Here is a 72089-nt window from a genome sequence, read left to right as displayed (position 1 = left end):
GAGCTCAGGTAGTTTTTTATATGGTCTTCCTGGTCAAAGGGATGGGGTTTGAAAGGGCCAGCCCAGTCTGGCAAATCAACAAATGGCTGCAGGGCTGGTGCCTCAGCTAGGGCTTTGGCTGCTTAGACCATGGGACTTGCTTTGAGAAACTGGGGCTGATGGGGTCCATCTGTTGGAGAACAGGAAGAGCATCCCTGGGCATAGGCTTGCCAAGCTGGTGAAGAGAGCTTTAAACTAACTTGCTGGGGGAGGGGGACCTCAACCCATCCCAGTTTGATGCCACTGCTGGCAAGAGATGCCCAGAGCCTGGAGAAGGAACAGAGGTCAGCAGGAGAGCACCTGAAGAGAAACACAAAGGATCTCCAGTCAGGCAGCTTCATCAATGGCCCGACTCAAGTGCCTCTATGCAAATGCATGTAGCATGGGGAATAAACAAGAGGAGTTGGAGATGTGCATGTCTGCAAGGCTGTGATTGCATTGGCATGACAGAGACACGGTGGGACAGATCCTATGATTGGAGGGATACAGGCTTTTCAGGAAGGACAGGCAGAGGAGATGAGGAGGGGTTGTTGTCCTCTATGTCAATGACCAGCTGGAGTGCATGGAGCTCCACCTGGGGATGGATGAGGAGCCGACCGGTGACCAAGAGCCTATGAGTCTGGATTAAAGGGAAGGTAGGGACAGGAGACATTACAGTGGTGGTGTGCTACAGGTCACCTGACCGGGAAGATCAAGCAGATGAGGCCCTCTATATAAAGACAGGAACAGCCTTGCATTCGCAAGCCCCGGTCCTCATGGGGGACTTTAACCACTCTGATATCTTTTGGACAGACAACAGCAGAGCACAAGCAATCTAGGGTGTTCCTGAAACGTGTTGATGGCAAATTCCTTCTCCAAGTGATAGAAGAGCCAAAGAGGAGAGATGTTATGCTGGACCTTGTTCTCACCATCAAGGAGGGGCTGGTGGGGAACGTAAAGCTCAAGGGCAGCCTTGGCTGCAGTGACCATGAAATGGTGGAGTTCAAGATCCTTAGGGCAGCAAGGAGGGCACGCAGTAAGTTTACTGCCCTGGACTTCAGGAGAGCAGACTTATGTCTCTTCAGGGATCTGCTTGGTAGGGTGCCATGGGATAAAGCCCTGGAGGGGAGAGGGGCCCAAGGAAGCTGGTCAATATTCCAGGATCTCCTCCTCCAAGATCAGGAGCTTTGCATCCCAACAAAGAGGAAAGCAGGCAAACCCACCAGGAACTCTGTATGGATGAACAGGGAACTCCTGGAGAAACTTGACCTCAAAGAGGAAGCCTGCAGAGGGTGGAAGCAAGGGCAGGTAGCCTGGGAGGAATACAGGGAGATTGTCTGAGCAGCCAGGGATCAGGTTAGGAACGCTAAAGCCCTGATAGATTGAAATGTGCCCAAGGACATCAAGAAAAGCTTCTATAGGTGTGTCATTGATAAAAGGAAGACTAGGGGGAACGTGGGCCCTCTTCGCAAGGAAACGGGAGACCTGGTTGCCCAGGATATGGAGAGGGCTGAGGTACTCAACAACTTTTTGTCTCACTCTTCACCAGCAAGGACTCAAGCCACACCGCCCAAGTCACAGAAGGCAAAGTCAGGGACTGGGAGAGCAACAACCCGCTGTAGGAGAGGGTCTGGTGTGAGACAATCTAAGGAACCTGAAGGTGCACAGGTCCATAGAACCTGATGAGATGCATCCACGGGTCCTGAGTGTCCACCCATATCTCCCTGCCTAACCAGGCTGGTTTTCTTCCTTGCCGGCTCATTTTCTGGCACATGGGGACAGCTTGCTCCTGTGCTGCCAGGATTTCCTTCCTGGGGAAGAGCACCCAGCCCTCTTGGGCTCCCTTACCCTTAAGGACTGTCTCCCATGGGACATGTAGCCTTCTGAACAGTCCAAAGTCTGCCCTCTGGAAGGCTAAGGTGACCATTGTGATAACCCCCCCTCCTCACCCCACCTAGAACTGAGAATTCTACCATCTCATGATTGTTTTGCCCCAGGCATCCACCAACTGTCACATCTCCCACAAGGCCTTCTCTGTTCAAAAACAGCAGGTCCAGGAGGGCGCCTTCCCTTGTCATCTCTTTCACCAGCTGTGTGAGAAAGTTGTCTTCCACACACTCCAGGAACCTCCTAGACTGCTTCCTCTCTGCTGTATTGTACTTGCAGCAGACATCCAGATGATTGAAGTCTCCCACAAGGACAAGAGCTAGCGATCTTGATACTTCTCCCAGTTGTTTATAGAAGAGCTCATCAGCTTCTTCTTCTTGGCTGGGTGGTCTATAACAGACTCCCATCACATCATCTGCCTTCTTGTGAGCTCCTCTGATTTTTACCCACAGGCACTCGATCCTGTCATCACCATAATCGTGCTGCGTGCATCAAGAAAAGCTTCTATTAGTGCGTCATTGGTAAAAGGAAGACTAGGGAGAATGTGGGCCCTCTTCGGAAGGAAACGGGAGACCTGGTTGCCCAGGATATGTAGAGGGCTGAGGTACTCAACAACTTTTTTGTCTCATTCTTCACCAGCGAGGACTCACCGCCCAAGTCACAGAAGGCAAAGTCAGGGACTGGGAGAGCAACAACCCACTGTAGGAGAGGGTCTGGTGTGAGACAATCTAAGGAACCTGAAGGTGCACAGGTCCATAGGACCTGATGAGATGCATCCGCAGGTCCTGAGTGAACTGGCAGATGAAGTTGCTAAGCCCCTATCCATTGTATTTGAGAAGACGTGGCAGTTTGGTGAAGTCCTGCTGACTGGAAAAGGGGAAACATAGCCCCCATTTTTAAAAAAGGCAAAAAGAAGACCTGGGGAACTCCAGGCCAATCAGTCTCACCTCTGTGCCCAGCAACATCATGGAGCAGATCCTCCTGGAAACTCTGCTGAGGTGCATGGAAAATAAGGAGGTGATTTGTGACAGAAGTTACAGGAAACAGCATGATAGAGAAGTCAAGGCACCTCACAGAGGACCTTTTAAATTAAAATCTTGTCATCACCATAATCAAGCTCGAGGGTATCGAAGCACTCTCTAACACATAGGGCTACCCCACCACCTCTTCTACCTTTCCTGTCCTGCCTGAAGAGTTTATATCCCACCATAGCAGCACTCCAGTTATACAAGTCGTCCCACCACGTTTCTGTGATGGCAACGTCATAGTCTCCTTGCCCTACAATAGCTTCCAGTTCCTCCTGCTTATTGCCCATGCTGCCTGCATTGGTGTAAATGCACTTCAGCTGGGCTCATAATCCCTCCGCTCTCATAAAGGGAACAGTGTTCATTCCCAAATGACTGGTACTTGGATTGTCTAACCCATCAGTGCCAGTTACATCCTTTCCTTCACCAGATATACTTGCCCCCACTTGCTCTGTATTGATACACTGGAGGTCCTCGCCAGTACACCATCTCTCAGGCACTGGAGTTCCACTTCCAGGCTCACTCCTGACTAGCCTGGTTTCATCCACCTCCCCCTTCACATCTAGTTTAAAGCTCTATTTATGAGCCCTGCTAGATTTTTGATGAGGATTTTTGTACCCCTAGGAGACTAAGCGTGCCCCATCCCTGGTAAGGAAGCCTGGAGGTGCATGGGCCAGTCCATGATCAAAAAACCCAAAGTTTTGCTCCTCACGCCAGGTTTGGAGCCAGGTATTAATCGACTGATTCTTTTTTATCTCTCCCTTATGGGGACTTCTTCAATAGCTGTTTCCTCTTCCTTAGGTTCCCTTGCACATTCAAGTTCAATAGCTTTTGTTGGCTCCTCCTTTTTCATGGCTGGCCTGGTGTTGGCGGGAACGCTATCAAGCTGTTCCATGTTTAAGGGCACTTCTTTATAAGCTCTTGCCTCTTCTTTGGATTTCTTTGTAGAGAGCAATAAGGTCTCCTCTCAGCTTCCTCTTCTCAAGGCTAAACAACCCCAGTTCTCTCAGCCGCGCCTCGTAAGACTTGTACTCCAGCCCCTTCACCAGCTTCGTTGCTCTTCTCTGGACACACTCCGAGCCTCAACATCCTTCTTGTGGCGAGGGGCCCAGAACTGAACACAGGATTTGAGGTGCGGTCTCACCAGTGCCGAGTACAGAGGGAGAATAACCTCCCTGGACCTGCTGGTCACACCGTTTCTGATCCAAGCCAAGATGCCATTGGCCTTCTTGGCCACCTGGGCACACTGCTGGCTCATGTTCAGTCGGCTGTCAACCAAGACCCCCCAGGTCCTTCTCCTCCAGGCAGCTTTCAAGCCACTCTTCCCCCAGTCTGCAGCACTGCACAGGGTTGTTGTGCCCCAAGTGCAGGACCCGGCATTGTTCTTGTTAAATCTCGTGCCATTGGTCTCAGCCCATCAGTCCAGCCTGTTCAGATCCCTTTGAAGAGTCTCCCTACCCTCCAGCAGATCCACACTTCCTCCCAGCTTAGCGTCGTTTGCAAACTTGCTAAGGGTGCACTCAATGCCTTCACCCAGCTCCTTGATAAAGATATTGAACAGGACTGGACCCAGCACTGAGCCCTGGGGGACACCACTTGTGACTGGCCTCCAGCTGGAGTTAACTCCATTGACCACCACCCAGGAGAGGGTGCGCCTGTCCAGGCCAGAGGCAGCCAGTTTCCTAAGCAGAATGCTGTGAGAAACTGTGTCAAAGGCTTTACTGAAGTCCAAGAAGACTACATACACAGCTTTTCCCTCATCCAGTAAGTTTTCTTGCCATACAGTGGCTCCCAGCTCCTCCTGTTTGTTGCCCATGCTGCGTGCATTGGTGTAGGTGCACTTCAGTTGGGCTGTTGATCCCGCCACGCTCCTGAGGGGAATAGTCTCAGTTCCTAAGTGACTCCTCACTGTCGTTTCTAACCCATCAATAACTTTTGCATCTTTGCTGCTACTTGGAGTGCTGTCCCCCACTTCCTCTGAGGTGTCAGAGCAAAGGGCCTCGCTGGCACACCATTCCCCAGACACTGGAGTGCCATCCCCAGGTTTTTTTGATCAAGCCTGGTTTTGCCCCCCTCCCCCTTCAGACCTAGTTTAAAGCTCTGTGGATGAGCCCTGCCAGCGTCTCGGTGAGTATCCTTTTGCCCCTTGGGGACAGGTGTACCCCATCATTCACCAGCAGGTCTGCTTTTGTGCAGGCCAACGCACGGTCAAAGAACCCAAAGTTCTGCTCCTCACAGCAGGTTCAGAGCCAGGTATTTATTTCCTGGCTCTTCTTACTCCTTCCCTCATCGTTCCCTGGAATAGGAACGGCAGGGGAGAACACTACCTGTGTCCCCGATACCTTCAGGATTCGTCCCAAGGCCCTGCAGTCCCTCTTAATTGCCCTCAGGTTTCCTGTTGGGGTTTCATTGCTGCCTACTTGGAAACTCAACAGTGGATGATAATCCGTGGGCCTGACCAGAGTTGGAAGCTTTCTTTGCACATCTCTAACTGAGGCCCCAGGTAGGCAGCAGACTTCCCTATGAAATGGGTCCCGTCTGCAGATCGGGCCTTCCGTTCCCTTCAGAAGGGAAGTAAAATAAATTGGGTGTTTTTAGGCTAATTATTAAAGAAATATCTGAAGGCTGGCTATTAAGAGCCACAATATAGTGGCTTAAAAAACCCCAACTTAAAGTATGCTTCTGTATAATTAAAAAGAGAAACTTCCAAAATTCAGTCTTGATATAAAACTGGAAGATATGCAATATCGTTATATGTGGTTAATAAAGATTTTAAGTGATGCTAGTAAATCAGAAAGATAAATAGGCACTGTTGTGTGTTTCATTTCAAACAGGGATTGGCTGGGTCTTGACTAAAATGTAGCTTTGTTTTTAAAACCAAATCTCTGATATTTATGGTTGGAGTGAGCTCCAGCTTCCAGAAGTGGAGATCTGGACAGTATCTCAAGAGACCATTTAATCTTGATGGAGAAACAGAAAATCAGGTTTCTCTGGTCCCTCCTTGGCAGATGTTTAGTCTTATGATTCCCCACTGAATGCAATTCAGCAACCTCCTTGGATGTTTATTTTGCCCGTTGAAGGTTTTGACAATCCTTCGTCTTCTGTATATCCAGAATAAACTGATATCTTTTATTTTTCCCAAAGTAGCCACCTGAAACTACTGTTTGATACCCTCTTTGTAAAAATATCTTGCATGCTTCTTTTTAGATCTTAACATTCTTTTTAGCCTGGCATTGCGGACTGGGTCATTCTTACTGATTTCCATTAAAGTCTTAGTTTCTGTGCTTTATAGACACCAACTAAACTGGACATATTATTCCAACTATGACCTGTCAGGTATTCACAAAGATCTCTCCAGAAGTTTCTGGTTAATGCAGCTTAGAATGAAATTCTTACTTTATCAAAAGACTTGGCTTTTGTCGATTCATTTGGTTCGCAGTCTACTTGCTGCTAGAATTACTAGATGGTTTTTCTGCTGTTCTGAACTATATAGTCATTTATTATATCTTTTATATTTGTCGTCTGTTTTCTCATCCTGACTATACTACTTTGCATTTCTTTTTAATTTCATCTCATTTACTTTGTAGACATTTCCAGTTTGGAATCATCTTGCCAGTATTGAAGCTGTTTTACCATTGCAACTCATTTCAGTGTCATCTACAGATGCTATGAAACTTTATTTTACTCCTCTATTGTTTGTATTAAGGATTATTGGAACAATGGAACAGAACTGAGCTTGGTATATATTTCAATAGGACACTTAAAGCTTTTCCAGGACACCTTTCTGACTACTGTGAAGCTTTAGTAAAAATAAGATTGTTTACCTGGTGCTTCTCTTGTATATGTGGAATTGTTTTAATACGTTATTCTTTCTGTCAATTGCCTGTTGTGTTTTTTTTGCTGATGCTTATGAAGTGCTAACTTGTAAAACTACTTAACTTGCCAGATTTAATCATTATTTTCATAAATAGCTTTGAAACAGTAGTAGTTCTTCCTTTCCTAGAGAAAGATAGAATTTTGTTGTTTTTGTTCAAACTTATTGACTTGGGCTAGTTAAATCTGTATGTTTTAGTTTGGTATTCTTGTTTTTCTAACCAGAAAAAATGATATTTGTACATGGTTTATATAACTACTTATTCTGGTAAACAAGCAGTTGCTCAAATTCTTAAATTTTATTATGTTTATTATGTAAAAATTTCTTCACCATGAGTGGTGAGACACTGGCCCAGGTTGCCCAGGGAGGTTGTGGCTGCCCCATCCCTGGAGGTGTTCAAGGCCAGGCTGGATGGGGCCTTGGGCAGCCTGATCCAGTGGGATGTCCCTGCCCATGGCAGGGGGGTTGGAACTGGATGATCTTTAAGCTCCCTTCCAACCCTTACTATACTATGATACTATGTTATTGTGAATGATTTCTTTTTTTCTCTCTCCTGTGCTCTTTTGGGGGAAGAACTCAAATAATTTTAGAATTTATTAAATAACAAAATTACTTAAAGTTACTTAAGTGATATTGCATTTATTATTGCATACTAAGGGGTTTATTGGTACGTGCATATTTTGCCTTATACACGTATTTTAACTGTTGATGAATGAAACATAGTGTTGCTGGTCAACATGTTCTTCAGAGCTGCAAAACCTATAGATGTTGTCTTGAACCTAATTTTATCCATCAATATATGGAAGGAAAAAAAACAGTTTTCCTGCATTTTTCGCTTTTTAAATGATTTCTCAATTTCACATCGCCTAATTGTTTAACTGCAGTATTCTGAATAAATTGACTTGAGGCAGTAAAACTGACTGCCATCAGAGAGCAGTTTAATACTGTAGTATACTTTGTTCTGGGGAGGAAGTGAAGGACTCGGACAGGTTAGTGGATTATCTCCCTTAAAAAATTATCTATTAAGCATGTTATTAATACCATCATTTTAGTCAGTTGACGTTAATTTAGATTATAGATAACATAAGACTTAATGTAGCTTTGTAATTAAAATCCTAAATATTTTTTTTAACAACTAGGTATTTTTTAAACTTGCATATTCTTAGAGAAGATTCCTCACTCCTTAAAAATTTCCTTGGTTCTGATAACAGGTAGATTTTTTTCAGGTTTTATTGTTGGATGTTTATGTTATACAAATTAACTCAAAATACTGACTGCATTTTATTCTGTCCTAGGTGATTTGCAAGTCAGATGCTCCTACAGGGGATGTTCTGCTTGATGAAGCTCTGAAACACATAAAAGAGACCCAACCTCCTGAAACAGTACAAAATTGGATTGAACTGCTTAGTGGTAAGCCTTGAACATAATGTATTTGCTTCCCCCCCCCCCCCCCCCCCCCCCCCGTAAAGCTAATTATTTGGCATCACTAGAGATTATACTGTAAGATTTGGGGAAGAAAGTATACAAAAAAGTTAATTAATCTGTCCTCTAGAGTAGTCTCTTGTTGATTGTAGCCTTTAATCAAATATAAGTAACTGTTGGTTTTGACTTGGTACAGAAAGGATCTAGATGGAAGTATCAGAGGACATCTCTACTCCGTGGAAGAGGTGTCTTCTGCTGACTCTGAAGTAAATCAGGACTGCACTCTGGAGATATAACTGCCTTTCTCTGTAATTGGAAATGAGGATTAGTGGAAGTTTGGAGTATAGCTGTATGGATTCAGTATTCATATCTTTTGATAAAGAAAGGAGATAAGGAGTTCACTATTCAGATTTAAAAATTGAGGGTGATTTGACCATTAATCATAAAGAGTTAGGAGTTCTTTCCATTTTTCCATTAACTGTCAAAATGTAAAAAATATTTTCAAATATTAGATACTTTTAGTTGTTCAAAACTAAGTCTTCAAGATGAGTACTTTGCACACAGCTCTTTCTGTAAACCTAATAAATTGTTGCCAAAAATATTAAATGCCAATTAGATTTCATCTTTACAATTGCAGTTAACACTTTTCATATACCTTGCCAATGTTTGTATTCTCAGGCTGCATAAATTAAATTTAAATTAAACCATCTTAACATGTAGTGCTTTTATTTGAGTTTTTTGTTTGTTTGGTGGGGTTTTTTCTGCAGCCAAAATTCATCACTAAGGTTTGTCTGTTTTTACAAAGCACAAAATGCAGCTTCCCGGGAGTAGATCAGAGCTGTACTTAGTTGTGCAAACAGCACAGGATAAAAACCCACTGTTTTGTCAACAATATGACTTTGGAAGGTAGGGGATAATGAGACTTGAAGTTGTCTATCTAAATCTATTTGTTACTCATAACAACAGATAAGTAAAAGTTTCAAAAATTAGCAAAATCCCTCCTACTTTCTCTGCCTTCTTAGAATCAACGAATCATAGAAGGTGATTAATGGCAGCCAGCATGGCTTCACCAGGGGCAAGTCCTGTCTGACCAACTTAGTGGCTTTCTATGATGGGGTAACCGCAGCAGTGGAAAAGGGTAAAGCGACGGATGTGATCTATCCAGACTTCTAGAAAGCCTTTGACACGGTCCCCCACAACATCCTTCTCTCTAAATTGGAGAGAGATGGATTTGATGGGTGGACGGTTCGGTGGATGAGGAATTGGTTGGATGGTCGTATTCAGAGAGTAGTGGCCAATGGCTCCAAGTCCAGATGGAGATCCATGATGAGTGGTGTCCCTCGGGGGTCTGTACTGGGACCGGCGCTGTTCAATATCTTTATCAATGATATTGACAGCGAGATTGAGTGCACCCTCAGCAAGTCTGCAGATGACACCAATCTGAGTGGTGTAGCTGCCACACCGGAAGGACGAGATGTCATCCAGAGGGACCTGGACAGCCTGGAGAAGTGGGGCTGTGAGAACCTCATGAGGTTCAACAAGGCCAAGTGCAAGGTCCCACACCTGGGTCAGGGCAGTCCCTGGTTTCATACAGGCTGGGGGATGATGTGATTGAGAGGAGCCCCGCAGAGAAGGACTTGGGGTTGCTGGTGGATGAGAAGCTCGATATGAGCCGGCGATGTGTGCTTGCAGCCCAGAAGGCCAATCGTATCCTGGGCTGCATCAAAAGGAGCGTGGCCAGCAAGGCGAGGGAGGGGATTCTGCCTCTCTGCTCAGCTTTCCTGAGACCCCACCTGGAGTATTGTGTCCAGCTCTGGAATCCTCAACATAAGAAGGATACGGAGTTGTTGAAACAGGTCCAGAGGAGGGCTACAGAGATGATCAGAGGGCTGGCGCACCTCCCATACGAGAACAGGCTGAGAGAGTTGGGCTTGTTCAGCCTGGAGAAGAGAATGCTCCAAGGAGATCTTATAGCGACCTTCCAGTACCTGAAAGGGGGCCTACAAGAAAGCTGGGGAGGGACTATTCATAAAGGCTTGTGGCGATAGGACGGGGGGAACGGGTATAAACTGGAGAGGGGCAGATTTAGACTAGACATTAGGAAGAATTTCTTCACCATGAGAGTGGTGAGGCACTGGAACAGGTTGCCAAGGGAAGTTGTGGCTGCCCCATCCCTGGAGGTGTTCAAGGCCAGGTTGGATGGGGCTTTGGGCAGCCTGATCTAGTGGGACGTGTCCCTGCCCATGGCAGGGGGGTTGGCACTGGATGATCTGTAACATCCCTTTCAACCCAAACTATTCTATGATTCTATATGGCTTATGTAGCATTTTGTCCAAAGTTTAAGTTCACACTGAAACTCCTCAAGGAGGCTCTTGTGGTGTCTGTATGCATATATCTGGGTAGGTCAGAGATCAGAGAAATGCTGACATGAGCACAATATCAGTGTAATAGTCAGCTATATGAATTTGACAGCTCATTCTGCAGCAGGAAGGAGAATCGCTGTAATAGTACAGCTTAAACTTTTGCCTGACTCTTTGCTTTTTTTCTTGGGTTTTTTTTTTAGGTGAAACATGGAACCCACTGAAGTTGCACTACCAATTGCGAAATGTCCGTGAACGGTTAGCTAAAAATTTAGTGGAAAAAGGTGTACTGACAACAGAGAAACAGAACTTCCTTCTTTTTGACATGACTACACACCCTCTCACCAACAACAATATCAAACAGCGCCTCATCAAGAAGGTTCAGGAAGCAGTTCTTGACAAATGGGTGAATGACCCTCACCGCATGGACAAGCGCTTGCTGGCACTCGTTTATTTAGCCCATGCTTCAGATGTTCTGGAGAATGCTTTCGCCCCCCTTTTGGATGAGCAGTATGATTTAGCCACAAAGAGAGTGCGGCAGCTTCTGGATTTAGACCCTGAGGTTGAATCTATGAAAGCCAACACAAATGAGATTCTGTGGGCTGTTGTAGCAGCTTTCACAAAATAGCTGCATTCAGCCTGCAGTGTTCTCTCTTCTTTCATGTAAACCAGTTGTTTCTCTTCTATTGACTATTCATGCTTTCTGTAATTTGTACCTTCTCACATGACAAATCAGCTCTTGTTTAATGGGAATGATAAGTGGTGTATTCCCTCCTTTTCTGTGTATCTATACTGTATACAGGATTCTGCTGGTACAAGAGACCTTCCTGTTTAAAAACAACAGAAAAAGGTTTTACTGCCATATTGGCATTCTATTTCCTATTCAGTTTGAGTTATCTGAAATACTTTGTTTAATCTATTTTTCATCTTAATTGTTATTGAAGTGGTTTAACATGGAAAGCACCTCAAGGGGGAAATGTGCATGCAGTTGGATCGCTAGTCTCAGCTGACACAGATATGTGCATGCATCAATACTTCTGCAGTACAATTCATAACAGATCAAAAAAGATCCTTCTAAAATCACCAAAGCTCCATGTTGAAGTGTCTGTCAGGACATTTTATACACAGACATTGTTTCAATTATATCTAACAAAATTATTTTAAAAGCAGAAATGCCATTAAGCAGGTTTGTCAATGGTTCCTGTAAAATGCTCCATAAATTTTAACTTTCGTGCAAGTCTCTTGTGTACATTATGTTTTCATTAGAAAGATAGCTGAGTCATAAGGCTAGTGTAGAAATGCCCATTTGTTTCATAAACCAATTTTGGGATGGGATACATTCCATCATATTGTATATATAGTTCAAATTGCATATTAACAACTGCCCCATCTTAGTATTTTGCAAGATCTACTTAGTTGTATACCTGGTGACCCTTATTTGCTATCAGCCATTGTCATTTGATGGAAATAAAGGCCTCCTATAAAGAGCATGTATGTGAAAGCTGTTTCCAGTGTCTACAGAGTTTGCCATCCAGGTATTCTCAGTCTATGCATTGCCTTTGATAATTAGTGTATAGAAAGACACCACTTTCTATCATTGTTTGTACTTTATTTTTCTTTCCCCCTCCCTTATGGAAGAGGCTTGTGACCAGTACAATTCTTGAGTGCAATTTTTAATTTTCTTTGGACACAAATTAATGTTTGTCTCTTAGACCCTGTAATCTATTTTACACTTTAAAACCAAAAAGTTAGTCCCAGCAGGTGTTGCATGTAAATGGTTAGCAAGTAATGACTGCAGTTCAGATGATTAAAATTTCTGTAATGGGACACTGCTATATTTTAATTTTTTAAATGCGATTATGCTGATTAGCATACAATTGCAAAAAAATTATATTATAATACTTTGGCTTTTTAAAATGTATTACCTCTTTGCCACTGCTTGTTATCTCCCGTTGGTTTCACAGTGTAAATATTATACATTGAACAAATTAAGCATTGATTTTTTTTTCTCTCTCATAACAATGAAGATTTATAGTGGGGCTTACAGGTGTTTAGAAACTTTTTTTGGTTAATATTCAGAGCAAGAATAGTAGATGGTATATAACTAGAGTTGAAATTTAACAGATCCCTTAATCTGTATACTAGCTTTCTATCTACAGTAAATAAACTATAATCTTAAAAGTGCCTGAAACAGAGCAAGCATGTAATTTTTTTTTTTTTGGTTGCTAATTAGAAAGGTTTTATTGCTTAACTGAAAGCTTTAGTTAATATCCTTCTTATTAGAAAGGGAGAGTTTATATTAAGTCAATAAAACTTACCTAATCAGTGGTGTCACTCAGATCTGCAGAATTCACGGCTGAGACAGATTTAAGTTAGATTATGAGTGTGCAGCTGTGCCTGTCATGGGTAGACCTCTTCTATCCTGAGCACAACTCTACAGCCGCATCTGTGACTGGACTAGCAATTTTGTACTTCATTTTAAATCACTTAGATGCTTAAGGAGTTAACTTTAAAATACAACTTAAATTATTCATACCTGTGCAAATTTTTTAAATAAAGGTTTTTAAAATATGGTCCTTAACATTTAGTGGCACACTGTTCTTTCAGTTCCTAAATGATGTTTCTTTAGAAAAAAAATAAATTCAAAGTACATTGTAAAGTATTTCAAACTTTGGTTTACAAATAAAAAGATAAACGGTGTTCCTTCAGTTGTAAGATGCTGTGTTTAAAATGTTGAGGCGCTTGGGCATGAACTTTGGACATTTTCTTTTAAATATTTTCAAAATGTTATTGCTTTAAGTAGAGGGGGGGAAAAATGAAAGTTGCTGTGTTACTCTCATATTTACAACTTACAGCATACTTTCTGCACTTGATAGTATATGCTAACTCGCTGTTTGTCTCTCTCTCTCTCTCTCTCGTAATCTGTTTTTTCATTTTCTCTTGCTCTTTGAGAGGAGAGGAAAATAGTTAGGTGGAAAAGTCAGTAAAAATAGTGGAGTGTTTGGGAGCCAGTTGAGTGCACAAAACTTTTTAAATGGCTTTGAAAATCTAAGCTACATGAAACACACTTCAGACAATGTATCTTTCATAGTCCCTTTTCTGTCCACTCATTCTTGTTCTGCGGAATTCAAACCCTATAACCCAAAATGAGTTATAAAGCAGGTATGTTTATTTCCAGCGCTGGGGTGCAAGGGGGTTCTCCTCCTAGCTTGCACACCATATAGCTTAACAAGCAGCTACTTATAGTGTAAAGACATGCATAGGTATAAGTGCCTACTACATATTCATACCCTATCCCCGCTTCGTATTATAATTAGTTCTGGAAGGTTCTCTCCAGTCTTGTGCTTGTGCAGTGTCTCCTGGTGGTCATGGGCCGGGGTCTCTGGGATGAAGTCAGCAGTGTTCCTCAGGATGAACTTTTTTCTTTTTCCTCAAACTGCAGCCCCCTTCTGGTTGTTTTTGAGACTGCTGATGCTGCATTCCAGCTCCTCGCTTATCAGTAAACTTCTGCAAGCTAGCTCCCCTTATCAGGGATAAACTAGCTATAAAAGGCTGGTGACTGAATGTTCATGTCTATTTCTCCCACAAAGTGAAGATATGTATTAAGTAATGCGCTCTCTGTGAACTGGACTGAATCTGTACTGAAGCAAAATAAAGCACCCTTTCAAGCTATGAGCTGCAAACAGTTACTGTGTATCACACGCATGCAACACTTAAAGGATTATTTTTCATTTTCTAAATAATTTCCAATTTTTCCTGAGGCTCTGGTTTCCACCTGTTTGGGAAACAGAACTTTAAGATCAAAGCCTCAGTTCTTCCTAAACTGGGCTTCAGGCACTTTGGGTAGTCGAAGCCTGTTACATCCTAGTTTCCCCTGTTGTATCCATCTATTTTTCTGTATGGAAGGGGGTTTCCAGATTCAGAGAAGTATAAACTTCTTGGAAAAGTAACTTATTCTGTGGTAATGCATGATGTATACAACAGTTTACTGACTCAGCATCTCATTTGCTGTCAAGTGCTTTGTAAGTGTCAAATATAAAATGTGATTTCAGGTGTTAAAGGTGGCCTTGGGTAGAAGGAGAGGATCGTTGGATGGGGAGGAAGCATGGTCAGAGATACTGCCCATGTTAATCTCTGGATCAGATCTGGAGTTTCCTACCATTGAGTCTTGTTTCCTCCCACCTACAAAGCAGCAGCAGGCCTTTGAAAAGCTGATGGTAAAAAAATGCCTTCTGACTTGGGAGAAAGACTTGAGAAGACTCTGACTTGAGAAGAGGAGGCTGAGGGGAGACCTTATTACTCTACAACTACCTGAAAGGAGGTTGTGGAGAGGAGGGAGCTGGCCTCTTCTCCCAAGTGTCAGAGGACAGGACAAGGGGGAATGGCCTGAAGCTCCGCCAGGGGAGGTTCAGGTTGGATATCAGAAAAAAAATTCTTCACAGTAAGAGTCATTGGGCACTGGAACAGCTGCCCAGGGAGGGGGTCGAGTCGCCTTCCCTGGAGGTGTTTAAGGAACGGGTGGATGAAGTGCTGAGGGACATGGTTTAGGGAGTGTTAGGAATGGTTGGACTCGATGATCCAGTGGTCCTTTCCAACCTGGTGATTCTGTGAAAGAGCTTCTGTAGAAAGAGTGAGAAGAAAAGATGGTTCCTAAGACAGCAGAAAAGAATAGGGAAAGAAATGCTGATGAGTAAGTAGCCTTTGGCTTCCCCCCCTTTCTGTACTTCCAAACAATTTGCTGTTTTGGCTTTTTTTCTCTCTTCACTTTGGCACCTGGTCTTTGTTTCTTCTCATTTCCCTGTTGCTTGGTGAATTCCTCTTTTGTGCTCATGAAGGATCTGTAGTGACTTCCAACCTTAGATGTTTTCACTCTTGCCTTTTTAGCGAACTGTTTATTTGCTTTCAGTTTTACAGTTGACTCAAGCTCAACTCTCATTTACCTTGTCCTCAGAACTACTTTCCTCTCTGCTCTGATTCCCTGATGATGGTTCGAGGAACCTCCCCTTCTTTAACAAATATGTTTGTCAATACCAGCTGCCTCTGTGGCTTAACTGAAGCAGCTGTCAGCCTGCTACAGCTAACACATGGTTTGTTAAGGTGAACAAAACCTGATGTTAATTTACCTTGAAACTTCTCTTGGCTTGCTTCAAAAGCAAGTAGTTGTCCATGCAGTAGGGAGGACTTACAGCTGAGCACTGTGATTTTGCCAGTTCTTTAAGTTTCCGTTTTTGCTTTCTTCACTCCTAATAAATCATTTGGTACCACGTATTTAATATTGAAATAATTTTGGAAATCACAGCTGAACTTTCATAGAAACATAGAACCGTTTAGGTTGGAAAAGACCCTCGAGATCATCGAGTCCAACTGTAAACCTAACACTGTCAACTCCACCATGAAAGCATGCCCCAAGTACTGCATCTCCACGTCTTTTGAATACCTCCAGGGATGGGGACTCCACCACTGCCCTGGGCAGCCTGTTCCAATGCTTGACAACCCTTTTGGGGAAGTAATATGTCCTAATATCCAGTCTAATGTACTAATGTAAAATTATGCCAACAGTCTAATTCATTGGAAATAGGTGGTTTGTCTCTGGGCCTATGATACCATTGGGCTCTCATTCAAATTTAAAATAAATACTATAGCTAAGCCTGTTACAACCCAGAATTTATGAGATTGGTCCGTATATAATCAGGAATACAGGCCAACAGCAAATGCTGTTCAACCCAGAATGGTCTCTTAAATGTGTTGAACTGCTAATGCAAACTGATATTTCTGGAATTCAACCAGCATGCTCTCATTTCCTAAAAACATCCTTTGAGGGCTGGACAACCTGGCTGTGAAAGCAAGTGCCCTTCAGGGGCAGAACACAAAGGGGCCCAACCAGAGTGTTACTGACAGGATTGGGAGTCCTAAATGGAATTGATTCAGAAATACTAATGAACAAATTGGCCACCACAACTAGTGATTTAACAAAATTAAGACAACCTTTACAGTCTTCTCTACTAGCTTTAAGAACTAATCAGTTATCAGATGTGTTACCAAAGTGGGAAAAAGTGGAGGAACAGGATCATGAATTAATAGTAAACGCACTCGGTGTGATCCAAGATAACATTTCTTTGGCCCTCAGTTGTATACAGGCACAATTATGGATGCAATCAGTGGCCACCTTAATTATAAGAGAAAGTGGTGAGGGTACTTTCCCACCGAAATCCGGAAAGTGGTTTGGGACAGTGCCACTGGCTTAGAGAGGGACCTTCAATCCTGGTAGACTCTGGTAAACTTTACCTATGACCCCATCACTAATGCGGCCACAGCCTTTGTGTTGACAATACATAACATTTCAATATATGTAATCCACCCCATCATTGCATTAGGGTTAAACCATGGTAAAACTGTGCTCTGTCCTTCCGAACATAGAACATGGGCACGAATGGTAAACGGGAGATGGCAAACTGTAAATTTAGAGTCTTGCATTAGACGAGAACAACAAGGATTAATTTGTGAAAGTAATACAATCGGTGCTCAAGACATCTGCCTCGACACTGAGCAAAGCATCTGTCACTTTGAGATCCATCCAGACGCTAATCAGAGGACCGTACTTGTATATATGGGCCAGGGTTGTTTGTGTTTGAGAACTGCTTGTACCTCTGTAGTAATAGATGAGATAATTATGGATAGTGAGAATCACTCTAATTTCTGTATTTGTAATCTTGTTAAGATTGTTGGGTGTGACTTTTCTTATTTAGCACCAGTTGTATCCCATCAACTGATAAAATCCAATTATACAAATTATCACCTGTACCTATTGGAATAAATCTTACATTGGTGAAACAATTAATGAAAAATCAGGATTTGATCAAAATTTTGGATGAGCTCCAGGAAAATGGGAAAAAGACCCTGATAACAGTCCACCACGACACAGAGGAAAGAAATAGGATCCTAAAAAGGGTAAAAGGAGATGCGAACCATCATTGGTGGGATGTGCTGTTTGGATGGTCCCCTAACATGACTGGCATTCTAAATAAGTTGTGTCACCCCATTATTGCCCTTCTGATGTTAGTTTTAGTTAGCTTTGTTTTCTCTGCTATGTTATTTATTTGGAATTGGAGAATGCTACAACGACGAACAATTTTGACTCCTATGTCTAGTGCCCATGAGAATGCGTTAAAAATAAATTAGACTGGACGTAGTTTAGACTGGGTGTTGGTCTCCCGAGTAACAAGTGATAGGTCGAGAGGAAACGGCCTCAAGTTGCGCCAGGGAAGGTTTAGACTGTTCTATGTTTCTATGAAAGTTCAGCTGTGATTTCCAAAATTATTTCAATATTAAATACGTGGTACCAAATGATTTATTAGGAGTGAAGAAAGCAAAAACGGAAAAGGAATGTATTTTAGTTTACTTTGCCAGGGAAACAGGACTTATGTGATCACGCTATAAGTATATCTGTGCCTCTTCTTCACTTGACCCTCTTAATCAAATTAAATAGAAGTGAAGAAGCCTTCCAAACAATGTGTCTACCACCTCCATAAAATAAATAGCCAAACAGAGAAGATGCTTTTTAGACCTGCAACACAAACTCAGCTCTCTCTCAAACAGAGAGCCCAAAAGGGAAAATTACTCTTGTATAAATGCTCTCACTGTAGGAAAAGAGATAGCAAGTTCTTAGAGCACTGACTCGGGAACAAGATCAACTTACTTAAAGAACTGGCAAAATCACAGTGCTCAGCTGTAAGTCCTCCCTACTGCATGGACAACTACTTGCTTTTGAAGCAAGCCAAGAGAAGTTTCAAGGTAAATTAACATCAGGTTTTGTTCACCTTAACAAACCATGTGTTAGCTGTAGCAGGCTGACAGCTGCTTCAGTTAAGCCACAGAGGCAGCTGGTATTGACAAACATATTTGTTAAAGAAGGGGAGGTTCCTCGAACCATCATCAGGGAATCAGAGCAGAGAGGAAAGTAGTTCTGAGGACAAGGTAAATGAGAGTTGAGCTTGAGTCAACTGTAAAACTGAAAGCAAATAAACAGTTCGCTAAAAAGGCAAGAGTGAAAACATCTAAGGTTGGAAGTCACTACAGATCCTTCATGAGCACAAAAGAGGAATTCACCAAGCAACAGGGAAATGAGAAGAAACAAAGACCAGGTGCCAAAGTGAAGAGAGAAAAAAAGCCAAAACAGCAAATTGTTTGGAAGTACAGAAAGGGGGGGAAGCCAAAGGCTACTTACTCATCAGCATTTCTTTCCCTATTCTTTTCTGCTGTCTTAGGAACCATCTTTTCTTCTCACTCTTTCTACAGAAGCTCTTTCACAGAATCACCAGGTTGGAAAGGACCACTGGATCATCGAGTCCAACCATTCCTAACACTCCCTAAACCATGTCCCTCAGCACTTCATCCACCCGTTCCTTAAACACCTCCAGGGAAGGCGACTCGACCCCCTCCCTGGGCAGCTGTTCCAGTGCCCAATGACTCTTACTGTGAAGAATTTTTTTCTGATATCCAACCTGAACCTCCCCTGGCGGAGCTTCAGGCCATTCCCCCTTGTCCTGTCCTCTGACACTTGGGAGAAGAGGCCAGCTCCCTCCTCTCCACAACCTCCTTTCAGGTAGTTGTAGAGTAATAAGGTCTCCCCTCAGCCTCCTCTTCTCAAGTCAGAGTCTTCTCAAGTCTTTCTCCCAAGTCAGAAGGCATTTTTTACCATCAGCTTTTCAAAGGCCTGCTGCTGCTTTGTAGGTGGGAGGAAACAAGACTCAATGGTAGGAAACTCCAGATCTGATCCAGAGATTAACATGGGCAGTATCTCTGACCATGCTTCCTCCCCATCCAACGATCCTCTCCTTCTACCCAAGGCCACCTTTAACACCTGAAATCACATTTTATATTTGACACTTACAAAGCACTTGACAGCAAATGAGATGCTGAGTCAGTAAACTGTTGTATACATCATGCATTACCACAGAATAAGTTACTTTTCCAAGAAGTTTATACTTCTCTGAATCTGGAAACCCCCTTCCATACAGAAAAATAGATGGATACAACAGGGGAAACTAGGATGTAACAGGCTTCGACTACCCAAAGTGCCTGAAGCCCAGTTTAGGAAGAACTGAGGCTTTGATCTTAAAGTTCTGTTTCCCAAACAGGTGGAAACCAGAGCCTCAGGAAAAATTGGAAATTATTTAGAAAATGAAAAATAATCCTTTAAGTGTTGCATGCGTGTGATACACAGTAACTGTTTGCAGCTCATAGCTTGAAAGGGTGCTTTATTTTGCTTCAGTACAGATTCAGTCCAGTTCACAGAGAGCGCATTACTTAATACATATCTTCACTTTGTGGGAGAAATAGACATGAACATTCAGTCACCAGCCTTTTATAGCTAGTTTATCCCTGATAAGGGGAGCTAGCTTGCAGAAGTTTACTGATAAGCGAGGAGCTGGAATGCAGCATCAGCAGTCTCAAAAACAACCAGAAGGGGGCTGCAGTTTGAGGAAAAAGAAAAAAGTTCATCCTGAGGAACACTGCTGACTTCATCCCAGAGACCCCGGCCCATGACCACCAGGAGACACTGCACAAGCACAAGACTGGAGAGAACCTTCCAGAACTAATTATAATACGAAGCGGGGATAGGGTATGAATATGTAGTAGGCACTTATACCTATGCATGTCTTTACACTATAAGTAGCTGCTTGTTAAGCTATATGGTGTGCAAGCTAGGAGGAGAACCCCCTTGCACCCCAGCGCTGGAAATAAACATACCTGCTTTATAACTCATTTTGGGTTATAGGGTTTGAATTCCGCAGAACAAGAATGAGTGGACAGAAAAGGGACTATGAAAGATACATTGTCTGAAGTGTGTTTCATGTAGCTTAGATTTTCAAAGCCATTTAAAAAGTTTTGTGCACTCAACTGGCTCCCAAACACTCCACTATTTTTACTGACTTTTCCACCTAACTATTTTCCTCTCCTCTCAAAGAGCAAGAGAAAATGAAAAAACAGATTACGAGAGAGAGAGAGAGAGAGACAAACAGCGAGTTAGCATATACTATCAAGTGCAGAAAGTATGCTGTAAGTTGTAAATATGAGAGTAACACAGCAACTTTCATTTTTCCCCCCCTCTACTTAAAGCAATAACATTTTGAAAATATTTAAAAGAAAATGTCCAAAGTTCATGCCCAAGCGCCTCAACATTTTAAACACAGCATCTTACAACTGAAGGAACACCGTTTATCTTTTTATTTGTAAACCAAAGTTTGAAATACTTTACAATGTACTTTGAATTTATTTTTTTTCTAAAGAAACATCATTTAGGAACTGAAAGAACAGTGTGCCACTAAATGTTAAGGACCATATTTTAAAAACCTTTATTTAAAAAATTTGCACAGGTATGAATAATTTAAGTTGTATTTTAAAGTTAACTCCTTAAGCATCTAAGTGATTTAAAATGAAGTACAAAATTGCTAGTCCAGTCACAGATGCGGCTGTAGAGTTGTGCTCAGGATAGAAGAGGTCTACCCATGACAGGCACAGCTGCACACTCATAATCTAACTTAAATCTGTCTCAGCCGTGAATTCTGCAGATCTGAGTGACACCACTGATTAGGTAAGTTTTATTGACTTAATATAAACTCTCCCTTTCTAATAAGAAGGATATTAACTAAAGCTTTCAGTTAAGCAATAAAACCTTTCTAATTAGCAACCAAAAAAAAAAAAAATTACATGCTTGCTCTGTTTCAGGCACTTTTAAGATTATAGTTTATTTACTGTAGATAGAAAGCTAGTATACAGATTAAGGGATCTGTTAAATTTCAACTCTAGTTATATACCATCTACTATTCTTGCTCTGAATATTAACCAAAAAAAGTTTCTAAACACCTGTAAGCCCCACTATAAATCTTCATTGTTATGAGAGAGAAAAAAAAATCAATGCTTAATTTGTTCAATGTATAATATTTACACTGTGAAACCAACGGGAGATAACAAGCAGTGGCAAAGAGGTAATACATTTTAAAAAGCCAAAGTATTATAATATAATTTTTTTGCAATTGTATGCTAATCAGCATAATCGCATTTAAAAAATTAAAATATAGCAGTGTCCCATTACAGAAATTTTAATCATCTGAACTGCAGTCATTACTTGCTAACCATTTACATGCAACACCTGCTGGGACTAACTTTTTGGTTTTAAAGTGTAAAATAGATTACAGGGTCTAAGAGACAAACATTAATTTGTGTCCAAAGAAAATTAAAAATTGCACTCAAGAATTGTACTGGTCACAAGCCTCTTCCATAAGGGAGGGGGAAAGAAAAATAAAGTACAAACAATGATAGAAAGTGGTGTCTTTCTATACACTAATTATCAAAGGCAATGCATAGACTGAGAATACCTGGATGGCAAACTCTGTAGACACTGGAAACAGCTTTCACATACATGCTCTTTATAGGAGGCCTTTATTTCCATCAAATGACAATGGCTGATAGCAAATAAGGGGTCACCAGGTATACAACTAAGTAGATCTTGCAAAATACTAAGATGGGGCAGTTGTTAATATGCAATTTGAACTATATATACAATATGATGGAATGTATCCCATCCCAAAATTGGTTTATGAAACAAATGGGCATTTCTACACTAGCCTTATGACTCAGCTATCTTTCTAATGAAAACATAATGTACACAAGAGACTTGCACGAAAGTTAAAATTTATGGAGCATTTTACAGGAACCATTGACAAACCTGCTTAATGGCATTTCTGCTTTTAAAATAATTTTGTTAGATATAATTGAAACAATGTCTGTGTATAAAATGTCCTGACAGACACTTCAACATGGAGCTTTGGTGATTTTAGAAGGATCTTTTTTGATCTGTTATGAATTGTACTGCAGAAGTATTGATGCATGCACATATCTGTGTCAGCTGAGACTAGCGATCCAACTGCATGCACATTTCCCCCTTGAGGTGCTTTCCATGTTAAACCACTTCAATAACAATTAAGATGAAAAATAGATTAAACAAAGTATTTCAGATAACTCAAACTGAATAGGAAATAGAATGCCAATATGGCAGTAAAACCTTTTTCTGTTGTTTTTAAACAGGAAGGTCTCTTGTACCAGCAGAATCCTGTATACAGTATAGATACACAGAAAAGGAGGGAATACACCACTTATCATTCCCATTAAACAAGAGCTGATTTGTCATGTGAGAAGGTACAAATTACAGAAAGCATGAATAGTCAATAGAAGAGAAACAACTGGTTTACATGAAAGAAGAGAGAACACTGCAGGCTGAATGCAGCTATTTTGTGAAAGCTGCTACAACAGCCCACAGAATCTCATTTGTGTTGGCTTTCATAGATTCAACCTCAGGGTCTAAATCCAGAAGCTGCCGCACTCTCTTTGTGGCTAAATCATACTGCTCATCCAAAAGGGGGGCGAAAGCATTCTCCAGAACATCTGAAGCATGGGCTAAATAAACGAGTGCCAGCAAGCGCTTGTCCATGCGGTGAGGGTCATTCACCCATTTGTCAAGAACTGCTTCCTGAACCTTCTTGATGAGGCGCTGTTTGATATTGTTGTTGGTGAGAGGGTGTGTAGTCATGTCAAAAAGAAGGAAGTTCTGTTTCTCTGTTGTCAGTACACCTTTTTCCACTAAATTTTTAGCTAACCGTTCACGGACATTTCGCAATTGGTAGTGCAACTTCAGTGGGTTCCATGTTTCACCTAAAAAAAAAACCCAAGAAAAAAAGCAAAGAGTCAGGCAAAAGTTTAAGCTGTACTATTACAGCGATTCTCCTTCCTGCTGCAGAATGAGCTGTCAAATTCATATAGCTGACTATTACACTGATATTGTGCTCATGTCAGCATTTCTCTGATCTCTGACCTACCCAGATATATGCATACAGACACCACAAGAGCCTCCTTGAGGAGTTTCAGTGTGAACTTAAACTTTGGACAAAATGCTACATAAGCCATATAGAATCATAGAATAGTTTGGGTTGAAAGGGATGTTACAGATCATCCAGTGCCAACCCCCCTGCCATGGGCAGGGACACGTCCCACTAGATCAGGCTGCCCAAAGCCCCATCCAACCTGGCCTTGAACACCTCCAGGGATGGGGCAGCCACAACTTCCCTTGGCAACCTGTTCCAGTGCCTCACCACTCTCATGGTGAAGAAATTCTTCCTAATGTCTAGTCTAAATCTGCCCCTCTCCAGTTTTATACCCGTTCCCCCCGTCCTATCGCCACAAGCCTTTATGAATAGTCCCTCCCCAGCTTTCTTGTAGGCCCCCTTTCAGGTACTGGAAGGTCGCTATAAGATCTCCTTGGAGCATTCTCTTCTCCAGGCTGAACAAGCCCAACTCTCTCAGCCTGTTCTCGTATGGGAGGTGCGCCAGCCCTCTGATCATCTCTGTAGCCCTCCTCTGGACCTGTTTCAACAACTCCGTATCCTTCTTATGTTGAGGATTCCAGAGCTGGACACAATACTCCAGGTGGGGTCTCAGGAAAGCTGAGCAGAGAGGCAGAATCCCCTCCCTCGCCTTGCTGGCCACGCTCCTTTTGATGCAGCCCAGGATACGATTGGCCTTCTGGGCTGCAAGCACACATCGCCGGCTCATATCGAGCTTCTCATCCACCAGCAACCCCAAGTCCTTCTCTGCGGGGCTCCTCTCAATCACATCATCCCCCAGCCTGTATGAAACCAGGGACTGCCCTGACCCAGGTGTGGGACCTTGCACTTGGCCTTGTTGAACCTCATGAGGTTCTCACAGCCCCACTTCTCCAGGCTGTCCAGGTCCCTCTGGATGACATCTCGTCCTTCCGGTGTGGCAGCTACACCACTCAGATTGGTGTCATCTGCAGACTTGCTGAGGGTGCACTCAATCTCGCTGTCAATATCATTGATAAAGATATTGAACAGCGCCCGGTCCCAGTACAGACCCCCGAGGGACACCACTCATCATGGATCTCCATCTGGACTTGGAGCCATTGGCCACTACTCTCTGAATACGACCATCCAACCAATTCCTCATCCACCGAACCGTCCACCCATCAAATCCATCTCTCTCCAATTTAGAGAGAAGGATGTTGTGGGGGACCGTGTCAAAGGCTTTCTAGAAGTCTGGATAGATCACATCCGTCGCTTTACCCTTTTCCACTGCTGCGGTTACCCCATCATAGAAAGCCACTAAGTTGGTCAGACAGGACTTGCCCCTGGTGAAGCCATGCTGGCTGCCATTAATCACCTTCTATGATTCGTTGATTCTAAGAAGGCAGAGAAAGTAGGAGGGATTTTGCTAATTTTTGAAACTTTTACTTATCTGTTGTTATGAGTAACAAATAGATTTAGATAGACAACTTCAAGTCTCATTATCCCCTACCTTCCAAAGTCATATTGTTGACAAAACAGTGGGTTTTTATCCTGTGCTGTTTGCACAACTAAGTACAGCTCTGATCTACTCCCGGGAAGCTGCATTTTGTGCTTTGTAAAAACAGACAAACCTTAGTGATGAATTTTGGCTGCAGAAAAAACCCCACCAAACAAACAAAAAACTCAAATAAAAGCACTACATGTTAAGATGGTTTAATTTAAATTTAATTTATGCAGCCTGAGAATACAAACATTGGCAAGGTATATGAAAAGTGTTAACTGCAATTGTAAAGATGAAATCTAATTGGCATTTAATATTTTTGGCAACAATTTATTAGGTTTACAGAAAGAGCTGTGTGCAAAGTACTCATCTTGAAGACTTAGTTTTGAACAACTAAAAGTATCTAATATTTGAAAATATTTTTTACATTTTGACAGTTAATGGAAAAATGGAAAGAACTCCTAACTCTTTATGATTAATGGTCAAATCACCCTCAATTTTTAAATCTGAATAGTGAACTCCTTATCTCCTTTCTTTATCAAAAGATATGAATACTGAATCCATACAGCTATACTCCAAACTTCCACTAATCCTCATTTCCAATTACAGAGAAAGGCAGTTATATCTCCAGAGTGCAGTCCTGATTTACTTCAGAGTCAGCAGAAGACACCTCTTCCACGGAGTAGAGATGTCCTCTGATACTTCCATCTAGATCCTTTCTGTACCAAGTCAAAACCAACAGTTACTTATATTTGATTAAAGGCTACAATCAACAAGAGACTACTCTAGAGGACAGATTAATTAACTTTTTTGTATACTTTCTTCCCCCAAATCTTACAGTATAATCTCTAGTGATGCCAAATAATTAGCTTTACGGGGGGGGGGGGGGGGGGGAAGCAAATACATTATGTTCAAGGCTTACCACTAAGCAGTTCAATCCAATTTTGTACTGTTTCAGGAGGTTGGGTCTCTTTTATGTGTTTCAGAGCTTCATCAAGCAGAACATCCCCTGTAGGAGCATCTGACTTGCAAATCACCTAGGACAGAATAAAATGCAGTCAGTATTTTGAGTTAATTTGTATAACATAAACATCCAACAATAAAACCTGAAAAAAATCTACCTGTTATCAGAACCAAGGAAATTTTTAAGGAGTGAGGAATCTTCTCTAAGAATATGCAAGTTTAAAAAATACCTAGTTGTTAAAAAAAATATTTTAGGATTTTAATTACAAAGCTACATTAAGTCTTATGTTATCTATAATCTAAATTAACGTCAACTGACTAAAATGATGGTATTAATAACATGCTTAATAGATAATTTTTTAAGGGAGATAATCCACTAACCTGTCCGAGTCCTTCACTTCCTCCCCAGAACAAAGTATACTACAGTATTAAACTGCTCTCTGATGGCAGTCAGTTTTACTGCCTCAAGTCAATTTATTCAGAATACTGCAGTTAAACAATTAGGCGATGTGAAATTGAGAAATCATTTAAAAAGCGAAAAATGCAGGAAAACTGTTTTTTTCCTTCCATATATTGATGGATAAAATTAGGTTCAAGACAACATCTATAGGTTTTGCAGCTCTGAAGAACATGTTGACCAGCAACACTATGTTTCATTCATCAACAGTTAAAATACGTGTATAAGGCAAAATATGCACGTACCAATAAACCCCTTAGTATGCAATAATAAATGCAATATCACTTAAGTAACTTTAAGTAATTTTGTTATTTAATAAATTCTAAAATTATTTGAGTTCTTCCCCCAAAAGAGCACAGGAGAGAGAAAAAAAGAAATCATTCACAATAACATAGTATCATAGTATAGTAAGGGTTGGAAGGGAGCTTAAAGATCATCCAGTTCCAACCCCCCTGCCATGGGCAGGGACATCCCACTGGATCAGGCTGCCCAAGGCCCCATCCAGCCTGGCCTTGAACACCTCCAGGGATGGGGCAGCCACAACCTCCCTGGGCAACCTGGGCCAGTGTCTCACCACTCATGGTGAAGAAATTTTTACATAATAAACATAATAAAATTTAAGAATTTGAGCAACTGCTTGTTTACCAGAATAAGTAGTTATATAAACCATGTACAAATATCATTTTTTCTGGTTAGAAAAACAAGAATACCAAACTAAAACATACAGATTTAACTAGCCCAAGTCAATAAGTTTGAACAAAAACAACAAAATTCTATCTTTCTCTAGGAAAGGAAGAACTACTACTGTTTCAAAGCTATTTATGAAAATAATGATTAAATCTGGCAAGTTAAGTAGTTTTACAAGTTAGCACTTCATAAGCATCAGCAAAAAAACACAACAGGCAATTGACAGAAAGAATAACGTATTAAAACAATTCCACATATACAAGAGAAGCACCAGGTAAACAATCTTATTTTTACTAAAGCTTCACAGTAGTCAGAAAGGTGTCCTGGAAAAGCTTTAAGTGTCCTATTGAAATATATACCAAGCTCAGTTCTGTTCCATTGTTCCAATAATCCTTAATACAAACAATAGAGGAGTAAAATAAAGTTTCATAGCATCTGTAGATGACACTGAAATGAGTTGCAATGGTAAAACAGCTTCAATACTGGCAAGATGATTCCAAACTGGAAATGTCTACAAAGTAAATGAGATGAAATTAAAAAGAAATGCAAAGTAGTATAGTCAGGATGAGAAAACAGACGACAAATATAAAAGATATAATAAATGACTATATAGTTCAGAACAGCAGAAAAACCATCTAGTAATTCTAGCAGCAAGTAGACTGCGAACCAAATGAATCGACAAAAGCCAAGTCTTTTGATAAAGTAAGAATTTCATTCTAAGCTGCATTAACCAGAAACTTCTGGAGAGATCTTTGTGAATACCTGACAGGTCATAGTTGGAATAATATGTCCAGTTTAGTTGGTGTCTATAAAGCACAGAAACTAAGACTTTAATGGAAATCAGTAAGAATGACCCAGTCCGCAATGCCAGGCTAAAAAGAATGTTAAGATCTAAAAAGAAGCATGCAAGATATTTTTACAAAGAGGGTATCAAACAGTAGTTTCAGGTGGCTACTTTGGGAAAAATAAAAGATATCAGTTTATTCTGGATATACAGAAGACGAAGGATTGTCAAAACCTTCAACGGGCAAAATAAACATCCAAGGAGGTTGCTGAATTGCATTCAGTGGGGAATCATAAGACTAAACATCTGCCAAGGAGGGACCAGAGAAACCTGATTTTCTGTTTCTCCATCAAGATTAAATGGTCTCTTGAGATACTGTCCAGATCTCCACTTCTGGAAGCTGGAGCTCACTCCAACCATAAATATCAGAGATTTGGTTTTAAAAACAAAGCTACATTTAGTCAAGACCCAGCCAATCCCTGTTTGAAATGAAACACACAACAGTGCCTATTTATCTTTCTGATTTACTAGCATCACTTAAAATCTTTATTAACCACATATAACGATATTGCATATCTTCCAGTTTTATATCAAGACTGAATTTTGGAAGTTTCTCTTTTTAATTATACAGAAGCATACTTTAAGTTGGGGTTTTTTAAGCCACTATATTGTGGCTCTTAATAGCCAGCCTTCAGATATTTCTTTAATAATTAGCCTAAAAACACCCAATTTATTTTACTTCCCTTCTGAAGGGAACGGAAGGCCCGATCTGCAGACGGGACCCATTTCATAGGGAAGTCTGCTGCCTACCTGGGGCCTCAGTTAGAGATGTGCAAAGAAAGCTTCCAACTCTGGTCAGGCCCACGGATTATCATCCACTGTTGAGTTTCCAAGTAGGCAGCAATGAAACCCCAACAGGAAACCTGAGGGCAATTAAGAGGGACTGCAGGGCCTTGGGACGAATCCTGAAGGTATCGGGGACACAGGTAGTGTTCTCCCCTGCCGTTCCTATTCCAGGGAACGATGAGGGAAGGAGTAAGAAGAGCCAGGAAATAAATACCTGGCTCTGAACCTGCTGTGAGGAGCAGAACTTTGGGTTCTTTGACCGTGCGTTGGCCTGCACAAAAGCAGACCTGCTGGTGAATGATGGGGTACACCTGTCCCCAAGGGGCAAAAGGATACTCACCGAGACGCTGGCAGGGCTCATCCACAGAGCTTTAAACTAGGTCTGAAGGGGGAGGGGGGCAAAACCAGGCTTGATCAAAAAAAACCTGGGGATGGCACTCCAGTGTCTGGGGAATGGTGTGCCAGCGAGGCCCTTTGCTCTGACACCTCAGAGGAAGTGGGGGACAGCACTCCAAGTAGCAGCAAAGATGCAAAAGTTATTGATGGGTTAGAAACGACAGTGAGGAGTCACTTAGGAACTGAGACTATTCCCCTCAGGAGCGTGGCGGGATCAACAGCCCAACTGAAGTGCACCTACACCAATGCACGCAGCATGGGCAACAAACAGGAGGAGCTGGGAGCCACTGTATGGCAAGAAAACTTACTGGATGAGGGAAAAGCTGTGTATGTAGTCTTCTTGGACTTCAGTAAAGCCTTTGACACAGTTTCTCACAGCATTCTGCTTAGGAAACTGGCTGCCTCTGGCCTGGACAGGCGCACCCTCTCCTGGGTGGTGGTCAATGGAGTTAACTCCAGCTGGAGGCCAGTCACAAGTGGTGTCCCCCAGGGCTCAGTGCTGGGTCCAGTCCTGTTCAATATCTTTATCAAGGAGCTGGGTGAAGGCATTGAGTGCACCCTTAGCAAGTTTGCAAACGACGCTAAGCTGGGAGGAAGTGTGGATCTGCTGGAGGGTAGGGAGACTCTTCAAAGGGATCTGAACAGGCTGGACTGATGGGCTGAGACCAATGGCACGAGATTTAACAAGAACAAATGCCGGGTCCTGCACTTGGGGCACAACAACCCTGTGCAGTGCTGCAGACTGGGGGAAGAGTGGCTTGAAAGCTGCCTGGAGGAGAAGGACCTGGGGGGTCTTGGTTGACAGCCGACTGAACATGAGCCAGCAGTGTGCCCAGGTGGCCAAGAAGGCCAATGGCATCTTGGCTTGGATCAGAAACGGTGTGACCAGCAGGTCCAGGGAGGTTATTCTCCCTCTGTACTCGGCACTGGTGAGACCGCACCTCAAATCCTGTGTTCAGTTCTGGGCCCCTCGCCACAAGAAGGATGTTGAGGCTCGGAGTGTGTCCAGAGAAGAGCAACGAAGCTGGTGAAGGGGCTGGAGTACAAGTCTTACGAGGCGCGGCTGAGAGAACTGGGGTTGTTTAGCCTTGAGAAGAGGAAGCTGAGAGGAGACCTTATTGCTCTCTACAAAGAAATCCAAAGAAGAGGCAAGAGCTTATAAAGAAGTGCCCTTAAACATGGAACAGCTTGATAGCGTTCCCGCCAACACCAGGCCAGCCATGAAAAAGGAGGAGCCAACAAAAGCTATTGAACTTGAATGTGCAAGGGAACCTAAGGAAGAGGAAACAGCTATTGAAGAAGTCCCCATAAGGGAGAGATAAAAAAGAATCAGTCGATTAATACCTGGCTCCAAACCTGGCGTGAGGAGCAAAACTTTGGGTTTTTTGATCATGGACTGGCCCATGCACCTCCAGGCTTCCTTACCAGGGATGGGGCACGCTTAGTCTCCTAGGGGTACAAAAATCCTCATCAAAAATCTAGCAGGGCTCATAAATAGAGCTTTAAACTAGATGTGAAGGGGGAGGTGGATGAAACCAGGCTAGTCAGGAGTGAGCCTGGAAGTGGAACTCCAGTGCCTGAGAGATGGTGTACTGGCGAGGACCTCCAGTGTATCAATACAGAGCAAGTGGGGGCAAGTATATCTGGTGAAGGAAAGGATGTAACTGGCACTGATGGGTTAGACAATCCAAGTACCAGTCATTTGGGAATGAACACTGTTCCCTTTATGAGAGCGGAGGGATTATGAGCCCAGCTGAAGTGCATTTACACCAATGCAGGCAGCATGGGCAATAAGCAGGAGGAACTGGAAGCTATTGTAGGGCAAGGAGACTATGACGTTGCCATCACAGAAACGTGGTGGGACGACTTGTATAACTGGAGTGCTGCTATGGTGGGATATAAACTCTTCAGGCAGGACAGGAAAGGTAGAAGAGGTGGTGGGGTAGCCCTATGTGTTAGAGAGTGCTTCGATACCCTCGAGCTTGATTATGGTGATGACAAGATTTTAATTTAAAAGGTCCTCTGTGAGGTGCCTTGACTTCTCTATCATGCTGTTTCCTGTAACTTCTGTCACAAATCACCTCCTTATTTTCCATGCACCTCAGCAGAGTTTCCAGGAGGATCTGCTCCATGATGTTGCTGGGCACAGAGGTGAGACTGATTGGCCTGGAGTTCCCCAGGTCTTCTTTTTGCCTTTTTTAAAAATGGGGGCTATGTTTCCCCTTTTCCAGTCAGCAGGACTTCACCAAACTGCCACGTCTTCTCAAATACAATGGATAGGGGCTTAGCAACTTCATCTGCCAGTTCACTCAGGACCTGCGGATGCATCTCATCAGGTCCTATGGACCTGTGCACCTTCAGGTTCCTTAGATTGTCTCACACCAGACCCTCTCCTACAGTGGGTTGTTGCTCTCCCAGTCCCTGACTTTGCCTTCTGTGACTTGGGCGGTGAGTCCTCGCTGGTGAAGAATGAGACAAAAAAGTTGTTGAGTACCTCAGCCCTCTACATATCCTGGGCAACCAGGTCTCCCGTTTCCTTCCGAAGAGGGCCCACATTCTCCCTAGTCTTCCTTTTACCAATGACGCACTAATAGAAGCTTTTCTTGATGCACGCAGCACGATTATGGTGATGACAGGATCGAGTGCCTGTGGGTAAAAATCAGAGGAGCTCACAAGAAGGCAGATGATGTGATGGGAGTCTGTTATAGACCACCCAGCCAAGAAGAAGAAGCTGATGAGCTCTTCTATAAACAACTGGGAGAAGTATCAAGATCGCTAGCTCTTGTCCTTGTGGGAGACTTCAATCATCTGGATGTCTGCTGCAAGTACAATACAGCAGAGAGGAAGCAGTCTAGGAGGTTCCTGGATCGTGTGGATGACCACTTCCTCACACAACTGGTGAATGAGCCGACAAGGGAAGGCGCCCTCCTGGACCTGCTGTTTGTGAACAGAGAAGGCCTTGTGGGAGATGTGACGGTTGGAGGATGCCTGGGGCAAAGCAGTCATGAGATGGTAGAATTCTCAGTTCTAGGTGAGGTGAGGAGGGGGGGTTATCACAATGGTCACCTTAGCCTTCCAGAGGGCAGACTTTGGACTGTTCAGAAGGCTGGTTGATAAAGTCCCATGGGAGACAGTCCTTAAGGGTAAGGGAGCCCACGAGGGCTGGGTGCTCTTCAAAAAGGAAATCCTAGCAGCTCAGGAGCGAGCTGTCCCCATGTGCCGGAAAAGGAGCCGGCAAGGAAGAAAACCAGCCTGGTTAGGCAGGGAGATATGGGTGGACACTCAGGACCCGTGGATGCATCTCATCAGGTTCTATGGACCTGTGCACCTTCAGGTTCCTTAGATTGTCTCACACCAGACCCTCTCCTACAGCGGGTTGTTGCTCTCCCAGTCCCTGACTTTGCCTTCTGTGACTTGGGCGGTGTGGCTTGAGTCCTTGCTGGTGAAGAGTGAGACAAAAAAGTTGTTGAGTACCTCAGCCCTCTCCATATCCTGGGCAACCAGGTCTCCCGTTTCCTTCCGAAGAGGGCCCACGTTCCCCCTAGTCTTCCTTTTATCAATGACACACCTATAGAAGCTTTTCTTGATGTCCTTGGGCACATTTCAATCTATCAGGGCTTTAGCGTTCCTAACCTGATCCCTGGCTGCTCAGACAATCTCCCTGTATTCCTCCCAGGCTACCTGCCCTTGCTTCCACCCTCTGCAGGCTTCCTCTTTGAGGTCAAGTTTCTCCAGGAGTTCCCTGTTCATCCATACAGAGTTCCTGGTGGGTTTGCCTGCTTTCCTCTTTGTTGGGATGCAAAGCTCCTGATCTTGGAGGAGGAGATCCTGGAATATTGACCAGCTTCCTTGGGCCCCTCTCCCCTCCAGGGCTTTATCCCATGGCACCCTACCAAGCAGATCCCTGAAGAGACATAAGTCTGCTCTCCTGAAGTCCAGGGCAGTAAACTTACTGCGTGCCCTCCTTGCTGCCCTAAGGATCTTGAACTCCACCATTTCATGGTCACTGCAGCCAAGGCTGCCCTTGAGCTTTACGTTCCCCACCAGCCCCTCCTTGATGGTGAGAACAAGGTCCAGCATAACATCTCTCCTCTTTGGCTCTTCTATCACTTGGAGAAGGAATTTGCCATCAACACGTTTCAGGAACACCCTAGATTGCTTGTGCTCTGCTGTTGTCTGTCCAAAAGATATCAGAGTGGTTAAAGTCCCCCATGAGGACCGGGGCTTGCGAATGCAAGGCTGTTCCTGTCTTTATATAGAGGGCCTCATCTGCTTGATCTTCCCGGTCAGGTGACCTGTAGCACACCACCACTGTAATGTCTCCTGTCCCTACCTTCCCTTTAATCCAGACTCATAGGCTCTTGGTCACCGGTCGGCTCCTCATCCATCCCCAGGTGGAGCTCCATGCACTCCAGCTGGTCATTGACATAGAGGACAACAACCCCTCCTCATCTCCTCTGCCTGTCCTTCCTGAAAAGCCTGTATCCCTCCATCCCAACACTCCAAACTTCCAGAGGGCAGACTTTGGACAGTTCAGAAGGCTGAATTTGGACTGTTCAGAAGGCTGGTTGATAAAGTCCCATGGGAGACAGTCCTTAAGGGCAAGGGAGCCCACGAGGGCTGGGTGCTCTTCAAGAAGGAAATCCTAGCAGCTCAGGAGCAAGCTGTCCCCATGTGCCGGAAAAGGAGCCGGCAGGGAAGAAAACCAGCCTGGTTAGGCAGGAGATGTGGGTGGACATCAAAAAGAAGAGGAATGTCTATGAACTTTGGAGGAAGGGAAAGGTGTCTTGGGTAGACTACAGGGAGGAAGTGAGATCATGCAGAGGAAAAATCAGGAGGGCTAAAGCCCAACTAGAGCTCAGATTGGCCAAGTCGGTGAAAGATAACAAAAATTCTTTCTATAAATACATTAACAATAAAAGGAGGACCAGGGAGAATATTCACTCCTTACTGGATGCAAAGGGAACAACTGTGACAAAGGATGAGGACAAGGCTGAGGTACTTAATGCCCTCTTTGCCTCAGTCTTTAATAGTAAGGAAAGTTGTTCCCTGTGTGTACATCCTCATGCGCTAGAGGAGCAGAACAAAGCTCCCACAGAATCACCAGGTTGGAAAGGACCCACTGGATCATCGAGTCCAACCATTCCTAACACTCCCTAAACCATGTCCCTAAGCACTTCATCCACCCTTTCCTTAAACACCTCCAGGGAAGGTGACTCGACCACCTCCCTGGGCAGCTGTTCCAGTGCCCAATGACCCTTTCTGTGAAGAATTTTTTTCTGATATCCAACCTGAACCTCCCCTGGCGGAGCTTCAGGCCATTCCCTCTTGTCCTGTCCCCTGTCACTTGGGAGAAGAGGCCAGCTCCCTCCTCTCCACAACCTCCTTTCAGGTAGTTGTAGAGAGTAATAAGGTCACCCCTCAGCCTCCTCTTCTCAAGGCTAAACAACTCCAGCTCTCTCAGCCGCTCCTCGTAAGACTTGTTCTCCAGTCCCCTCACCAGCTTCGTTGCTCTTCTCTGGACACGCTCCAGAGCCTCAACATCCTTCTTGTGGTGAGGGGTCCAGAACTGAACACAGTATTCGAGGTGCGGTCTCACCAGTGCCGAGTACAGAGGGAGAATAACCTCCCTGGACCTGCTGGTGACACCATTTCTGATACAAGCCAAGATGCCGTTGGCCTTCTTGGCCACCTGGGCACACTGCTGGCTCATGTTCAGTCAGCTGTCAACCAGCACCCCCAGGTCCTTCTCTTCCGTGCAGTTCTCAAGCCACTCTTCCCCCAGTCTGTAGCACTGCATAGGGTTATTGTGCCCCAAGTGCAGGACCCGGCATTTGGCCTTGTTAAACCTCATGCCATTGGCCTCAGCCCAGCGGTCCAGCCTGTTCAGATCCCTTTGCAGAGCCTCCCTACCCTCCAGCAGATCGACACTTCCTCCCAGCTTAGTGTCATCTGCAAACTTGCTGAGGGTGCACTCAGTGCCTTCATCCAGGTCATTGATAAAGACATTGAACAGGGCTGGACCCAGTACTGAGCCCTGGGGGACACCACTTGTGACTGGCCTCCAGCTGGAGTTAACTCCATTGACCACCACTCTCTGGGCCCGGCCATCCAACCAGTTTTCAACCCAGGAGAGTGTGCGCCTGTCCAGGCCAGAGGCTGACAGTTTCTGAAGCAGAATGCTGTGAGAAACTGTGTCAAAGGCTTTACTGAAGTCCAAGAAGACTCCATCCACAGCCTTTCCCCCATCCAGTAGTTGAGTGATTTTGTCATAGAAGGTGATCAGGTTAGTTTGGCAAGATCTGCCCTTTGTAAACCCATGTTGACTGGGCCTGATCACCCAGTTCTCTTGCATGTGCTTCATGATAGCACTCAAGATCACCTGTTCCATGACTTTCCCTGGCACTGAGGTCAGACTGACAGGCCTGTAGTTCCCCGGATCCTCTCTGCAACCCTTCTTGTAGATGGGCACAACATTAGCCAGCCTCCAGTCTAGTGGAAAACGCTCCAAGAGGAGGTCGTTAGAGACTTGCCCAATTAGATACTCACAAGTCTATGGGGCTAGATGGGATCCATCCAAGAGTACTGAGGGAGCTGGCGGATGTGCTTGCCAAACCCCTTTCCATCATCTCCCAGCAGTCCTGGCTGATTGGGGAAGTTCCACTGGACTGGAGGCTGGCTGATGTTGTGCCCATCTTCAAGAAGGGTTGGAGGGAGGATCCAGGAAACTCCAGGCCTGTCAGTCTGACCTCAGTGCCAGGGAAGGTCATAGAACAGGTGATCTTGAGTGCTGTCATACAGCACATGCAAGAGAACAGGGTGATCAGGCCCAGTCAACAGGGGTTCACGAAAGGCAGGTCTTGCCAAACTAACCTGATCGCCTTCTATGACAAGGTGATCCGCTTACTGGATGGGGGAAACGCTGTGGACGTAGTCTTCTTAGACTTCAGTAAAGCCTTTGACACAGTTTCTCACAGCATTGGCTGAGACCAATGGCACAAGATTTAACAAGGACAAATGCCGGGTCCTGAACTTGGGGCACAACAACCCTGTGCAGTGCTGCAGACTGGGGGAAGAGTGGCTGGAAAGCTGCCTGGAGGAGAAGGACCTGGGGGGTCTTGGTTGACAGCCGACTGAACATGAGCCAGCAGTGTGCACAGGTAGTAGACAAGAAGACCAATGGCATCTTGGCTTGTATCAGAAACGGCATGGCCAGTTCCAGGGAGGTGATTCTGCCCCTGGACTTGGCACTGGTGAGACCGTACCTCAAATCCTGTGTTCAGTTCTGGGCCTCTCACCACAAGAAGGATGTTGAGGCTCTGGAGTGCGTCCAGAGAAGAACAACGAAGCTGGTGAGGGGACTGGAGAACAAGTCTTATGAGGAGCAGCTGAGGGAACTGGGGTTGTTTAGCCTTGAGAAGAGGAGGCTGAGGGATACCTTATTGCTCTCTACAACCACCTGAAAGGAGGTTGTGGAGAGGAGGGAGCTGGCCTCTTCTCCCAAGTGACAGGGGACAGGACAAGGGGGAATGGCCTCAAGCTGCACCAGGGGAGGTTCAGGCTGGACATCAGAAAAAAATTTTTCACAGAAAGGGTCAATGGGGACTGGCAGAGGCTGCCCAGGGAGGTGGTTGAGTCCCCATCCCTGGAGGTATTTTAAAGACGGGTGGATGAGATGTTCAGGTGCATGGTTTAGTGGTTGATAGGAATGGTTGGACTCGATGATCCTGGAGGATCAACCTGGTGATTCTGTGATAAATGTGGAAGAGCTTGATAGAGTTCCTGCCAAGACCAAGCCAGCTGTGAAAAGGGCGGAGCCAACAAAAGCTGAATGAAAGCTTGAAGTACAAGATCATGCATCACTCGCCGAAATCTGGGAAAACATCAGTCAGGAATCTCTACAGCAGGCTCCTGAAAGAAGAAATAAAAGAAACAAGAGGTGAATTTTTCATCATGGAGGCTGATATTAAAGAGTTCACCCAGCTGAAGATGGATAAGCGCTTCTACGTCCTTACTATCCTGCGCCACTCCCAGAGCCTGAGAGGAATTTGTCGTTCTGGATTTGTCCGCTACATCATCTGCTAATGGGGTTTCTGGATTCCATTTGCCCAAGATCTCAGAAGGCTACGGTACTTAACAACTTTTTTGCCTCAGTCTTCACCAATAACCGCTCACCTCACCCTTCCTGGGTCATGGGACAGCAAGATGGTGACCAGGGGGGTAAACCCCCTCCCACAGTGGAGGAGGATCAGGTTCATGAACACCTGAGGAACATGAACATATATAAGTCCATGGGACCTGATGAGATGCATGCCAGAGTCCTGAGGCAACTGGCAGATGTGGTTGCCAAGCCACTCTCCGTGATATTTGAAAAGTCATGGCAGTCAGGAGAAGTCCCTGGTGACTGGAAGAAGGGCAACATTGTGCTCATTTTTAAAAAGGGTAGAAAAGACGACCCTGAGAGCTACCGACCTGTCAGCCTCACCTCTGTGCCTGGGAAGATCATGGAACAGGTCCTCCTAGAAACTCTGCTAAAGCACGTGGAGGACAGGGAGGTGATTAATGGCAGCCAGCATAGCTTCACCAGGGGCAAGTCCTGTCTGACCAACTTGGTGGCTTTCTATGATGGGGTAACTGCAACAGTGGACACGGGTAAACCAATGGATGTGATCTATCTGGAGTTCTGTAAAGCCTTTGATACGGTCCCTCACAACATCCTTCTCTCTAAATTGGAGAGATATGGATTTGATGGGCAGATGGTATGGTAGATAAGAAACTGGTTGGATGGTCGTATTCAAAGAGTAGTGGTCAATGGCTCCAAGTCCAGATGGAGATCCATGATGAGTGGTGTCCCTCAGGGGTTGGTACTGGGACCGGCGCTGTTCAATATCTTTATCAATGATATTGACAGCGAGATTGAGTGCACTCTCAGCAAGTCTGCAGATGACACCAATCTGAGTGGTGTAGCTGCCATGCCAGAAGGACGAGATGTCATCCAGAGGGACCTGGACAGGCTGGAGAAGTGGGCCTCTGAGAACCTCATGAGGTTCAACAGGGCCAAGTGTAAGGTCCTGCACCTGGGTCGGGGCAATCCCTGTTTTCAGTACACGATTTGGGATGATGTGCTTGAGAGCAGCCCTGCAGAGAAGGGCTTGGGGGTGCTGGTCGATGAGAAGCTCGACATGAGCTGGCAACATGCACTCACAGCCCAGAAGGCCAACAGTATCCTGGGCTGCATCAAAAGAAGCGTGGCAAGCAGGGCGAGAGAAGTGATTCTGCCCCTCTATTCCTCTCTTTTGAGACCTCATCTGGAATCCTGTGTCCAACTCTGGAATCCTCAGCATAAGAAGGATATGGAGGTGTTGGAACAGGCCCAGAGGAGGGCTACAAAGACGATTGGAGGGTTGGAGCACCTTCCCTACGAGGACAGGCTGAGAGAGTTGGGCTTGTTCAGCCTGGAGAAGAGAAGGCTCAGAGGAGATCTTATAGAGACCTTCCAGAACCTGAAGGGGGCCCACGGGAAAGCTGGAGAGGGACTATTCATAAAGGCTTGTGGGGATAGGACCAGGGGGAATGGGTATAAACTGGAGAGGGGCAGATTTAGACTAGACATTAGGAAGAATTTCTTCACTATGAGAGTGAGATATGAGATGCCTACCTGAGAAGGAATGCAAATTCTTATTGCCGCATACAGAGTTCAAGACTTTTTCCCCTATTAAAAATATCTTTAGCATTTTGTGAATCAGAGCTATCATGAGCTTTGCATTTAAATGTGTGTAAATGGCAATTAATAGCAGGCAACTACTGAGTTTAAATTGATTAGTGTCTCATTTCATGATAGTGTCAAATTTATCTGTATAAGAACATAAGTTCTGTAAAAAATAAATTGAGTTTCTAAACAGCAAGATGTGAGGAACTTAAGCAGCTGGATGCTAAATTCTTATTGCTATAAATGTTGCAGCAGATTTTTTTCATAAAGACTGGCACATGTTTAAGTACAGAAACAGATCATTACTTTTCACTTCCTTTTCATGTACTAATGTTCAGATCAAAAGGTTCTTTATAAAGATATAAAGGTTGAAAGCTTGTGGGTCAAAATTAAAGATGGAAGGACCGATGAGAACCTTGTGGTTGGTGTATACTACAGGCCACACGATCAAGGAAAGACAACTGATGAAGTCTTCTTCCTCCAGCTACAGGAGGCTTCATGCTCGCAAGCTCTCATGCTACTCGGGGACTTCAACCAATGCAAGTGAACTCATCAGTGGCATTAGGATTGGAAGCGGCCTGGGCTGCAGACTTCCAGCTCTTCAAAGAGTTTTCCTGCACCTGGGTCTGGGCAATCCCCATTTTCAGTACATGATGGGAGATGATGTGATTGAGAGCAGCTCTGTCGAGAAGGACTTGGGGTGCTTGGTTGATGAGAAGCTCGACGTGAGCTGGCAATGTGTGCTCACAGCCCAGAAGGCCAACCATATCCTGGGGACAGGATGAGGAGAAACAGGTATAAACTGGAGAGGGGCAGATTTAGACTAGGCATTAGGAAGAATTTCTTCACCATGAGTGGTGAGGCACTGGAACAGGTTGCCCAGGGAGTTTGTGGCTGCCCCATCCCTGGAGGTGTTCAAGGCCAGGTTGGATGGGACCTTGGGCAGCCTGATTTAGTGGGATGTCCCTGCCCATGGCAGGGGGGTTGGAACTAGATGATCTTTAAGGTCCCTTCCAACCCTAACTATTGTATGATTCTATGATTCTAAGATCCAGAGTGATAAAGTGCATTGGGGTATAGGTTTTGCCTGCAGAGGTTCTGTGCGTGATCTTTCCTATCCAGCTCTCTTATTTTCTGATTCGTGGGGACCAAGAGGTGTGTTTCAGTCATCTATCCTAGATTAGGAGAGGTAGATTCAAATGGCCTCACAGACTGTTTCAGACTCTGTTGCTACTCAAAGGAAGCATTTGATCTTGTTTTAACCCATTTCTAGGTTTCTTTTTCCTAATCTTTTTCTTCTTGTTCTAATTTCATGTTTTGGTGTTTGTTGTATTGCTTGAACAGGAAGATTTGAGGTGGTTTAAACGTTTCCTCCCTGATGATCAGTGGGTTCTGTTACCCAGAGGGTTTTCCTGCTTCGCCATGCAGCCAGACCAACCCCATTGTCTGAAAAACAGAGCAGTACGGTGATTAAGTGAAAGTACAGAGCTTTTATACTCTCATCTAGCTCGTCAGCAGCTACCCCAGTAAAATTCCACTATATGACTTCATAGAGATAAAGACAATAACTACAGATAGAAATGTACACCTTATCTCCTTGTTATGTTTTCTGCTTCTTCACTTCTAAGGTACTTCATCAGCATCCCACGAGTACAGCTCAATGATTCAAGGACTTTAGGCTAGCTAGCAAGCTTCAGACCAATGGCCGTTTTGTCTGTGCTCACTGTTGACTTTATAGGCATACCAGCACAGCGGCCACCTCACCAGCATATGCACAACAGTGGAGTCTTTAAGTCTGTACATTTTAGGGACAAAGCCTTCTCTCATCAAATTCAAAACCAAACATGCTTTCTCCTACAGCAACGTAATTTTTTTAAACCTGTGTATTAAAAGTAAAAAAACAAGGTTTCAACTCTTTTACCTCTACTTCTTCCTGAAACTTTCTAGCAACCACTAAACTGTTTTGCCTGCATATGTGTTTAAGTTCTGTGGATGTAGGGCTTCCAGAAGCTTCATGTAGAAAAGCAACATACTGGTATTAATTTCCAAGTTACGTTTTCTGAAATACACAGTTCTTAAACACTTTTGGCCTTCACAGAACTAAAAATGCCACCGCTGAATAACCATGAATGAGATGCAAATTTCAAAGCTTTTCATGTTTCAAGAGAAAGCAGTAATACGGAACAAAAGAAAAAAAAGTGTCCTCTGGCCAAATTTTGCCTGAATTCACTCAGTTTAGGAAAGTAGCATTGTGTAGCATGATTTCCAACCCCCCAGCACTGAAACACTACTGTGCTAATGAGCGGGCAGAGAGGTGGTTTTTGTGTGCTAGACACTTTCCTGAGAACTCTGCTATAGAAGAGTCCTTTTCATTTTAGGTACTTAAAGACTTAGGAAAAAAAAGCACTACTTTTTTTTTAAAACAAAAATGGCTATGTGAAGTTAACTGGTGCAATGTTGTCTAAAAGATGCACTATACACTTAAACTATTCTTGCCATCCAGTTTTTGACACCTAAGTTAGCAGGCTATACCCCTCCTTTCTCCAGCAGAAAGAAAGGAAAGGTAAGGTTTAAAACACATGGACTTTTGAAACATCCCATAGGATATTTGAGGATTAATTAAATTTAAGATAAAAAGTAGAATGATTGGCCAATTAGACACTCACAAGTCTATGGGGCCAGATGGGATTCACCTGAGGATATTGAGGGAGCTGGCGGATGTCCTTTCCAAACCCCTTTCCATCATCTTCCAGCAGTCCTGGCTGATTGGGGAAGTTCCACTGGACTGGAGGCTGGCTGATGTTATATTCATCTTCAAGAAGGGTCAGAGGGAGGACCCAGGAAACTCCAGGCCTGTCAGTCTGACCTCAGTGCCAGGGAAGGTCATGGAACAGATGATCTTGAGTGCTATCATGAAGCACATGCAAGAGAACTGGGTGATCAGGCCCAGTCAACATGGGTTCATGAAAGGCAGGTCTTGCCAAACTAACCTGATCACCTTCTATGACAAGGTGATCCACTTACTGGATGAGGGAAAGGCTGTGGATGTAGTCTTCTTGGACTTCGGTAAAGCCTTTGACACAGTTTCTCACAGCATTCTGCTTAGGAATCTGGCTGCCTCTGGCCTGGACAGGCGCACACTCTCCTGGGTGGAAAACTGGTTGGATGGCCGGGCCCAAAGAGTTGTGGTAAATAGAGTTAACTCCAGCTGGAGGCCAGTTACAAGTGGTCACACTTATATTTTTCTGATTCATATGCAGTATATAAGGGAGCCACAGAATGGATAAGCCACTGGGAAACAAATGACTGGGTGGTAAATAAAAATCCAGTATGGCAAGCAGAGTTATAGAAGCAACTGTGAAAAATTGGGAATGAGCAATTGATATGTGTAGGTTGGGTGAAAGGACATGACTCTTCTAAAACTGTCCAGGCCAGGTTTAATAACCAAGTAGATGATTTAACCCATATTCATGCTATCAGCATTTCTCCATGGATTAGGATAAAAGAGGATGGAGATGATTGGCAGAGATTGTTAGACTGGTTGCATATAAAATGGGGACACTCAGGCACACAAGATCTGTATCAGGAGGCATTGGCTAGAGGATGGCCGACAACTCAGGAAAAGTGTACTCAAATAGTTACGGGATGTGCCTCATGTCGTTTGAGATTAACTCAGGATCACCCAGCAAAAGCTCCGCCTTTGCATATTCGAGATCAAAAGACACTGTGGCAAACTTGGCAGATAGATTATGTTGGACCATTTAGACCCTCCAGTGGCAAGAGATATATATTGGTAGGTGTGGAAGTAATTTCAGGAATTACCATGGCTACCCTTGTCCCAAAAGCATCAAGTAATTACACAGTGTGGACTCTCCAGGAATGGTTTGGAGTACTTCCCCTCGCGGAAGAGATACAGAGTGACAATGGCTCACATTTCACTGCCCAAGTGGTACAGGACTGGGCAAAAGAGGAGGGAGTGCATTGGACCTTTCATACTCCGTACTACCCACAAGCCAACGGAATAGTAGAACGCATTAATGGTTTGGTCAAGAAGTATGCCAAAACAACTGAGGTGAATTGGGACCTCCGTGTATCCAAAGCAGTATTTCTGATCAATAACCGATGGACTGGTGGTGGGAGTCCAAAAATGAAAGCCTTTTTGTCCTCAACACCAACCTTAGTTCCCGTAGATAACAGGAAATCAGGCCAATATCCTGATAAATATTCAGGATAACCAGTTTTGGTAAAGCTGCCTCATATCGGCAATGTCCCAATGATACTGACCAAACCCAAAAACGTTTATACGTGGGAGGCTCAGGATTACTCTGGGAAAACACATTGAATCTTAACCAGATGGATCTTCCCGTCCTTTTAATAGGATGGAGAAATGTTTCTTTTGTCTTACAGGCAATGAATTGTACCTGGCACAAAGGACTTGACTGGATCGAGACTGACTGTCCCGCAGGACAACTTCTGGCTGCATTACTTATAGTTATCACCTTAATTGTAATTGTAGTGTGGAAACTCAGGCTTTAACCTGTTAAGAACAATAGGCATTGTTTATATATGCTTTATGATAATTGTGTGAATAGTTTTATGGTTAAGGATAGGTGTTGATAGACCTAAGTGGATTAAGAATTAAGCAATTCTTGCTATAATTATGTATGAAAATTTTGTATTAGTGCTAGCAAGTGTATTTTTTTGTGTGTTGTATTTGCATGACATACCATTTAAGGTGAATTGGAAAAAGCAAACTGATGAGATAATAACTGATAATTTAGCTTTTGAAATAGTTAAGGGGTTTATCTGTTTGATGACAATGCCCAATTAATATTCATTTGGACAAAAAATTTCTTTGGCCTTTAGATCAATCTTTATGCCAGGAAGTTTGATCCGGATACATCAGTTTGCCATTGAGAATATCACTTGGCAAGTGTCACTATTAAGTAACTGGTCACAGGTAACCTTTGGGGCCATGAACCGTCAAATACAGGCTCTTTCTAAAATGGCTTTACAAAACCGGTTAGCATTAGACATGATTTGGTAAAGGAAAAGGGTGTATGTGGGTTATTGAATTATTCTATTGATGAGTGTTGTATTGCTATACCAAATGTATCATCCACAGTGGAAGAAGCTCAAAGAGCTTTAGCAACTATTGGAGCCCATACGAGTGAATTGTTTGTGAGAGCACAACCTGGAACCGATGGCCCTATTGGATGGGTTGCGGGGTTGTTACAAAAATTTGGGATTAGTATTCAAGGATGGTTAGCTTCACTGGTAGAATATATGATAGGATTGGTTATTATCATTGTGGTTATAATAATTGTGTTAGCTTGTGTTAAGCAATTGTTTGTGAATCTAGTGGTCAAACGTGAATGCTTTGATGATCACTTGTGAATATGACATGATTCCTATTATCGAGGATAACCATGGCGTTTGTTGTGATACTCCTCAATATTCTGACATGCTTTGCTTAAATTTAATAGGCATACAAGTGACAAAGCCACAGGGTGGAAATGACGTATCCCTCCCCCTCTTGAAGCTGCTGAAGAGGGCTGCTGCCTTGCTGAGTCACAGCATGGAGAGGGGCCAGATGGAGGTCTGGCGCCATTCCACATCAGCGTCCATATCAAAGCCCACCTGTGCAGCAAGGATGAGTCTGGGAGAATGAGCCATTATGTCTCTGCCACTCGTTTGCCTATCAGGATGACTAAACTGGCGCCTGGTCTTCCCCTCCCTTATCAGATTTACACCATAGCTACAGAACAAAGACTCAGAGGTGATCCTCAAAACAAAAGTATTAATAAGATTTGTGAATAGAAATCTACATATATTGTACTTGCATGATTTAGACTGAGTTTTTTGTGATGGAAACATCCCGATCTATGACCCTGGAGTTTTCTGGATTCCTAAACATTGGTGGGGGTGGCACTGACAGGAAGCAATCCACTGTGTCCCTTACCATTGGTGCCACTGGTGAAAGGTAAAGGAGATGGGCCGACTGGTACCCCAGATGTTATCACTCCAGAATGGACTATAAGAGAATGAGAGGAGCAAGCCTTAATCGGAGCTCCCTCTCAGCTGGTCTGAGATCCCCCAACGATGTCAACAATCTACGAACACCGGAGTGTTTGCAGAAACTTCAGTCACAGCAACTTTGAGGAAACATCTAAAGACTTTATCACCAAACTCCGTACAGGTCGTATAGTCCCTCACAAATCCTTATAGGATGCTAATATTGGTCTAGACTTAAGCTTATATTCTTCACTTAGAATTGTGACATTATAGGTAATAAACTAAATGTTTAAATTTAGTTCTGGGTCCTACTCTGTCTCCCTCGGGGTGTGACAGTCCTCTAACAGTCACATCCCCCACAGGGCCTTCTCTGTTCACAAACACCAGGTCCAGGAGGGCACCTTCCCTTGTTGGCTCATTCACCAGATGTGAATTTTCCACAATGCAGCTTTGCAATTAAGCAATGCTAAAGATGAAGCATCTCTTCCACTGATTCTTAAGTAAATGTCATTATTTAGTTTTAATACTGGTGTAGTCTGAGCTGAAGCAGAATCAGTTTCTAACTTTTCGGCTAAGCCTCGTCTGAGTAACTTCAGTTTCTGAGAGTGAACTGCATGTTTTCAGACAGCGTTTCTCTTTAGAACTGATAACACAGGGCACTGGTGTGCAGAAAGGCCACTGCTTACACTTATCCCTACGGAAACCAAGGCCATCCTCGAGCTGGTGGAGCCGTAAGGGAAAGGGGCGGAAAAAGGTGGCACCTGCAGGGAGGGGCGGACAGGAGAGGTGACCCCAACCTGACCAACAGAGGATTCCATCCCATAGACATCATAATTGGGATAAAACTGAGGGATCACGAGGGTGTCGCTCTCTTCTGCAATGGCCAATGTTCAGTGAGGACCTCGTCTGTCTGTTTGCCCCTGATCCATGTGTTCCTGAATCCAGTTCCCGAGTCCAGCCCCCTCCTGCCACTGAGTCCAGCCTGAGTCCTTTCCCAGTGCCTGCTCTGCAGAGTCAGTGGTGACAAAGTCATTGGGGGGGGGGGTGTCTCATTTCATATATTTGTATATATTTCATTATTTTCTTATTAATATTTTCCTTTTTATTAATATCATTTCATTAAAACTGTTTTAGTTTCCAATCCACAAGACTCTATCATTTCCCTTTCCCCTCTCCCTGCGGGGAGAGAGTGGAATTGGGATACAAGTGCCTCGTGTTTAGCTGTAAACCAGGCTGGGGGGGGGGGCTAAACTGGGACAAATACAAAAATTCGCTCATGCATTAATCACTCAGAACTGTGAGCTATAAAATACTGAAGTTAATCCACCAAAGATTTGTTGGGATTTCTTTTAAGAACTGTAAAATTACTGCGTTTGCTCTCTGAGACCTTAAGACAGCATAGGGTAGCATTTTCTAACTTCAATAACCATTAGTCCTAGAAATTATTTATACATAAACCTCAACATTTATTTCTTTGTTTCTAGAAGTGATAGAAGCAGACAGAACTCCAAAATGATGTAGTGATTACATACTCTGAAGGCAAATTTACAAGGATGTTGCAACATAAAATACATCATGTTTACTTGCAGAACTTTCACTAACGTTCAGCAAGTCTTTGTCTGCCAGTATCTCAGTGTCGTTTGTCTCTCTTTGGCATTCAAGCATGGATTTAATGCATCTTGATCGCTTCTGAAGTTGTGTCTTAGAAACCACAAAATAATCAGCAGAGATCCACCTGATTTAATGCTTGAAGTGGAAATCACTGTAGCTAGCAATCTTTGAAGTCAGCTTTGTGACCAAGGCCACCTTTAGCTGGTTATAAATCCGTACTACTGCCCAAAGAACTCTCTACCCTCTTCTTGTTCTCACATTACTGCTTGTGCCAGCAGTCTCACTTGTGCCCCACCTGATGACAAGATCAAGAGAGTATTTCATATAAAAACTAAACTGATCAAAGAAGTGAATTGGTTTTCAGCCAGAGTAGTTACCTGACAAGGCTGCACAAACACTAGTATCAACCCGAAAGTGACTCCAATAATAAGCCTCTTTGCAAAGGCATGAAGGACTACCCTTCTCAGTTGCAGCACAGGCTAAAGTACCTTGGATGCAACCAGACAGCTCATTCCACTCACTAAACACCGTATTTAATTCACAGAGAAAGCTGAGGGCAAGAGAAGCAAAGTCTGGAAAAGGGGGACAAGGGAGACACTTGGTAGAGTTGAGACAATTAAATCTAGCAAACACAGAAATGAGACTAAAATTTAGCGTTAATGCAAGACTTCAAATAAGATATAAAACAACACAAGTCATTCGTGAGAAGGATTTCTAAATTGAAAAGTGTGGGGCAAGTGCAGAAGAAACATCATATATATCAGTAGTTAGGGATTTTATTTGCAAGAAATTTCTTAAGCAGAGATCAATCTTCATTTGAATTTTATATTAAGCCTTTTTCATAGAATCCTCCTGCCTGCAAAAAGAAATATCTCTATTGCCTTCCAACAGAGGAAGAGCAAAGTATTTAATATTGGGTAGCTTTTCGCTCTCCTTGAACAATGGGGGGGGGGAAATAAAAATTGAAATACACACCCCAATCCACTCCCAAAAGAATCACATGATAAAAATAAAAAAAAAACCCAATATTTTTGCTTGTATTCTTTATTGAAGATACGCATGGGTTGTTTTTCCATTTTCCTAAAAGGACATAGTTAAAATTTCAGTTAGAGCTGACAAGGTTTGAGTTGAATGAAAATAACAGCTAAAGAACATTCCTGAATGCCTAAGGAGCCAAAGGCTTTGGAAAAAAAAATGTGCAAACTAATCAATGCTGAATATGCTTAAATAAAGCTAAAAGAAGTAGAAGCTGTTTGTCTGAACAGAGGTTCAATTCTTCAGAAGAGGAAGCTGGAAGAAGGTTGGGGAATTTGTAAGCTTTCCTTCAAAAATTTAACAAGGGATAACATTGACAGGGAAAGAGAATTTATTTGTGATGGATAGACAACATTTGACCATGTTTTCAATAAACTTATTTTACAAGTATCCTCTAATGCTGATGAAGTAAAAATTCTCCAGTGTGACTTAGAACATTTTGTAATAAAGAAAAAAATCCAGTGGCAAAAGTATCTTCACCTCAAATCTTCAGCCTAATTCAATAAAGAACCTTAAAAGGTTAGTGAGTACAATTTTAACACTGGTCACATGCTTAAACTAGATACAGTTTTGTGTTCTCAGGGGCCTAAGGTACAAGGATCGTTTCCTTCCCATGCATTGCAAGCACTAACTGCAACACTGTGTACACTAGAATTAAACTGGTGACTTGCAGGATACATCTGGCAGGCTGTCAATTAGCCATTCCTCACATCTCACCAACATTGAAAAATCCAGTTCCTTCAGCAGATTACAACTGGTGCCACTGGCTCTCAGCATCAACTGCTGCCACAGCACCCATGACAGAGCCTCTGCCAATTGTTTGTGCAAGGTTCCCAACAGCAGCAGGAGCACAGCAAGAGAACAAACAGTAGAGAACAAGTACAAAAGATTTTATGGGGCACTTCGGCTCACCATTTAAACTCTTTAGGTAATAGCTCTCTGCATCTAACTTAGGTCACTACTTTGTAGGGAAATGTAAATGTTATAAAATGATGTAAATTGTAAACAAGAGATAATCGTAGGCCAGCTGAGTTGAACTTAATTGCTGCAGCTGTGAGATCCTGAGAAGTGGCCAATCACTGAGATAGCTGCTAACGAGGTGATAAGGGTGCATAAAGCCTGGCGGCAGAGGAGTTAGGGAGACCGCTCAAAGGAGGATCTCGGAGTAAGAGAGAGCACTCCAAGAGAGAGCAGCTGAGAGATGGTGAGAAAGTTAGGGCATTCCAAGGAGGAGCTTGGAGTTAGAGCAGCACTCAAACAGAGGCCGACAACCCGGGAGGCGACAGAGAACAGAGACTGGGAAGAGGTCTGGCTGTCTGCAGCACTACTTGGAATCCCTATCCCCATATGAAGAAAAAAAATATCTTTTTCTTACAACCAGTTGTAATTTATAGCTACTGTCTTGCCTAGACAATGGTACAAAAGTAAATGTGAACATTTTCCTCCACTTACCTTTCTTGTTAATAGACTTTTGCGCCTCATTCCACAAATCTCTAACTGAAGACGCCCTCGCAATGCCAATTCAATTAACATACAGCCACGCAATCCTGAGGAGATGCAATCATTCCAGAATGATGTATAGCCCTATGAAGAATGAAAGACAGTAAGATATTCCCATCTCCACCTGAAAGGAAATAGAAAGAGGTTCACTGCGTTCTCGAAGCAGTTCTCCAGCCCTCATATACTTCTGAAGTAACATTACTAGTCAACTACCATTCCTGTATTGAAAACATGAAAAACAGACTCATTCCCCTATTAGTTTTGACACTTAGTCTCTACTCTTTGAAGAGCACACAAACTTCAGGAAAGTGATACAAAACAAAACAGCAAGATATCAAGACCTGTGAGACATAAAGTGCAGTTTATATGTAGTCAAAATAAACTTATTACATTTTTAAGACATCAAGCATTTGGCATTACCAACATCTCACAGGCTTATTCAAGTTTCCTGAGAAATATTAACATGATTATACATCCATAAACAATACGGCACCAATGAAGTAATAATAACCTGAATAAACAATATTACATAAAATATGGAGTATATTGGAAATTAAGAGCCCAAACACAAATGTGTCAGTCAGCACAAACCACAGAATAGATTCTTCAGCTTGATTATAGTAAGCCAAAAGACAAAAATTTTCAAGCAAATATATGGAACAGCTACTATTTTGTCATTTAAATCCATTGAAAAAATATATTTCTAAAACTTGATGCATGTTGTTATTATACAGACTGCAAACTGCAATCCGCATTTATTCTATGAACCACACCACATCTACATTGCTTTATCATCTATATTTCTACATTGACAGCTGTCTGCTTAAATGGCAAAACAGAATATTTGACAAAATATATAGGAGTAGAGATCAATAATGTAGAGTAACATACTATTTGCACAGGAAACAATCTATTTTTTTTCTTTTTCCACAGACAAGAACTAGAAGGTGGTAAATGAAGCTAGCTCACAGGCTGGAAAAGTCAAAGGCTAACTTCTATGTTTCTATTCAATTGTTTCTATAAGAAGGCAAAAGTATTTTTTTTAAAAAAACCAAACACCTTTAAAAAAGATTGATAATGAAGTTTGACAGACAGCAATGGATCTGTACACCACGCATGGCCTGGGAAGCCCTCACCCAGTTGAATTCAGCATACACTGGAGGAATAGTCATTCTATGTTCCCTGAACATGGCCTGACCATTGCTGGTTACAGGTTATGGAACAAGGAAATGGTTTGAACTTTTAACACCGTTCTCATATTATAGTCCAGATACTTAACAGCTCAAAGCACTTAGATTGAAGATCAAATATCACTATTTATAGTGAGGAGAAAAAAGATGGGAAATGGCAGCAAGTTCCTGCCCGGCGCAGCAGGCGCATTGTCCCCATTCAGACAACAAACTCCCAGGTTCCCTTGCAGAATAGATATAAAGCGCTTCAAGTGGAATCAAGCTCCACAGAGGAGGATGGCTCCCACAGCCTAGAAACATTCCCCAGGTTGAGCCATCCTCAATTGACCATCAAAATAACCTCTGAGAAAAAGAAGAGAAGAGTCATTGTCTTGGGGGATTCCCTTCTGAAGGGAACAGTGGGCCTGATCTGCAGACCAGACCCACTACATAGGGAGGACTGCTGCCTGCCTGGGGCCTCTGTGAAAGACATCATAAGAAAGCTTCCTTCCCTGGTAAAACCTACAGATTATTACCCTCTGTTAGTGTTCCGAGCAGGCAATAATGATATCCAGAGGAGGAAGCTGAGGGCAGTTAAAAGGAACTTCAGGGCCCTGGGAAGAATGGTGAAGGGCTCCGGGGCACAAGTAGTGTTTACCTCCACCATTCCAATAACAAGGAATAAAGAGGGAGAGAACAAGAAAAACCAGACAGTCAATACCTGGCTCCAAACCTGGTGTGAGGAGCAAAATTTTGGGTTCTTTGATCATGGACTGGCCTACACACCTCCAGGCTTCCTTTCCAGGGATGGGGCACACTTGTCCCCTAGGGGTGCAAAAATTCTGTCCAACAATCTAGCAGGGCTCATTAATAGAGCTTTAAATTAGACGTGAAGGGAGAGGGGGATGAAGCCAGGCTTGACAGAAAAGAGCCTGGAAATGGCACTCCAGTGACTGAGAGATGGTGTACTGGCGAGGACCTCCAGTGTGTCAACTCAGAGCGAGTACATCTCGTGACAGAAAAGATGCAAACAGCACTGATGGGTTAGATAATCTAAGGACCAGTCATTTGGGAATGAAGACTATTCCCTTTATGAGTGCTGCGGGATTAACAGCCCAACTGAAGTGTATCTACACCAATGCACGCAGCATGGGCAATAAACAGGAGGAACTGGAAGCTATTATAGGGCAAGGAGACTATGACATAGTTGTCATCATGGAAACGTGGTGGGACGACTTGTATAACAAGTGCTGCTATGGTGGGACATAAACTCTTCAGGTGGGACAGGAAAGGCAGGAGAGGTGGTGGGGTAGCCCTCTATGTTAGAGAGTGCTTCAATACCCTCGAGCTTGATTATGGTGAGGAAAGGATCGAGTGCCTGTAGGTAAAAATCAGAGGAGCCCACAAGAAGGCAGATATTGTGATGGTAATCTGTTATAGATCACCCAGACAAGAAGAAGAGGCTGATGAGCTTTTTTACAAACAACTGGGAGATTTCTCAAGATCGCTAGCTCTTGTCCTTGTGGGACACTTTAATCTAACAGATGTCTGCTGGAGGTACAGTACAGCAGAGAGGAAGCAGTCTAGGAGGTTCCTGGAGTGTGTGGAAGACAACTTCCTCACACAGCTGGTGAATGAGCCGACAAGGGAAGGCGCCCTCCTGGATCTGCTGTTTGTGAACAGAGAAGGCCTTGTGGGAGATGTGACGGTTGGAGGATGCCTGGGGCAAAGTAGTCATGAGATGGTAGAATTCTCAGTTCTAGGTGAGGTGAGGAGGGGGGTTAGCAGAACGGCCACACTGAACTTCCAGAGGGCAGACTTTGGACTGTTCAGAAGGCTGGTTGATAAAGTCCCATGGGAGACAGTCCTTAAGGGCAAGGGAGCACAAGAGAGCTGGGTGCACTTCAAGAAATAAATCCTGGCAGTGCAGGAGCGAGCTGTCCCCATACACCGGAAAATGAGCTGTCGGGGAAGAAAACCAGCTTGGTTGAGCAGAGATCTGGGTGGACATCAAAAAGAAGAGGAATGTCTATGAACTTTGGAAGAAGGGGCAGGCGTCTTGGGTGGACTACAGGGATGAAGTGAGATCGTGCAGAGGAAAAATCATGAGTGCTATCTTGGCTGATTGGGGAAGTTCCACATGACTGGAGGCTGGCCGATGTTATATCCATCTTCAAGAAGGGTTGGAGGGAGGACCCAGGAAACTCCACGCCTGTCAGCCTGACCTCGGTGCTGGGGAAAGTCATGGAACAGGTGATCTTGAGTGCTATCATACAGCACGTGCAAGATAGCTGGGTGATCAGGCCCAGTCAACAGGGGTCATGAAATGCAGGTCCTGCCAAACTAACCTGATCATCTTCTATGACAAGGTGACCCACTTACTGTATGAAGGAAAGGCTGTGGATGTAGTCTTTTTGGACTTCAGTAAAGCCTTTGACACAGTTTCTCACAGCATTCTGCTTCAGAAACTGTCAGCCTCTGGCCTGGAAAGGCGCACACTCTCCTGGGTGGAAAACTGGTTGCATGGTCGGGCCCAAGGAGTTGTAGTAAATGGAGTTAACTCCAGCTGGAGGCCGGTCACAAGTGGTGTCCCCCAGGGCTCAGTGCTGGGTCCAGTCCTGTTCAATATCTTTATCAATAACCTGGATGAAGGCACTGAGTGCACCCTCAGCAAGTTTGCAGATGACACTAAGCTGGGAGGAAGTGTGGATCTGCTGGAGGGTAGGGAGGCTCTGCAAAGGGATCTGAACAGGCTGGACCGATGGGCTGAGACCAACGGCATGAGGTTTAACAAGGCCAAATGCTGGGTCCTGCACTTGGGGCACAATAACCCTGTGCAGTGCTGCAGACTGGGGGAAGAGTGGCTTGAGAACTGCACGGAAGAGAAGGACCTGGGGGTGCTGGTTGACAGCTGACTGAACATGAGCCAGCAGTGTGCCCAGGTGGCCAAGAAGGCCAACGGCATCTTGGCTTGTATCAGAAATGGTGTCACCAGCAGGTCCAGGGAGGTTATTCTCCCTCTGTACTCGGCACTGGTGAGACCGCACCTCGAATACTGTGTTCAGTTCTGGACCCCTCACCACAAGAAGGATGTTGAGGCTCTGGAGCGTGTCCAGAGAAGAGCAATGAAGCTGGTGAGGGGGCTGGAGAACAAGTCTTATGAGGAGCGGCTGAGAGAGCTGGGGTTGTTTAGCCTGGAGAAGAGGAGGCTGAGGGGAGACCTCATTGCTCTCTACAACTACCTGAAAGGAGGTTGTGGAGAGGAGGGATCTGGCCTCTGCTCCCAAGTGACAGGTGATAGGACAAGGGGGAGTGTCCTCAAGCTATGCCAGGGGAGGTTCAGGCTGGACATCAGGAAAAAAATTTTCACAGAAAGGGTCGTTGGGGACTGGCACAGGCTGCCCAGGGAGATGGTTGAGTCACCATCCCTGGAGGTATTTAAAAGATGGGTAGACAAGGTGCTCAGGGACATGGTTTAGTGGCAGATAGGAATGGTTGGACTCGATGATCCAAGAGGTCTTTTCCAACCAGGTGATTCTATGCACATTCCATTATTTAATGTTCTTAAATAGCACTAGTATTCTCACATATACACCACTAAATCATAGAATCATAGAACAGTTTGACTTGGAAGGGACCTTAAAGATCATCCAGTTCCAACCCCCCTGCCATGGGCAGGAACACGTCCCACTAGATCAGGCTGCCCAAGGCCCCATCCAACCTGGCCTTGAACACCTCCAGGGATGGGGGAGCCAGAACTTCCCTGGGAAACCTGTTCCAGTGTCTCACCACTCTCACGGTGAAGAAATTCTTCCTTCTCTCTAGTCTAAATCTGCCCCTCTCTAGTTTATAGCCACTGCCCCTCATCATATCACTACAAGCCTTTATGAACAGTCCCTCCCCAGCTTTCTTGTAGCCCCTTCAGGTACTGCAAGGTCGCTATAAGATCTCCTCTGAGTCTTCTCCAGGCTGAACAACTCCAACTCTCTCAGCCTGTCCTCGAATGGGAGGTGCTCCAGCCTTCTGATCATCTTTGTAGCCTCTTCTGGACCCGTTCCACCAGCTCCATCTGCTTCTTATGTTGAGGATTCCAGAGCTGGACACAATAATCCAGGCAGGGTTCCAGGAGAGCTGAGCAGAGGGGCAGAATCCCCTCCCTCGCCCTGCTGGCCACACTTCTTTTGATTCAGCCCAGGATACGGTTGGCCTTCTGGGCTGCGAGTGCACATTGCCAGCTCATGTCGAGCTTCTCATCAACCAGCACCCCCAAGTCCTTCTCTGCAGGGCTGCTCTCAATCACATCATCCCCCATCGTGTACTGAAAACGGGGATTGCCCCAACCCAGGTGCAGGACCTCATGAGGTTTCCAGAGGCCAACTTCTCCAGCCTGTCCAGGTCCCTCTGGATGACATCCCGTCCTTCTGGTGTGGCAACTACACCACTCAGATTGGTGTCATCTGCAAACTTGCTGAGGGTGCACTCGATCTTACTGTCTATGTTATGGATGAAGATATTAAGCAACACCGGTCCCAGTACAGACCCCTGAGGGACACCACTCGTCACAGATCTCCATCTGGACTTTGAGCCATTGACCACTACTCTCTGAATACATGAACCCAACCAGTTTATTATCCACCATACTGTCCACCCATCAAATCCATTTCTCTCCAATTTAGAGAGAAGGATGTTGTGGGGGACCATGTCAAAGGCTTTACAGAAATCTAGATAGATCACATCCGTCAGTTTAGCCATGTCCACTGCTGTGGTCACCCCATCACAGAAAGCTACTAGGTTGGTCAGACAGGACTTGCCCCTGGTGAAGTCGTGCTGCCTTTCTCTAATCACCTCCCCATCCTCCATGTGCTTTAGCAGAGCTTCTAGGAGGACCTGTTCCATGATCTTCCCAGGCACAGAGGTGAGGCTGACAGGTCGGCAGCTCCCAGGGTCATCTTTTCTACCCTTTTATAAATGGGCACAATGTCGCCCTTCTTCCAGTCACCAGGGACTTCTCCTGAGTGTCGTGACTTCAAATATCATGCAGAGTGGCTTGGCCACCACATCGGCCAATTCCCTCTGGTCTCTTGGATGCATCTCATCAGGCCCCATAGACTTAAGTATGTTCAGAATCCTCAAGTGGTCATGAACCTGATCCTCCTCTACAGTGAGAGGGGGTTTACCCTCCTGGTCACCATCTTGCTGTCCCATGACCCAAGAAGGGTGAGGAGAGCAGTTATCAGTGAAGACCGAGGCAAAAAAGTTGTTGAGTCCCTTAGCCTTCTCCTCATCTGCTGATATGAGGTCACCATTCCCAACCATCATTGGGGGTACGTTCTCTTTAACCTTCCTTTTCTGATTGATGTACCTGTAGAAGCCCTTCTTGTTGGTCTTTACTTCCCTTGCCAAGTTCAGCTCCAGCTGCACCTTGGTTTTCCTGACCCCACCCCTACACAACCAGGCAGCGTCCTTATACACGTCCCAGGTTCCCTGTCCCTGCTTGCACTGCCTGTGCAGTTCCCTCTTCTTCTTCAGTTTGACCAGCAGGTCTCCACTCAGCCACACCAGTCTCTTCCCTTCCCTGCCTGATTTTCCACAGACGGGAACTGAGTGCTCTTGCGCTTTATGGAAAGCTTTCTTAAATATTTTCCAGCTCTGTTCCACTCCCTCATCCCTGAGGACCATGTCCCAGGGGGTCCTACTGAGTAATTCCTTGAAGAGCTGGAAGTCTGCTTTCCTGAGTTTTAGTGTCCTGACTATACTCCTCACCTGTCCCATATCCCTCAGGACCTTGAACTCCACCAGTGTGTGATCACTGCAGCCCAGGCTGCCTCTGATCCTGATGTCACTGATGAGCTCACTTACATTAGTGACCATCAGGTCCAGTATTGCATCCCCTCCGGTGGGGGTCTCTGTCAGCTGGACTAAGAAATTATCTTCAATGCACTCCAGGAGTCTCCTGGACTGCCTACAGCTGCCGTGCTACTTTTCCAGCAGATGTCAGGGTGGTTGAAGCTGTGGATGTGTAAAGATTGCAACCATGGGTTCATAGTATTCCACAATACACAAGGACACAGAGTCTTCTTTCCATTAATTTCTTTGTTACAAATTACTACCAGTAAAACAAGCATATATTACAAGTTGCTACAGAATTGCTACTGGTAAAGCATTTACATACTTATGATCACATACTTATATGTGCACCTATATATATTATTTGAGATGTTACCAGTATGGCACTCACCAAACCACTCCCAGGAGTGAGACTAATTTGCAACAGAAAAGTCTCTCTTCATAGATGATCTGCATCACAGAGTCTGGAATCAGCCAGGCATCCACAGCAAGGGTGTGGTCTGTTCAGGAGCCCTTGTGCAGAGCTCTCGCACAGATAAGGTCTCACAGAGATGTTGGGAAGGTGCTAGGAGAAACTATTCCATCTGCTCCTCTGGCACTGGGAAATTAATGGCGGAACTCCCAACCTCTGGCCCAGGGAATTCCAAAGTTCTGATGACCCATCCCAAGTGAATAAATTTTTTTGAATTAATATTAGTAAAAGCCCTCATATACCATTGGTTGTGAATGATAAATATTCTGCCCCTTTTCTCATGGACACAGGAGCCTCAATATCAATGATTAAAGCCAGGGACACCCCTGGCTTAATCCAGAAAACTCAAGAAAGGCTTTATATAACAGGGATGATTGGAAAAAAGGCAATGGCTCCCAGTAGCTAGGATAAAGCTAACTCTACCAAATGGAGGAAAGTTAAGACCCATATTAGCAATAGGGCTCTTAAATATATTAGCATGGATATATTAAAATTCCAAACCATTAGTACTCCATTAGGCACGTGCATGTCAAACCCTCGGATTCAAACCTCTGCAATCTCTATAGATAAAATATCAACCAAAGGGGTCAACTGCCTTTTTACTACAAGATGCACTTAAAGTACCCAAAGTGCCTTGACTCGTGTATGACAATATCATATTAGTCCTTGTTGCAGCCCAGTCTGGGATGCCCAGGATGAGCCCTGGGTCCTCCCAAAAATGTATGGACTCCCCCCAGCTAATTAAGGTGAAAATGTCACCAACAATTAATCTAAAAGATATTTATTCTCACAGGCATAAATCTTGGGAATAGGAAAAGTATTGGCTTATGAAACCTTTGGTAGGAACAATGAGGAGGAAATAAAAAGAAGGGAAGGAGGGAAACAAAGAGGAAATAAAAGAAAAACAGCAAAGATTCACCACTCCAAGGCTCCAGTGACAAGAGAATCCTTCCAGGACGTTGGGCTCACAAATGGCCTTTCTTCCAGAGTACTATCTATCATTTTCGGTGGGCCTGCACAGTGCTGCTTCTAGGAAAGTTCTGGAACCGAGTTTTGGGAGCTGCTCCTTCAGAGGACTCTGATGAGTCTCGGGTACCGTTCTGCTCTTGCTTCTTTCCCCCCCCCCCCCCCCGGCAAGCTCACAGCATGACCTCTCTGGGCAGCAAGTGCAGCTGGGCTGCTTGTAAGAGTGAGATAAGGCTGAAGGATGCTGCCTCTGCTGCAGTCTCGACATTCAAAACCAAGTGATTTAAGACAGCAAAAATAATCAGCCTTACAGCCCTGAAGCCTCACTAGGCATAACTACACTTATTCAGGATTTGGAATGATAGGGCATTATTGACAGGGTATTATTCAGAATACTCATTTCCCACATAACTTCCCCATGTGGCCTATCTGTAAACCTAATGGCACCTCGCATTTGATGATAGACTATCACACACTGAATGAAAATACCGTACCCTTACAGGCTGCCATCCCATCTATCACAGATCTTGTTTGCACTATAGAGCAAACAGCCCATCCTTAGATGGTGGCCCTGGATGTGAAAGATATATGTTTTTTGTGGTTCCATTGCAACCTGAGGATCAAGAGAGATTTGCTTTTACCCAGTTACCCCAAGGATTCAAACATAGCCCTGCATTGTCACATCAGGCTTTAACTTGGGAATCAGAATAAGTCCCACAGGAATGAGGGGTGACAATATATCAATATACAGATGACGTTTTAATTGGAGAGGATTCTTCCAATAAGGTCCAGAGAATGTGTGACCACATCATAGCCCATCTGGAAGGTAGGGGGATAACTATCCCTGAGGCTAAACAACAGGGACCTAGCCAAATAGTTTGATTTTTAGGCATAACTTGATCTGCATCACAGAGTCTGTAATCAGCCATCTATGAAGAGAGACTTTTTTCATCATTAATTAGATTCACTCCTGGTAGCTTTGTAGCAATTTGCAATATACGCTTGTTTTACTAATAGCAATTTATAATAAAGGAATTCACAGAAACAAAGCCTCTGTGTCCTTGTGTATTACAGAAGCCTACGAACCCATGTTGACAATCTTTACACACCCATGAGTTGAATACCCTTTATAGGTTGTGACTGTGACACTGGTACAACTTTTCCTAGAGAACCACGCTCCCACCGTGATTTAGTGAACCTTGAGTTCAGATAGAGACTTAGAGAAGTCAGGTCCATGAAGATCCCAAGGATGCTGTTTCTTTTCCCAGAGCTCCTACCAACTCACTTTCCATGGTGTTCTGACTCTTGGCACCGGATAAATGCTCCCTAAGTAATTATTTGATATGTGGTGCCGAGTGTTGCCCTTTTGCCATAACTTGCTGCACTGGAGCATATTATTGTGCAAAAATCCATAGCACAACCATGCTTCTTTCATAGAATATGGCTCTATTTCACAGAACACAGCTGACACTATTGAGGCGTCTGAGCATGTATGGCTCTTTGCTTTTCCTCTGAGCTAATAACTTGTTCCTTATGTGTCTTCTCCTAGAAGATACATTCTTCTTCTAGGTGTCCCCCCTTTTCCCTTCTGGTACTTTCAGTCATTAAGTAGTGTTAGGATAGTCACCTTTTGCTTGAAGTATGTATTGCACATTCATGGTTAATAAGCACCATGATTTGGTTGCCATAATTTAGTCTAGTGCCACTTTTACAATAACTTACCAGATAACTGCAGTACTTTGAGAGTTTTATTGCAGAACATGAACACAGTGCATACAATACACTGGTTTTCTTCCTTCCATATGCCCTGCATACAGGTATCCTTTGGAGAGCCTCTTATTAGACAAATGTAGAGAGTGTGTTTCTGTGCACACCACCATCAGAGGGACATTAGTAAATATAATCCAGAAATATGTCTTTAATGTGGTGAGCCTCACTGTTTACTGAAACCTCTGGACAGGCCATCTGCAGTGCTGCCTATGACTTATTTGCATTCACAATCTGTTTTTCTTTATCAATGAGCTTTGCCAGGAGTGGTAGCCACTAATGCTGTGCTTCCACAGTGACAGGACAAATAACTTATTGGCAAGAGAACCAGTCACTTTAGAAAGATATGGAATTTAGAGCAGAGTATATTAGGATATACTGTGGATGTCAAAAAATTCAGCACAGGCTGGCTACCAATTTTGTGAAACCGTGGCTTAAAGCAAAAATCTCCAGTATGGCATCATTATGTTTAGTTCATTTTGCTAGAAAAAAAACCCTTTTAATATTACTGTGTCCAGCTCTGCAGCCCTCAGCACAGGACAGACATAGGAATTTTAAAATTACTTTATAATTGGATATCGCAAAAAGTATTCAGAATATATAGGATGATATAACCATCAGTAGAAAAGGGTTTCCATATGTCAGCTACTTATAAATGATGTTGATAAGCCATTTAAAGCTTTAAGTAGTAATTTTGCAGGCAGAAGGTGTAATTGCAAGACACTGGTAAAACATCTCACAGGTAAAGCAAAGATATAAGTTTACTGCACACTACTCTGATATTAATCTCTTATGTGTATGCTTTTAAGTTATGATTAAATGACTCTCAAGGTAGACAGGTTAAATTTGAATCAAGTGTGTGTTCACTTAAATCTTAGGATGAGTAGGCTTGTTCAAAACTTAGCATAAGTGAACTTTAAATGAACTCTGTTAGCATGGTTACTAAGCAGAGGAGAAGATACAGGACTGACAGATATATGAGAGGATGGACTCGTATTTAACTTTTGCTGAGTCACAGAAGGGGGCCCCAGGGACTGATTCGGGTCAGAAGATAAGGGATTATGACCAGCTGCACACCTTGAAGATAGGAAAAGGGGTGGCTTGCCTGGTAACAGGAACAAAATCAAATAAGGAATAAAAGACCCCAGCCCTGAAATACCATTGGATCAACTTTTGTGTGGACAGCACATGAAGAACGCATGGGGGGTGAAAACTTAAATTGTAAAAGGTATAAGAGACACTGGAACAGGTTGCCCAGGGAAGTTGTGGATGCCTCATCCCTGGAGGTGTTCAAAGCCAGGTTGGATAGGGCCTTGGGCAGCCTGATCTAGTGGGATGTCCCTGTCCATGGCAGGGGTGTTGGAACTACATGATCTTTAAGGGCCCTTCCAACACAAACTATTCTATGATTCTATAATTGCCCAGGAGTTCCTTTTTTCTGGGTCTCTCCACAAGGACACATACAACCTGGGCTGTAAAAAACAGACTCTGTGTCAGAACCTAGGATTTGAACTTTTCTTTAACACTAGGGTATCACGTTAAATAGATATGACTCTGATAGGTGGCTGAAGGATACCCTCCTGTCAAGTCACAAGGTTCAAGATGGACCTCCTTTGCTTTCTAAGCTTCCCCTCAGAGAGAACCTTAGGTGTGGCTGGATTTGTCTCTAGTCCTAAGCCTGGTAGACAGTTTATGACTAAAGGATTATGTATATGCATGTATATGTGCTTTGCCACCAGTCAGAATTAGTGTCATCTGCAAGAGTCTCCTCAGAGACTGGCATCCACAGGGTTAATGCTTGATGCCAGCAAGCCCAGTGGCTGTCACAGTTTAGAAAGTTTCACAATGCCTGTCAGAGAGACAATTTCCCAGTGCTGGAGGCAATAAGTGATTTAATTCAAGTGACAGATGAAAACAAGTTTGGGATTGTTGTTGATAAATTCACTTTCTGCGTTAGCACTAGATTATAACCTGTTAACGATGATCATAGATACGTACATACATACATATATATATATATATATATATATATAAAAGAAGCTTGAGTTAGTAGTTATTTTTCTGAGGAAGCATCCAACAGAGCCTGAGGCACAATTCTTACCATATGTCCCTCCTTGGTGGGGGAGGAGAGGTCCAGGCACATCGACCTGTCCATCAGGTAAGGTGGTCATTTTTTCTCCCCCAAGGAAAGGGTTTCAGGTGCCAGTTTTATACCTTTTGCAAACTCTTTGGCACTTCCTGGTGAGGTGGGACTAAGTCAATTCGTAAGTGTTGATTGGCCCTTGGCAAGGCCGCTTGTGTAGTCCGAAGCGGGGACTTGGCGGTTTCCCCACGCCTTCAAGGCGTGCTCAGTCTGTGCTTTCGGGGGTGTTTCTGCTCTTAACTGAAGCAACACCAGGCTGTGAGGCCTCTGTCTCACCCCAGGTGTCACTCAGCTGATATGAATGTTAGATCTATCTGTCTCACCAGATACAGTTGTTCATTGTTCAAGTCAAACATCTTCCTTTTGCAAACCGCTCTCTTGCAAAGTTCGGTATTTGCCATCCACAAGGCCTAGCAAGTCTGTTATACCACAGAGAGCAAAGAGAGAGAGTATGCTCAACAAGGCCAAAACTGTGAAACATCCACTCCCCTACTTTAGGGCAATTGTTGAAGCACAGCTATTTAGCTACACCTGAGTTATGAGGTCCCTCAGTGAGGAAGAGGCCACAACACCATGCTAGAAATGACAGAACCTTTTCCTGCTGCATGATGTGGGAGAACTATTGGATAAATTGGGAAGTTTCTAGACTCAGGAGAAACAACACTGCTACAGAGGTAACGTAGCTTTCCCAGGCAGAAGATTTGCACTGACTTGGACAGTGTATGATCAGTACCCTAAATTTCCTCCCTGACAAAAATCCTGTTCACTCCATTTCCAATCCACCCCTAGAAATGGTGGGGATCCATTCAGAAGAACAAAACATCAAAGTTCACTACTATATGGCTATTTCCTTAAAGGGTAAGATATATGTTAAATACCTTAAATCTTTCAACTATAAAGTATTTAGCAACATATTTTCTGGGTTCACTAACTGCTTCAGTTCCTAACATACCAACATGCAAAAGAAATCCAGACCTGATGAAATACCTAGTTCAACCTCCTAAAACCCAGATAAGACTAGTTAGCTAGTATTTATTTCCTAGGATGCTGTGTTGAAAGAAATCATGAACTCATTAAACTATAAAACTGTGAGAAGGCCCTACATTTGAAATATTTTTACAAGGAACTAAAAGTCAGATCGCAGATGGTTTTGTTATCACTAAACTTGTTATGAAAAAGGTGACACTTTCCCCAATTTGTTAAGAAAAAAAAAAAGGAGACGCTTGATTAAACGCACTGTCTTTTTAGCAAAACTAACCTTGAATGGGCACCATGGGGCAAATCGAAGATCAAAAATAGTCTGTTAAACAGGCTGAGCTAAGCAAGGATGTGATAACTGAGAAATGCAAAAACTAATGAGCTAACTTTAATACCAGCAAGAAACCAGCAAAAGGTCACCAGTAAAGAACTGTGAAATAGCCACTAGAGATCGTATAAAGACTGTAGAATAATACATTTAGAATTTCAGGGCACACACAGTAAAAGACCAAGATAGTAGGATTAGTTATGAATACGCATGACTTTTCAGGGAATTCTATGAATATTTCTCTATCTGCAGTGTATAAAATTGTGAGGTCTATGTCGGGGGCTTAACACTCGAGTTTGGAGGGTCTGTCTCCCTGAGAGTCTAGTTGCACAAACTCCGAATAAACAATGTCTCTCTTGGTGACATAGAGATTGGCTACTGCACACCAGGCAACAGATCCGCATTTTGGACAACAGCTGCATCAGACTGAGTAACTCTCTCTTCCTGTACTGCCTTTGCTTCAAATTAGGGCAGATGCAATACTGCCAGAAGTTATAACTACTGGGAAACTACATACTTTATTGTTGTTCTTTGGACTCACGTGACCTTCATTATAAAATAACTATATTAAACAAAAAGTTACAGACAAGTCCTAGTAATTCATGGAAAAAGAACAGAAGCAGCAGTAGCACAAGGCTCCTAGTGTTGCCTAAGAGTTGTCTGACAAGAAGTTGCCCTCTTGCTCTGTCATAGTTTCAGGAGGATTGCAACAGTGCATGCCCAATGTTTTGGTGTAGCGGAATAGTGGGAGGCAATCCTGTATAGCAGAAATGAACAATCCTTTCTCCACAAAATGCAGTAAAGGAATACAGTCAGAGCTGTATTATTTTTCACCAGTTCACCCTTCATAAAATCCAGTAGTAGCAACATTCAGGAAACTAAAGCAGGATGAAGAAGCTTTCCTATACTAAATTTGTAACAGACTTGACAGTCATACCCATTCATTGCCTTCAGAATAAGCTCAAAGTGGCTACATTATAAAATCCAGGATGACTTCTCTGAAGACAGATTCTCATCTTCTGTGAACTATGCTGATGCTCCATAAAAAAAGCAAAGCACACAACAAGAGCACACAAACCTAAATCCAAGCTAATATAACTAATGGGTTGTAGTACTAATTGAGTCAGAAAACAAAACCTGTGTATTATAGTTTGACCTTTTGTTGTGGATTAACCCTAGTAGGCAGCTAAGCCCCACATAGCTGCTCGCTCACTCCCCCCAGTGGGATGGAGGAGAAAAAACAGAAGATTAAAAGTGTTAAAACTCATGGTTTAAAATAAACAGAGTTTATATAGGTAAAGCTAAAGCTGAGTGCACAAGAAAAGTAATATAAGGAATTCATTCACTGCTTCCCATCAGTAGGCAGTTAACATCTGTTAATTACTTTTTTCCCCCCACATTACATAAGTAAATAACATGCATGCGCCACCCAACATTAAGGGGCAGACAGGTTCTTTTAGGGATCCTTGGCAGAATCATGGAAAGGTTTAGGTCGGAAAGGACCTTAAAGATCATCCAGTTCCAACCCCCCTGCCATGGGAAGGGACACCTCCCACTGGATCAGGTTGCTCAAAGCCCCATCCAACCTGGCCTTGAACACCTCCAGGGATGGGGCAGCCACAACTTCCCTGGGCAACCTGGGCCAGGGCCTCCTCACCCTCATCATGAAGAATTTCTTCCTAATGTCTAATCTAAATCTTCCACCTCCCGATTTAAAGCCATTCCCCCTTGTCCTATCACTACATTCTCTTGTAAAAAGTCCAGAGAGATCACATCCGTCAGTTTAGCCGTGTCCACTGCTGTGGTCACCCCATCATAAAAAGCCACTAGGTTGGTCAGGTAGGACTTGCCCCTGGTGAAGCCATGCTGGCTGCCATTAATCACCTCCCTGTCTTCCATGTGCTTTAGCAGAGCTTCTAGGAGGGCCTGTTCCATTATCTTCCAAGGCAGAGAGGTGAGGCTGACAGGTCGGCAATTCCCAGGGTCATCTTTTCTACACCTTTTAGAAATGGGGACAATGTTACCTTTCTTACAGTCACCAGGGACTTCTCCCGAGTGTCGCGACTTTTCAAATATCATGGAGAGTGGCTTGGCAACTACATCGGCCAATTCCCTCAGGTCTCTCGGGTGCATCTCATCAGGTCCCACAGACTTAAGTTCGTTCAGAATCCTCAAGTGGTCATGAACCTGATCTCTTTAACCTTCCTCTTTTGACTGATGTACCTGTAGAAGCCCTTTTCGTTGGTCTACCTCAGGAGCCTCTCACTCCTCTCCACAGGACTTCAGCCATGCCATGGCATCCCCATCATGCCCCTGGACAGCAGGTGGAGGGCCCATACCAGCACCCTATCCCTCCAACCATTGTGTGTTCTCCCTCTGCTTGTCCTAGGCTAGCCTGATATCATCCCGCTCCCCCTTCACATCTAGTTTAAAGCCCTATCTACGAGCCCTGCAAGCTCCTGGGCAAAGCCCCTCCTCCTGCTTTGAGAAAGGTGGCTCCCATCTGATACCTGTAATTCTGGTGCCACGTAGGCCATCCCGTTGTCAAAAAACCCAAACTTGTTGTGGTGACACAGCTACAGAACCATGTATTAATAGACTGGGCCCATCTGATCCCTACAATGTCACCACCCATAACTGGAAGGAGGGAGGAAGAAATCACTTGGGTCCCAGATTACCTCAGTAGCCGTCCCAAGGCCCCAAAATCTCTTTCAATCCCCCTTGGGCTTCATACTGCAGCTTCATCCCCTCCCACATAGTGCAGCAGTAATGTGTAGTAGTCTGAGGGCCTTACCAGGCTGGGAAGTTTGCATGGTTCTTTCTCTATTCTCCACACTGTGCAAAACAAAAGATGTAGCTAATTTCTTCCATAGCCTGCAAATTGATTTCTACACTATCAGCTATTGTCACTGAGCATAAAATTTGACATTGATTTGAAAAAAAAAAATGTTTAATTAGAACTGGTGCTTTAATCCTCCACGTTAGATATTTCACTCAAAACAAGGCTTCCCAGAGCAGTAAGCAAATAAAGTAGAACCAGAAAAATAGTTCACATCCTTCCTACAACAATCAGAAGTTTACATCACAAGCCTTGTACATGTCTCCTAGTGGTAGGTTCAGCCTGGCTGACAGCTAAGTCCCACTACAATTGCTCCCCCAATTCCCCCCTCCTCCTCCTGAGATGGGGAGAGAGAGAATAGGAAGAACAAAAGTGGAATAAAAAAAACAAAACAAAACAAACAAACGTGATGCAAAGGCATTCACTCACTACCTCACACACACAGATCAATGCCCAGTCAGTCCCCAAGCAATGACCACCTACCAATCCCCTCTCTCCCTTTTTATTGGGGACCACATGAAGTGACAGGGCCTGACGGACTGGCCCAGAGTAATGTGGGTGACCCATGGATGGTTCGTATTGCATTGCTCTGTGTACTGTTCAGTCTGTAACTTCTCACATTGCTATGATCAGTGGAATTGTGCTGTGCTATTCTTGGCACAGAGAGCATGAGAAAATGCATCACAGTCGCATTATCAGTAGAATTGGGCTGTGCCACCTTAGTGGTAGTTTGCCCAGCATACACAAGAGGTGAGAAGGTGCAGCAGTCCCTGAGCTCAGGGTCAGTGTGTGACCACCATTGTGATTGGCCATCGACGCCCTGGCTGACCAATCAGCACAAGCATGAACACTGTGTGAAAGGAGAAAGAGCTATGCAGGAATGTTGCGACCCAACAGCCCCTTAGTTCAGAGATAAGAGATATCGGGCCATTCCCTTGATCTCCCTTCCTGAGCTCTGGCCAGGCTTCAGGAGGGGGACCAACCGGGTAGCTGAAACCAGAGATCCCACATGATGCAAGTTGTTTATTTAACAGTATAAAAGCTGGACCCTCTTATGGCGACTTTGGAGACCCCACCTATGAGTGGACACACTGCACAGGACTCCCAATTGCCAGGACAGGCTCTCCAAATCCTCACTGCAATAGAGTCTCCCTGGCAAGTTCAGCTCTGGATGATGATGATAGGGCAGTTGGTGATGCATCTTTCTTAATTACTATACTTTGTAACAACGATTAGATGCCTTGCCTTGAAAGCTGTTACTGTTAACTCGTTGTTGATCCCTACTAACTATTTGTTACCTTTTTGCTGTAATAAGTTGAGTAAAAGTTGATTTCACAGAGTATTCAAGAGTTTAGGCTTTTATGCTCATCGCACTCTGTGGTTTACACTCTGTGGTAAAACATTATGACACTATTCAGCATATATCCCCTTGGTCAGTTGGGGTCAGCTGTCCTGGCTGCCCCTTCTCCCAGCTTCTTGCATACCTTGAGCCTACTCACTGGGGGCAGGCAGAGTGAGAAACAGAGGTGGGCTTGACAATGTTCAAACATTGTTCAGCAGCAGTTAAAACATGGGTGTGTTATCAACATTATTTCTTTTCCTTTAACCAAAACATCTAAAACCTAGCACCATACTGGCTGCTATGAAGAAAATTAACTCTACTCCAGTCAGACCCAGTACACTCTTAAAAACAGTAAGAAAACTCAAATGTCCTTCTAATACAGGCAAAGCAAGTCTAATATTGGCAGACTAAATAATAGGTGGAAGTTTCACTGACTTTGACTAACTAGGCCACATTAAAACAATTACCTCCTCTGGGCTTATAAATATACTGTATCTGCCCCAAATAGAACAACTATCCTTTTCTTCTAACTTTTCTTCCACAGTTGTCAAGATTTAAAACACCACATAAAGGACTGTGTTATTTCAAACTGGGGAACTGTACAATGTTTCTTCTTAAGGGATTTGCATCACATAATTAACGCTGATAAGATTTCCAGAAAAATGTTTTGGCTGTTTGTTAAACACAGTGTGCATAACTGATAGGAATTCCTCACTTCATCTAAACTTCCCCTAGTTTCCTTTCAGTTTCTTCTTCTGTGAGCACCTCTCTTACTGGTTTCACTTATCCAGGTGCAAATAATTTTCAAGAAACAGACTATCTCATAATAATGCCATGTCAGAAGCTGGTAAAGTAGAAGTCTCATTTAAATATCCAGCATAGGCAAAGCAGCTGTCATTAGCACTTCCTAAGTGATTAGTATAGATCAAACATCCATCTGGTATTTATCTCAACCTAACCAAACCTGCCCTCTCCTTGTGCAATGCAGAATACGTACTGAAATGGTAACATAATACGTATGGAATGCTTCTCTTGTGGTACAGACTATCAGATGTGGAAGTGCCAGAGTAAAATCAAGTGTCTACTGAAGTAAAAGATGGAAGCACAGTGTGCTGTGCAAAAATTATTTGCTATACAGGAAACTCACAGCACAGCCCATGTACAAAAGACACCTAGCCTGGCGGTTAAGGACTCCATAACCAATACAGCCACAATGCTATCCAGTAAGACAGTAAAGGCAGATGACTAAAAGTGTATAGCAATAAGTAGCTTACAAGTACTTAAAAGAATATCAGCAACAGAAAGATATGGGAAAAGCCCAATAGCCTAATTTCCTTGTGTGATGAACAAATCCTGTAACACAAATAGTAAAAGACCTATGAGCATTTAACAGCTCTCCCAATTACAAAGATCTAGCTATCAAGGCATACTATTTTATTATCTTAATGGTCCATTACAAACAGAAAAAAAAAAAAAGAAAAAAGAAGGGTTGTAATGCAGAATTTTACTATAAGATATACTAACAGTGGTGGGGAAGACTTGACATGCATAATAGTGGTCTGCACTCAGACTAACACACCTATTATGTGCTCCTACTCATCCAGACTCACATTTCATACACTTAGAGGAAGAGAACAGTTGTGCACTAATTTATATATAATCCCGTAGCTTTTATACCTAAAATGCCTATGTGAAATCATTCTGAAGTAACATTTTATAAATATTTCTGAAAGGAAAGAAAATAAATTACTGAAATTGATCCAAGGCCTCATTGTAACCTGGGAAAAACCCAATTAAAAGGGGCACATGATAAGTTGACATTTATTTTACTCTTTCTTTAATAGAAGTTATGAGAAAACAGATTGAGAATGTTGTCTACGCATAGAAAACTGAGTCACACGTTTACTATAGACTACCTTCTCCTTCCCATCCTTTCAGTGGATGAGAAGCTTATCATGAGCCAGCAATGTGTGCTTGCAGCCCAGAAAGCCAACCATGTCCTGGGCTGCATCAGATGTGGTGTGACCAGCAGGACAAGGGAGGGGATTCTGCCCCTCTATTCCACTCTTGTGAGGCTTCATCTGGAATACTGCGTCTAGTTCTGGAATCCTCAGCACGGGAAGGACATGGAGCTGTTAGAGCATGTCCAGAAGAGGCCACAGAGATGATCAGAGGGCTGGAGCACCTCCCATCTGAGGCCAGGCTGAGAGAGCTGGAATTGTTCAGCCTGGAGAAGGCTCCAGGGAGACCTTAGAGCAGCTTCCAGTACAGAAAGGGGGCCTACAGGAAAGCTGGGGAGGGGCTCTTGATCAGGGAGTGCAGGGACAGGAACAGGGGGAACGGTTTTAAGCTGAAAGAGGGGAGATTTAGGTTAGATATAAGGAAAAAATGTTTTCCTGTGAGGGTGGGAAGGCCCTAGCCCAGGCTGCCCAGAAAAGTGGTGGCTGCCCCATCCCTGAAGGCGTTCGAGGCCAGGTTGGATGGGGCTTGGAGCAACCTGATCCCATGGGAGGTGTCCCTGCTAAAGTACAGTTAACTTTTGTCTACGCAGTTGTGGTTTGAAAGTTAGACAGAATGTCCCTCTGAGAGCATGTTTTTTTGGTTTGTTTTTTTTTTTCTCTGATAGCACGTTTTCCTTAAAACAGCGTTTTTCAGACACTCTCCTTTCTTTGAAAATGATAACGTATTGGGTGAGGAATGATTTGTGCTAAACAGATGTCTCTTCTGTAATCACCCCTGTTTGGAGCCAAGGCCAAGCAGAGAGCTGGAGTCAGCTCCAAATTAGCAAGAGTTTTGACTGTTGCAAAGTTTCATAACGTTAAAATTAGATCTTGGAAAGTAATAGAATATGCATAAGATTTCTGGGAAAATTTATACACATGCATCTAAGTGGGAAATATATTCTGTAACCAGCCTTTGTCTCGTTGCACGTGACTGATGGAGATCATTCCCGCATGTTGCCCAGGCCTGATAAAGGATGCTTGCTTTCTAAAACTCCAAAACGAGTCTTAGAGAGTTTTATTTGCCAATGTTTTCGGTATCACCTTTGTCCTACGCTAGATAGCTTGACATGAAAGAAGGGATTACACTACACTTGAAGTTAACAGTAAATAAATAATATAGATAACAGCCTAGCCATGCTGTAAGAGCAGGGATAACCACACTTGCTGCATGCAGAACCATGAAATATAAACACCATTTCAACACAAAGTCAACTTGTATCCAAAATGCTGGTTCCAAATCAGCATGTTGTCCTCCAAAGAGCCCAAAAGCAGCACCATAAAGAGGCCTGTGTGCTACAAGATGCAGTAAAGGAATTTGGGTACTCCTCCTCCCACACCTCCTATTTTCTACTAGCCTGTAATTTGCGTATGGACATGAAATTAAAATAGGATCAAAAAGGTAGGCAAGTATAAAAGGATTTTTCATCATAGACATTACATACTTTCTTGTTATTGGGCCCTGAACATTATGCCCAGAGAAGTGGTCCATCCCTGTAGGTATTTAAAAGATGTGTAGATGTGGTTTAATGGTGGGCTTGGCAGTGTGAGGTTAATGGTTTGACTCAATGATCCTAAAGGTCTTTTTCAACTGAAAAGATTCAGTGATTTGAGAAAAAGCACGCCTTTGTCTAGGTTTCAACACATGCATACGTCATTCTTCAACAAAAAAAAAAAGTCTAAAAAAGTCTCATATAACCATAAAACTCCCTACATGTACAAAAAACTTCAATGGAGCGAGTTATAGAGCACAGCCACCTCCTAGTGACCTCTCAGTTTCCTACGGAATCAAGTTACAAAATTCCTGGAAGAGCTGTAATGAACAAACTGGCCTGTACTCATCTCTTAGCTGTCATTTTTAAATAAAGATATCTCAATATTTATCACTCCTTTACTTTGGGAGCAATGAACTTGGATGTTTCAGTAGTTTTACAGAAGAATCTCCCTTTTGCTGTGGCTTTGACCTATACTACTACAATACTATTTTCAATTTAATAAACCAAAGTGTTTTATTTTGGTAAGTATGTTTCATGAATGACTGAATGTTATTCACAGTATTATGACATCCAATTAAGCTATAAATTCAATAAAACACAGAATCACATAATAATGTAATTTCCTTACTATTCAAGGTCCATTTTTGTCAAACAGCTCCCCAAAGTTTAAGACGTTTTTAACATGCATTAGTCTGGAAAGTCTTATTAAAAAGGACTGCTAAGCATCCTGAAACACCCAAAAACCCCATAAGTACCATATAGTTGTGTCTGACAAAATACATAGGAGTAGACAAGGCTCCCAGGTTAGAGATATGGTAAGTGTAGGAGTATAAATATCACAGGTCTAACCAGGGTCTCAAAATCAACCACCAGTGCTGTCAGAAGCTCCAAGTCCCTGTCTTCCCCCAAGCCCTATGCCGACTTCCTTAAGATGCTATAAACATTAGAGCCTCTCTGCAAACCCTGCATCCAAAAGGTGATCCGAAATCTCTGACAGGTTCCCTCTCATCCAACGTCCAAGCATCTTCCCCACCTCCTCCAAAAACCCGAGCCTCTTCCAGCATGCGCTCCTACCCCTAACAACATAATAGCCCCTATGCCCACCAAAGCCTTTGCCCTAAACCCACAGCAACCAACACTACAGCAACGTCCTTACCCTCATCTCACCCGCACCCTAGCGCCACTTAGGCTCTTCTTCCCTATCAACGACGTCCATAAGCTCCCGAATAACCTATGCCCCCTCAGGCACCTCCTGCCCAGCGCCCCTCACCTCGGCTCGGCCCGCCCCAGCCCCACAGCCACGGCCTCACCTCACGGTCCTTAAGGCCCAGAAGCAGTACCTCTTCCATGAGAGTGAGCCGCGTTTCCTTGGAGTCGCCCTTCTCGTTGTCGCCGGGCTCATTCTGGCGGCCTTCATCCTCCGGGCCGCCACACGCCACCCGCTCTTTGTCAACAGCGGCGTTACGGGAGGCCTCCGTCCGGCGCTGCACCAGGCCGGAGCTGCGCTGTGTCAGGGAAGTCATGGCTGGAGGCGGCGGGAGGGCAGAGGCCCGCCGCGGGGAGAAGAGCTCGGCGACAGCTCGAGAGGGGAGAAGGAACGGAAGCCGCTCCTACCTCCACCCTATCCGCACCAGAGCAGCGGCCGGCTGGGGGGAGTCATAGGGAGAGGGGCTCGGCCGTAGCGGGGGAAGCGGAAGTAGTGTGGGCCGGCGTCCTCTCCCTGCGGCAGCCGAGTTGCGGAGGTGGCTTCTCCTCCAATATGGCGGTGCGGGCTGATGTTAGCGGAGGATGT

At 43.9% G+C, this 72089-nt stretch overlaps 2 protein-coding genes across 2 annotated transcripts in view; one reads left to right on the top strand and one right to left on the bottom strand.

Annotated features, from left to right (window-relative positions):
* Positions 1-11214, top strand: part of LOC128850187 (Golgi phosphoprotein 3-like) — an 11436-nt gene extending 222 nt beyond the window's left edge. The window contains exons 2-4 of the mRNA XM_054053174.1: positions 832-972; positions 8100-8214; positions 10790-11214. Coding sequence (XP_053909149.1) covers positions 832-972; positions 8100-8214; positions 10790-11214 — 681 coding nt within the window. The remainder of the gene's footprint in view (positions 1-831; positions 973-8099; positions 8215-10789) is intronic.
* An 11658-nt stretch (positions 11215-22872) lies between these two features.
* Positions 22873-71820, bottom strand: LOC128850281 (Golgi phosphoprotein 3-like). Its single transcript, XM_054053300.1, has 4 exons — positions 71608-71820; positions 48903-49034; positions 25870-25984; positions 22873-23297 (listed from the first exon to the last, which is right to left on the bottom strand). Exons 1-4 carry the CDS (start codon positions 71818-71820, stop codon positions 22873-22875), a joined length of 885 nt encoding a protein of 294 aa, XP_053909275.1.
* Positions 71821-72089: the final 269 nt, after the last annotated feature.

This window comes from Cuculus canorus, chromosome W (assembly GCF_017976375.1).
Source record: "Cuculus canorus isolate bCucCan1 chromosome W, bCucCan1.pri, whole genome shotgun sequence".
Lineage (NCBI taxonomy): Eukaryota > Metazoa > Chordata > Aves > Cuculiformes > Cuculidae > Cuculus > Cuculus canorus.
The sequence above is the reverse complement of the archived record's forward strand: the minus strand, read 5'-3'. Positions and strand labels throughout refer to the sequence as shown.

Excerpts from the sequence above, each read along its gene's own strand:
- LOC128850281 (XM_054053300.1), bottom strand. The coding sequence starts at position 71,820 with ATGACTTCCCTGACACAGCGCAGCTCCGGCCTGGTGCAGCGCCGGACG. Across the intron at positions 25,985-48,902 it reads AAAGTCTATTAACAAGAAAG|GTGATTTGCAAGTCAGATGC; the intron begins GTAAGTGGAGGA and ends ATTCTGTCCTAG. Across the intron at positions 23,298-25,869 it reads TTGGATTGAACTGCTTAGTG|GTGAAACATGGAACCCACTG; the intron begins GTAAGCCTTGAA and ends TTTTTTTTTTAG.